The 72,089-nt window shown below is 34.6% G+C and overlaps 1 protein-coding gene, 1 long non-coding RNA gene and 1 pseudogene across 2 annotated transcripts; 1 reads left to right on the top strand and 2 right to left on the bottom strand.

The window, feature by feature from the left end:
* Nucleotides 1-48,461: 48,461 nt before the first annotated feature.
* LOC107893690 (uncharacterized) lies at nucleotides 48,462-51,391 on the bottom strand. The gene is made up of 2 exons (XR_001682927.2): nucleotides 50,814-51,391; nucleotides 48,462-48,835 (listed from the first exon to the last, which is right to left on the bottom strand). It is a non-coding gene; the product is annotated as an uncharacterized lncRNA (long non-coding RNA).
* Nucleotides 51,392-51,465: 74 nt separating this feature from the next.
* On the top strand, nucleotides 51,466-53,362 carry LOC121212293 (equilibrative nucleotide transporter 1-like; annotated as a pseudogene).
* A 2,165-nt stretch (nucleotides 53,363-55,527) lies between these two features.
* On the bottom strand, nucleotides 55,528-56,533 carry LOC107940478 (40S ribosomal protein S5; the record flags this gene model as incomplete). Its single annotated transcript, XM_016873907.2, has 3 exons — nucleotides 55,528-55,737; nucleotides 55,859-56,062; nucleotides 56,226-56,533. Coding segments are annotated over 3 exons (567 nt in total), but the record flags the coding sequence as incomplete, so codon positions are not given.
* Nucleotides 56,534-72,089: the final 15,556 nt, after the last annotated feature.

The raw sequence follows: 72,089 nt of genomic DNA, 5'->3' as shown, positions 1-72,089 counted from the left end.
ATTAAATTATATTATTTGGATTCTTTAAACTAATTTTTCATTATTTGAGATTATAATTGAATTATAATTTTTTTGTTGGTTAAAATATAAATTAACTTTTTATTAACTTACAATTTATAATTTTGGAGGAACTAAAGTAGTATTTCACTGTTTTAAGATGAGAGTTCAAACTGATTGATATAATTTCTCTCTTTTAATTTGTAACTTAATTTTTGTACTTGAAAAATTTAAAAATTTACAATTTTTTAAAGAATTACACTAATATTTCACTATTTTAGGTCCGCGATCTTCCCCTATTCATATTATTATTTCCTCATACCCAGCATTCACATCCAAATAAAATATATTTAAAAAAAAAGAAAGTAAGAAAGAAAGAGATTCCTTAGAAGTGGGTATAATTTGCATTGGCCAATATTTGCTACTAATTTGGAACCATACTATAAGCAGCTCATCATTACTTTATTTGTTTTTTGTTTGGTATAAAAGCCTACTTTACAGTACGAACTTTTTTCAAATGATTGAAGAATAAGAACTGAAAGCTCCCTTAACAGTTGAGAAAGGGCATACTTTCATATTCATTAAAGAAAAGAATATAAATCTTTCAAGAGGGGGAGGGAGGGATGATATTATTGATATGCTTCTAAAAAGCTCTCTACCTTTTATTTTTTATTTTTTTAATTTTGGGGGTTATTCCTCTTTGTAAAAGAGATGCAATTGGGATTTGGATTGGATATCCAAATTAACTAATAATTTTCTACATATTGCCAAACAAGTAGCTTTTTTTTTCCTAGTGGTAAAAAATAAAAAAAACCTCATAAAAACAGTTAAACTTTTATATTTTTTTTCCAATTGAACCCTTATCATTGATAAATTAATCAATTAAATATCTTTATTGACCCATACATTTATTAGCATGATAAACAAAAACATATTATGATGACCCATAACATGTCACATGTAATAGATGTTAGCATGACATATTGTCAAGTTATTAAATTTTATATTTTTATGATTTTTTATAAGTTTTTAATATTGTAAATACTTTTTATAATTTTTTCTATATTTTTAACATTTTTCAATTTTTAATGCTTTTATGTTTTTCTACAAATTTTAGTATTTTTTATATTTTAAATCATTTATATATTTTTTTATAAATTTTTTATAGATTTTCAATAATTTTTTTATAAAGTTTTAGAATTTACTGAGGTGACAATATGCTACATGGTGCTATTACTCATGGTAAGCCATATGTTATTTCATATTTTGTCCTTTATTACATCAACAAAAAGGAGAGGTTTAGTTGATTAGTTTTTTTGTCCATGGGTGAATATTTTTTTTTCGGAAAGCTAAATTGATTTTTTTAATTTTTTAATGAGAATATTTTTTATTTTTTTCCTTTTTATTAATCCACGATGTCCAATAACTACATTAGGTCTCGATTAAATTTAAACTCTAGTCAGGTTAGATCTTTAAATAGAGACAAAGCTCTCCTAATATTATTTTCTCTATCTATAAAATTTGAGGTTATGACTTTACTTAAAAAAATATCAAACTCTCAAACTCTTTATTACTTAACCCAATCATAGTTGGCAAGATGTTTTCCTTTTATTATAATTGATAGATTCTCTCATCATCCTCATCCTCATCTCTATAAAAATATTCCCATGGCCAAACGTTCCTCTCCAATATTCACCATTCTCTTGATTTCCAACTTGCTTTACAAATGATTACTATACTAATGATTAGAGCAACATATATGACATATGATTAACTATGTAATTAGAAAAGTGATGCATGATCTGATGATATGAACAACTGCAGCTTCAGTTAATTACCATAATCATCAAACCCTCAGTTAACTTTAAATATATATACTTTGGAGTTCGTACAATATATATATATGTTTGTCCTAGGGAACCATATCCTTTTGTTTCAAAAGTGGATCCAATTTATCTTTATGCCGAAAGTTTCATTCAGCCTTATGCCACTGCTACATCATTTCAGGGTTCTCTTTCTAAGCCATGCCAGAAAAAGAATGGGCTGGAATATATGTATATAACCACTAGCTAGCATGATTAAAATATAAGTAGTATTCGGCTGGTACATATATGTGTGTGTGTGCAGCTCTGCATGCATGCTAGGGATCATTTGGAAACTTTAACAACCTAAGCTTAGGGCAAATCAGTGTATAATATATATATATGAAATGTGGTTGATTCCAAAATATAGGTAGAGAGAATGTTGGGATTTCTTTTGAGTGGCATCCCTAATAAATGATGTTTAACACATTGGTTGATGAGGAAGATGATGAACAAAAAGTAGGTAAAGTAATGAAAAAGGGGAAATAAATAAATTAAAATTTCTTTTAATAGCTTTGTAGAAATGATGGAATATTGGTTCATGTAAGAATTTTTTTTTTTTTGAAATTGACTTATATTTTGAAAACGAAAATGGGAGCCGCAACCAATCCTTTTTATAAGGTGTGATCGGATCACCTCGTAATTCGATCGTTTTAATAAAAGGTTTGATTTACTAAAACAACAATTTTTGGTCTACAAAAATTCAAAAAATGGGTTCAGGACTCAATTACGCATGAGGAAGGATTAGCACTGTCGTAAAGTCTAAAATTGGTACTTAGTTGATTACTTGATGTCTTAATGTCGAGAATTAAAAATTTGAAGAGAATTTAGAACACGATCCCTTTTTGTCTTAAGGCATCAACTAATTAAAGTAATTTTCGCAAAAAAGGGTTTATTTCAAGTTAATCGAGAAGAAAAGATCATGTCCCGTAAGTTAGGACAGAATGCCTTAAATCCTCGAAAACGAGAACAAATGTCAAGACCTTTATTTATTTTAAAGTGGGTATTTGACTATCTCTGTAACGCCCTGATTAGCTTATCCCTGTCTCTGTAAAAATCTAATACAAGTGTGTATCTGCTTCAGTGGTTAAATGTTCTACGTGTGTTTGGGGAGTCTTGGGTTCAAGTCTCATTTTTGCCAAATTTTGTTATTTTTCTAGTTTTAACACTATCCTTGTTGAGTGGGCTTTTATAAAATTGTCTGTTAAATCATATCAAAATGAGCCTACTAGTTTGAGTGGTAAGGGGGTTTGTGTGTTGGAGGTTTTGTGTTTGAATCCTTGTGTCTGAGTAATGGATGGTTAGGATTGTGTGGTTAGTGGGATAAAATTTCTAATAATCTTTATTTTTATTTTTTTCCCTAAAAATTCCTCATTCCAAATTCTAATGTTTTTCTTTGGATTTTCCTCCCTTAAAAATTTTTTTTTCTTACCTTCTCTGTGTTCGTCTCAAATTACAGCATTTTATTTTCTAAGTTCTTCATTTGTTTGGTAAGTGAAGGTTGTGGACTCTTTCGAATTAGAGCTAAGTATCTTAATTGTTATTACCAAATTTGATCTTTCTGTTAATATGATTCTGGGCTTTTTGGCAGCGAATCGTGAAGAACGAGACTTTCCTCTCGTAGAATAATAGTTGGAGTCGTTTAAGGAATCGGGTGAGTGTTGAATACCCGAATTTTTCCATTATCTATTTCGAGGGAATTCAATTTAATATCAATTTAAGCGATTAATTTGGGTTCTTTTTTGTCAGTTTTAGGTGCTGGTGTTTTCTGGAGTGTTTTTGGCATCAAATCATACTAGGTGTGAACCCGAAATGCAAAAAATTGAGTTTCGAAAAAAGCCAAAAAATGGCAACTGTAGACGTTACACGAGCGTGTGGCCTGCCGTGTAGGTGACCGTGTGCCAGACACGGCAGTGTGGTGGCTCGAGTGTGGCTGTGTGGGCAATACGGGATAAGCCAAGTTGGGCATGTGAGCTACACGGGAGTGTGGGCCTACACGAGCATGTCACATGGGCCTGTGGATCTTGGGCCAGGCCATGTGGGTCACACAGGCAAGGCTAATCTGGGCGTGTAGGCCACATGGCATATGGGCCCATAATTCTAAAATTTTCCTTAGAGTAGCACGGGTTGTTCCGATCGACTGTGGGCCAGCCGTAGGGTTGGTAAGGGCTAGCCAAACCCTAGTTTTATGTGATTTGATATTCTGTTAGTATGCTCTGAGTAGGATACTATTATGCATGACTGCCTATTATGTTATATGTATATTTGGCATCTGTATATAAGCATGTTGAGCATGTTTAATCTGTTAATTCTGTAACTATTTTCTGTATTTGTTTTGGGGGGTTTGTATGAGGAGGAAGTGTTTTGCACAGCAATCATCGTCTATATTCTGGTAGCTTGGTTACACATTATCTGACAAGTGTCGTAATGACACGATATGGTGCGTAGGGATGGGTGGATGCTTTTAACACCACATGGTGTGCTAGGATGGTCAGAGTTGATGTGTAAAGGATGGGGGTAGGATTTTGTATATTCTAGCTTATATATTTGATTCTGATGACTGTATCTGAAATGGGCATGAGCCCGAATCTGTATCTGATTGCATATAGGATTTCTGTATGTTTGCATGCTTAATTCTGTTGGGTTACACACTGAGTTTACGAAAACTCATATATGTTAGTCTGTTCTGTTTAGGTAATCCACAGACTTAGGTGGATCAGTGCGGTGGAAACTCAGTGGTGACCACTTGTCTACGAACTGAATTTAATTAAAGGTTTTATTTACTTAAAGGATATTTCTGGGAGTTTTTGTATTAATTGGACTCTTCGGACTATTGATTAAATTTTTGGGATTTGGATTTTTGTTTACTATTTTGTTTGGACAACTCGCTAAAAACACAATTTTTACTAAAACAAAAGTTTTCTAAAAATACGAACTGCCTTATTGAAATACAACGGTTTTCGTAAGCTTCCACTAATAAAAATGATTTAAGGAAAATTAGTTAACTGAATAAACTTTTTTTTACAATGGATAAAAGCAAATAAGAGTTGAAAAACTGAAATGGTTTTATCAAAGAAACTTTGTTTTCAAAACTCATTCTCTATGGCACCTCCAAATTCGGCCATAATGTCTAGTCTGGGTTTGGGGTGTTACATTTAGTGATATTAGAGCCCAGTTGCAAAACTCAGCTGTGAATTTTGGGTTCCGAAATTGTGTTTAAAAAAGAATTGTGTTTTTTTAAATAATTGGAATAATTTGATAAAATATGCGGTACACCGAGTTTCCAGAGCCGATCCTGTAAGTATTTCTAAAACTTATATAGAACTATTCTGAAACACTGTAGATAGTACATTCTGAAACTGTACTGTGATAGCTAGAGACTGAAACTTCTGATAATAATTGCATAAAATATTTACTAATAAATATTGGAGCTGATACATAAAATTTTATAATGTAGATAAAATTTGAAATTTACGATGAACACTAGTGGAACTCGCGGACATGATACTCATGGTCGTGGTAAAGACCGTATCAGGCTCGAGATGAGTCTTCCTTTCTGGGCAGTATGCCAAATTTGGATGCAAGTGAGACGCTGGTTTTGCCTGCTACTGAGACTGGGTCTCAAAGTCATTCGATTGGGGACAACACTCTGTCTCAAGCCATATTGAGGATTTTGGAGAGGGTTGCTGGACCCCATTCTGGATCTGGAGGCCGTGGGTCGGTAACTGAACAACTTTAGTCTAATGGAGTTGAGCTGTTTAGGGGTGTCATTGGAGTCGCCCCTACAGTGGTCGAGTATTGGTTGGAGGCCACTGAGAGAATTATGAATCATATAGACTGTACACCCGAGCAAAAATTTAAGGGTGTAGTCTCTTTGTTTCACGATGAGGCATATCAGTGGTGGTTATCGGTTAAGGAGGGTAGTCAGCCTGATCATCTAAATTGAGACTTCTTTAAGATTGCTTTCCAAGGGAAGTATGTAGGGGCAAGCTATGTAGATGCTCGTAGACGTGAGTTCATGAATCTCATGCAATGGGATAAATCAGTGGCCGAGTTTGAGGTCGAGTTTCTAAGGTTGAGCCGTTACGCTTAGAGTATGGTGACATTTGAGTATGAGAAGTGTGTCTATTTTGAGGACGGGTTGAGAGACAATTTGAGGGTACTGATTGCTCCATAGAGGGAGTGGGAGTTCGCAATTCTATTCGAGAAGGCAAAGATCGCTGAGGATGTTAAGTGTATGGAGTGCCAGAATAGGGACCGAGAGAGAGGTAAGAGTAAGAGGGATTTGGAGCCCTCAGTTCTGTTCAGAGGGCTAAGAAAAAGGACAGACCTGATGGGCTAGTTAGAGTAGGGGCTTCTGTTGCTCCTATTAGGATTTAGCCATGTAGAGATTATGGTAGGTGTCATTTGAGTGAGTGTTGGAGGCAAATAAGGGCTTGTCTAAGGTGTGGGTCTCTAGAGCACCGTATTAGAAACTGTCTATAGTGGACAAATCAGATGCAAGCTTCGGGATCAAGTTCTGTACAGCCTTAAAGGGCAGTTCAGTAGCCACCTAGAGGCCGTGGACCGGCTAGGGGTGGAAGTGGTATGGATCAATGACAGAGAGCACCGAGCAGAGGTGCTGGTCAGACTGAGGCGAGGCAGCCTGCGTTGGTTTATATGACTCAATGCCGAGAAGACAGAGATGCCCATGATGTTATCACCGGTACATTCTTTATTTTTGATGTACCTTATACTGCTCTGATAGACATAGGTTCTACACGCTCCTATGTAGCTAAGACTATATCTGAAAACCTGAGGATTTTCGTTGAGAGTACTTCTAGTGAGGTTATTATATTGAGTTTATTAGGGCAGTCTATTAGGGTTAATAAGCTTTATAGGAAAGTTCCATTAGTGGTGCAAGGGGCAGTTTTTCTGACAAATCTAGTAGAGCTTCCATTTAGGGAGTTCGACTTAATTATGGGTATGGACTGGTTGGTTAAGCACCGTGTTAGCTTGGATTGTGTATCTAAAAGGGTTGTTCTGAGGACTAAGGATGATAAAGAACTAGTTGTGATAGAGGAGCGCCAAGATTATCTGTCTAATGTGATCTTCGTACTTGTGGCTGAAAAACTAGTTCGGAAAAGGTGTGAAGCATATTTGGCTTACGTCAGTGTTTCCTTTTTTAAGGACACTTTTATCGGGGATATCAAAACAGTGAGAAATTTTTTGGATGTCTTTCCTGAGGAGTTATCGGGTTTACCTCTGAATCGAGAAGTTGAGTTTGGAATTAAGCTTCTACCGGGTACAGCTCCGGTGTTTATTGCTCCCTATCGAATGGCACTGAAGGAGCTTACAGAGCTTAAGGCTCAACTTCAAGAGCTTCTGGATCGTGGTTTCATCCGTCCTAATGTGTGAACGTAGATAATTGTAACCATATACATATAAAATAACAGCAATGGAATGCCAATCCTCAGGCCGTGGGGGGCACCAATTTTGTTTGTTAAGAAAAAGGATGGGACCATTAGGATGTATATTGATTCTCGGCAACTAAATAAACTGATGGTGAAGAATAAGTATCCACTTCTAAGGATCGATGATCTTTTTGATCAGTTTCGAGTATCATTAGTTAAGGGTTAAGGAGGTGGATGTTTATAAGACTTCATTTAGGACTCGTTATGGACATTACAAGTTCCTATTTATGCCTTTTGGTTTGACGAATGCTCTGGCTACATTCATGGATCTGATAAACCAAGTGTTTCAACCATATTTGGATCAGTTCGTCATGGTCTTCATCGATGATATTTTGGTTTACTCTAAGACTAAGGATGAGAATGATGAGCATCTTAGAGTAGTGCTTCAAATACTCTGTGAGAAATGGCTCTACACTAAGTTGAGCAAGTGTGAGTTCTGGCACGTGGTTTCTGTTGAGGGGATCCAAGTTAATCCAAGAAAGATTGAGGCTGTGTGGGATTGGAAACAACCCAAGAATATATCAGAGATTCACAATTTTGTAGGCCTTGCAAAGTATTATCGGTGGTTTGTTAAGGGTTCTCTCTGATTGCAGCTCTTTGACTAAGCTTTTGCGTAAGGGTGTTCATTTTATTTGGATTGATGTACAGCAATCGAGCTTCGAGAAGCTTAAGTCTGTTCTAACTCAAGCTCCTGTTCTATTAAATCTTGAATCTGGTAAGGAATTTCTGGTCTACAGTGATACGTCACACGTCAGTTTGGGATATGAACTGATGCAAGATGGTAAGGTTGTGGCTTATGCATCCCGTCAGCTTAAAACGCACGAAGGGAACTATCCGACGCATGATCTTGAGTTGGCTGCAGTTGTTTTTGCATTAAAGATCTGGAGGCATTATCTATATGGTGAAAGGTGTATTAGTTACACCGATCACAAGAGCCTCAAGTATCTCCTTACTCGGAATGAGTTGAATCTTAAGCAGCGTCGATGGATTGAGCTGCTCAAAAATTATAACTGCATGATAGAGTATCATCCTAGTAAGGCCAATGTGGTGGCCGATGCTCTAAGTCATAAAGCGATGTCTGATTTGAGGGCGATGTTTGCTAGTCTTAGTTTGTTTGATGATGGGAGTCTGTTAGTCGAGTTGCAAGTTAAGCCAACTTGGATTGATCAGAAGCAGTTAGGGGATGAGTCTCTGGGTTTGCGGTGTAACAACCTAGTTTTAGCTAAATCGAAACAGTAGTTTCAGAACTACAAATTTAAAGTTGTAAAATTATTTTAATATTATTTTTGGTGTTTACAGTATGTTAATTGATATGTGTGAAAGTTTCGTGTGAAAATTTTATCGTTTGTGTGTTCGATTTGATAAAAGGACTTAATCGCGTAAAATGAAAAAGTACTTGCTATTTGTTAGAGTGCTATATTGCTATGGTTCTTATAATGTGGGGTCTTTATGTTGATATTATACCATTGAAATTATGAGTGGACTTTTATGGACATGGTTAGTTAATTATTAAAGTTATTTCATTAAGGGTAAAATAGTTATTTGGTTATTAAGGTTAATTTAATTAAAACAAAAGCCAAAATTTAGCTCATTTTAATTCTTCTTAGCCGAATATTAAAACAAAAGAGAACTTTGGAGAGCAATTAGGGTTCGGCAAGTACTTGGCTTAATTGAGGTATGTTTTGAGCTCGATTTTTGATAATTTTTATGTTTTTGTGATTATTGCTTCGAATACTAGCTAGCCCATTCTTGAATTTTTGAATTGGTTGTGAATTTTATGATTTTCCATTGTTGATAGCTTGATATTTTGTGGTTAGATGATGAAAAATAAATCTTTGTTGATGGATTATTATGTTTAATTAAGTGATTTTTGACAAAAATGTAAATTAGGGATTAATTTGTGAAAATGTGAAAATGTGTGGTTAAATGTTTGAATAAATGATAAATATGGGCTGTTAGAGGTACTTCGGTAATTTAGGTAAGCATGGATTAAATTAAATTGTGTGAATTTGATGTATTTGTGAAAATGGACTAAACTGAATAAATGTGGAACTTTAGGGGCTAAAATATAGAAATGCCCAAATTGTGTGTTTTGATAAAATTGTTTGATTTGGTGATTAAATAGATAAATTTTGAATACATATAGATTCTGAAAGAAAGAAAACAGATTTAGATCGGGGGAAATTGAAAGTTGACGAATAGTCGATCCAGTTCCTCTATTTCGATTACGAGGTAAGTACATATGAAAATAAATGTATTTGAATTGATTTATTCATGCTTATATGATACTGAAATGTAATGAATGACCATGAAATATGAATATGTGAAATTGAGAAGGCATCAAAAGTGTTACGACGTCTGAAAGTCCTGTACGAACCATATGAATAGAATAGGATACATATGTCATGACATAGTATTCCGAGATGTGATATCTGTAAGACCATGTCTAGGGCATCAGTATCAATTTGATATTTACATTAAGACCATGTCTGGGACATTGGCATCATATATAATTTTGTATAAGACCCTTTCTAGGACAGTGGCATCGATATTTGATAACATGTAAGTCCATATCTGGGATATGGCAATGTACCAGTTTTACGAGTTATTCGAGTATCCTTATCGATTCCAAACGGTTCAATGGGCATTATCGAGAAAGGAACTAATATGTGAATAAGTATCTAATTCAGGTACGTATGAAATGTACATGTTATTCAAGAATGAAAGGTGAGTATGTTATAAATGATGACATGTGAATTATAAGAGAATGAAATGTGATTATATGCAAGTGAAATATGAATAAGTGAACTAGATGTGATTTATGAAATGAAATTGTGATTTGTATGATCTTTCTATGGATGAATTGGTTTAAGTTTATCTCATGTGTTATAATTATTTGTATATGGCTTTCTAAGCTTTTAAAGCTTGCTTTGTGTGTTCTTTCCATGTTTTTATAGATCATCAAAGCTAGTTCAGACTCTGGGATCGTCAGGAAAACTCATCGCACTATCGATCAACTCGTTGGTATTTTTGGAAGCTTTGTATATATGGTATATGGTATGTATAGGCTAAAGACATCTTGATATGTTTTTAGTTGTGATTTTAGCCATGTGATCTGACTTGTAAATGTTGGTGTGAATTTGGCCATTTAAGTTGGCTTCAGTTATGTGTTTGATAAGTTAATTATATATTGTATATAATACCTTATATGTTGGCTTATTTGGTGTGATTATGTGTTGGTTATTTTGATTAGATGCTAATTGATGTGCTTATGCTTGGAAGCTAGCATATTGTGGTTTGATTTGAGATGACTATATGATATTTGTTGAAGTATAGAATAGGTAATAAGTTGATGGATAAATGCATTTAGTAGTTATGTATGTCTGATGTTTTTGGTATAGTGAAATGGTATGTTTTGGTTTTAGAATTGAGTAACGGAAATGGTTGTGAATAGATAGTATGATATGTGTTTAAATTGGTAGGTTTTTGGTCACTTAAAGATGTATTGAAATGGTGTTGTTTTGTTGCTATGTATGATTGTGGTTAGGGTGGCAAATTGGCTTTGCAAATATCCTATTTTTGTCTGCACGGGCATGTGTCTCCACCGTGTACGACACATGGTCATGTTGCACAGCCGTGTGCCCCTTAGGGTACCTTTTTATTTAAAGTCAGTATACCCTACAGTTTTGACATGGTCTAAACACGCGGGGCGTGTCTATTGGCCGTGTATGGCACACGGGCTGGCACATAGGCGTGTGGTCGGCCGTGTAACCCAAGTCAGTAACCTCCCTAATTTTCCTACGGCTTGACACATGAGCGTGTCCTCGACCGTGTGGTGCAAGTCAGTATGTATGACTTGTTTTCACACGATTTTTTACACGGGCTTGTCTGGTAGCTGTGTGAGGCACACGGCTTATTCACACGGGAGTGTGACCCTTATATCTTTGAAAATTTTTTGTTTTTCCCAAAGGTTGTGAATGTTATCGATTTAGTCCCGAACCACTTCTAAGCATGTTTTAAGGTCTCGTAGGACCTTACAAGGGACAATATGATTGATATGAATAGATTTTAATTATGAATATGAATTGTGTGTGATTTTTGGTAATGCCTCATAATCCTATTCTGGCGACGGATGCGGGTTAGGGGTGTTACATGCGGTTTCGTCAGATTGAGAGTGGTAGTACTTCAGACTTTGGGTTGAATAGCAATGGGGATCTATGTTTTCAAGGTTGAATCTGTGTACCGATTGATTCTGACTTGAGGCAGTCGATTTTGAGCGAGGCACATGTAGCCCTTATGTTATGCATCCCGGTGGTAATAAGATGTATCGCGATCTTCGTGAGTTATACTAGTGGCTGAGTTTGAAGCGTGAGGTTACGGATTTCATTGTTCATTGTCTGACGTGTTAGCAAGTTAAGGCTGAACATTAGTTGCCTTCAGGTTTGCTCCAACCCGTTAAGATTCCCTTATGGAAATGGAACGAGTGACGATGGATTTCATTAGTGGGCTGCCCTTGACGCTTACTAAGAAGGATTGTAACATCATGAATGAGAGCCTACTTGGGATAGTGGTTTTGAGACCATAAATCCGGTGTTAAAATATTTATTTTATGATTTTATGATTGTTATGAGGATTAGAATATGAAATTATGCATGTGTTAAAGTTTTGAGAAGAAATCCTAAGTATAAGGCGTCCAATTGAAAATTAGGGACTAAATAGAATAAGATGTAAAGTTTGTGTTCTAGAAGCAATTTGTATGAAATTACTTTAGATTATTAAATAGAAGGTCTCAAGAAGTAATTTGCCCAATTTCTTAGTTTTTGGACAAAAATGGGCATGCATGAAAATTTTTGAAGGTTTAGTATTAAGGGGCATTTTGGTCATTTGGTATATTAATAAAATAAAATGGGAAAATAAGCCAAAAATCAGCTCATCTTCTCCATCTTGCTGTTGAAAATGGAGAGACACCATAGCTAGGGTTTGTTTATCCTTTCCAAGCTCATAGTAAGTACTCCCAAGCCCCATTTTTAATATTCTTCGTATTTTTGAAATCCTAGTAACTTGCTCTCTCTATCTCTACCCATATTCCATGCTAGGGTTCATGTTTAGAAATTTACCCATGCATGAAAAGCTTATGTTTTGATGATTTAAGGAGGGATATGAGAGTTTAAAAGATGGTAAACAACTTTTACTAAGTAGTTTTTCATGGAAAGGACTTTAAGAACCATTTTGTAAAAGTTGTAAAAATGGGTAGAAAATGTGAAATGAAGGAAAATGTGGGCTGTTATGAGCATGAAAAAAATTCCGCTAGGCTTGGGTAACCAAGAAATCCCATGCATTGCATTATCCGAGCCTAGGGACTAAATTGTAAATATATGAAAGTTTAGAGGTAAAATAGTAATTTTACCCAAGTATGAATTTTGGGTCGTTTTGAGTAATGTATGTATTAAACAAGCTAAATTTGGTATTATAGATCAAGGGAATCGAGATACGGGTCTTGATCGAAGGAAAAACAAGGTTTACGAGGTTTAGGCTCGTTCTTTAATATTTTGTACCGAGGTAAGTACATATGCAAACAAATATATTAATTATCGCTAATAAATGTTTGATTGATATTTGTATGCTTAACATGCTTAAATTGGCTATTTTGATAGTATATCATGTTTTGATGTTTTGCTATTATGATGAGAATTTTGCTATGTTATATGACTATGAGATAATTGCTATGTGAATGAAGCAACAATTCGAATACGTCCGGTAAAGGTTTGGAAGTCAGAAATCCCGTTTGAACCTTAGGAATAGTTGAGGATACAAGTGACATGTCAGTAGGATAGCTATGTGTTTTATAAGCTCATTTAATATGTGATACATGCTAGGGTCCGGGTGCTGGGTATCTTGAGTTGTATTCGGATACTCTTTAGCTCTTTGAGTAGTCCGCGTTGAGAGCGGCATGTGATTTTGTAATATGAGGCACTTCAATGCATATTCTGTCAGGTAGCCAAGGCTACATTCAGGCACATCGGTGCATTTCTTCCGTGTATTTGAATCATATTCCATGTGTTCAACGGGTAACGTATCGTGAATTTCGAAAGTAATTTAAGTAAACCATGTGTTTGCAAGAGGGCACAGATATGTGCTAAAACCCTATGAGTACTTGGTATATGATGATATTATAAGAAGGTATGTATTCGGGTGAGCATGTGTATATGAATGTGAAAGCTAAGTTATATATATGATATGATGAAAAGTATGATGATGTTATAAGTATTTATGCTTAGATTATCAATTAATGAAAAATGTAGTTTATTGGTTTATGTACTTACTAAGCTTTATAGCTTACCCTTCTCTCTTTTCCTACCTCTTTAGATACGTCAAGCTAGCTCAAAGGATCGGGGGACGTCGGAGCTTAGATCACACTATATTCAAGAAATTTGGGTATAATGGTTTAATTATTTTGGTCATGGCATGTATAGGAAATTTGTCTATTTTGTGTATATGTGTCATGTTGAAGTAGCCAATGTAATGGCTCATTTGAGTATTAATCATTTTGTATATGGCCATCTGATTTGGTCCATGTTAATGATTGGGATGTATCCTTAAATCTACCTTTGCACGCATGCTAAATTGTGTATGTGTTAATGATGTGTTTTGTTTGATGGATGTCTATTTAATTGCTTGTATGTGGTTGCATGATTGGATACCCAAAATAGATTAATAGTAAGGAATATGGTAAACCATGAAATTGGTGTGGTATAACTAAAAGATAAGGGTGTATGATTGACTAAAGGTGACCAATAGCTTGGAAAATAGCTGTCAAGTGGTCCACACGGGTAGAAACACGGGCGTGTGTCTAGGCCGTGTGTGACATACGGTCAACCCCGAGGGCATGTCGCCCGGTCGTATGTCCCCTGCACCTTGAAAATTTAAGGCAGTTTGCATGGCAGTAAAAACATGAGCAGAGACACGGCCGTGTGTCTCAACCATGTTGAGGACACGGCCTCTGGCCACCGGTGTGTGCTTGGTCGTGTGCATCGAATTACATGATGACGTCATAAATAGAATGCTCACTAAAATCACACGGACTACCACACGGGCGTGTGCCAGGCCGTGTGAGGGACACGGGCTAAGGGCAAGGTCGTGTGCTCGGCCGTATGAAAACCCCTGTAGGTTCGAAATGAAAAATAAATTCCAAAAATTCCACACGAGTAAGGGACATGGGCGTGTCCCAAAGCACACGGGCATGTGCATTACCTCCACAATGGGGTGTTAGGCTTAACCTAAAAATTTTTCTTAGAATTTTCTTAAGTTCTCGGTTTAGCCTCGGACTGTTTCCAATGCATGTTTTGGGTCCTGTAGGACCGTAATAGTGACAAAATGATTATATACGATTTGTTTGAAAGCAAAAAGAAATTTTATGATCTGTTTTTTTTTTCAGAATGTCTACGTATGCGTCCGGTAATGCCTCATACCTTGTCCTGATCTCGAGTACGGGTAAGAGGTGTTATAAGGATTTTGTTTGGGTCATCGTGGATCGATTGACCAAGTCCGCTCATTTTATTCCAGTTCAGACAAACTACTCTCTGCAGAAGTTAGCGAAGCTCTATATCTCCAAAATTGTAAGACTGCATGGGGTTCCTGTATCGATTATTTCTGATAGGGATCCTTGCTTCACATCTCTGTTTTGGAAGAAATTGCACTAGGCTCTGGGTTTGAAGTTGGACTTCAGTACTGTGTTTCAGCCTCAGACCGATGATCAATCCGAAAGGGTGATTCAGATGTTGGAGGATATGTTTCAGAGTTCTGTGATTGATTTCCAAGGTAGTTGGAAGGATTATCTACCGCTAACTGAGTTTGCCTACAATAACAGTTTCCAGGCTAGCATCCAGATGACACCTTACGAGGCTTTATATGGTCGTAAGTGTCGTACTCTGCTATGTTGGACTGAGTTGGGTAAACGTCGAGTTTTGGGTTCTGAGCTAGTTCTTGAGACCGTGACATTGAGTACTATGTGGGGGATTTCATCTTTTTCAAGGTTTCTCCGTGAAAGAAGGTTATGAGATTTGGTCATAAGGGCAAGTTGAGCCCGTATCGAATTTTGAAGCATGTGGGATCGGTTACTTGTCAGTTAGAGCTACCTCCAGAGTTGGACCACATCCACGATGTATTTCATGTTTCGATGTTAAGGCAGTATCGGTCTGATCCATCTCACGTAGTATCTATTGAGGAGATCGAGATTAGACCAGACTTGACTTTTGAGGAGGAGTCGATTCAGATTCTATATCAAGATGTTAAGGTTCTGAGGAGGAAGTCCATACCGTTAGTGAAGGTTCTGTGGCGGAATCATGGCACTGAGGAAGCCACGTGGGAACCTGAGGACTTAATATATTAGCAATATCCTCAACTATTCTGATCAGGTAAAATTCGAGGTCGAATTTTCTTTTAGAGGGTTAGAGTTGTAACGCCCTGATTAACTTATCCCTGTTTCTGTAAAAATCTGACATAAGTGTATATTTGCTTCAGTGGTTAAGTATTCTGGGTATGTTTGAGAGGTCTTGGGTTCAAGTCTCATTTTTGCCAAATTTTATTATTTTTCTAATTCTAACCCTATCCTTGCTGAGTGGGCTTTTATAAAATTGTCTGTTAAATTATATCAGAATGAGCCTGCTGGTTTGAGTGGTATGGGGGCCTGTGTGTTGGAGGTCCTGTGTTCGAATCCCTGCATTAGGAAGAGTGTATTAATTTTTGCTCGGTTTTGTGACAGAGTTTTGGTGGAATTAGAATTCTGAGTAGTGGGTGGTTAGAATTGTGCGGTTAGTGGGATAAAATTTCTAATAATCTTTATTTTTTTTCCCTAAAAATTCCTCCTTCCAAGTTCTAATGTTTTTCTTTGGATTTTCTTTCCTTCAAAAAAATTTATTATCTTCTTTGTGTTCGTCTCAAATCTTAGCATTTTATTTTCTTAGTTCTTCGTATGTTTGGCAAGTGAGGGTTATGGATTTGTTCGAATTGGGGGTAAGTATCTTATTTGTTATTACCAAATTTTATCCTTCCGTTAATATGATTCTAGGCTTTTTGGCAGCAAATCGTGAAGAGCAGGACTTTCCTCTCATAGAATTGTAGTTGGAGTCGTTCGGGGAATCGGGTAAGCATTGAATACCCAAAATTTTCCATTATCTATTTCGAGGGAATTCAGTTTAATATCAATTTAAGCAATTAATTCAAATTCTGTTTGGTCAATTTTAGGTGACGGTGTTCTTAGAAGTGTTTATAGCATCAAATCATACAGGTGTGAACCCGAAACACGAAAATCTAAGTTTCAAAAAAAAATTGAAAATGGCCATGCCGACTCTAAACGGGCATGTGGCAGGCCATGTGGGTGGCTGTGTGTGAGACACGACCGTGTGGTCGACGAAGGCATGACCGCGCGCGAGACACATCCGTGTAGTGGCTCGAGTGTGGCCGTGTTGAGCATACGTGCTAGGCTAGGTTGGACGTATGGGCCACACGGGTGTGTGGGCCCATACGGGAATGTCGCACAGGCGTGTTGATCTTGGGCCAGCTCGTGTGACAAGGCCAATCTGGGCTTGTGGGCCCACAAGGGTATGTGGGCCCATAATTCTGAAATATTTTCTAGGGTCACACGGGTCATTTCGATAAACTGTGGGCCTGCCATAGGGTTAGTAAATGCTAACCAAACCCTAGTTTTATGTGATTTTATATTCTACTAGTGTGCTTTGAGTAGGACACTACTATGCATGACTGCTTATTCTGTTATTCGTATATCTGAAATATGTATGTAAGCATGTTGAGCATGTTTAATCTGTTAATTCTGTAACTGTTTTCTATATCTGTTTTGGGGCGAGTTTGTATATGAGGAGGAAGTGTTCTGCTTGGCGATCATCGCCTATATTCTGGCAATTTGGCTGCACATTATCTGATTGGTGTCGTAATGACACGATATGATGTGTATGGATGGGTAGGTGTTTTTAACCCTACATGGTGTGTTAGGATGGTCGGAGTTGGTATGCAGTGGATGAAGGTAGGATTCTGTATATCTGATTCTGATGATTGTATCTGAAATGGGCAAGAGCCTGAATCTGTATCTGATTGCATATAAGATTTCTGTATGTTTGCATGATTAATTTTGTTGGGTTACACACTGAGTTTACGAAAGCTCATATCTATTTGTCTGTTTTGTTCAGGTAATCCACAGACTTAGGCAGATCGGTACGGTGGAGACTCAGCGATGACCACTAGTCTACGAACTGAATTTAATTAAAGGTTTTATTTACTTAAAGGATATTTCTGGGAGTTTGTATTAATTGGACACTCCAGACTGTTGATTAAATTTTTGGGATTTGGTTTTTTGTTTAATATTTTGTTTGGATAACTTGCAAAAAACACGGTTTTTACAAAAATAAAGGTTTTCTAAAACTACGAACTGCCCTATTGAAATACAACGGTTTTCGTAAGCTTCCGCTAATAAAAATGATTTAAGGCAAATTACTTAACTGAATAAACATTTTTGACAATGGATAAAAGCAAATAAGAGTTGAAAAACTGAAATGGTTTTATCGAATAAACTTCATTATCAAAACCTATTCTCTGTGGCACCTCCGGATTCGGCCATAACGTCTAGGCCGAGTTTAGGGTGTTACAATCTCAGTTTTAGAAATAAGCCATATTCCGTAAGTTAAGGACACAACTTTTCTAATTCCAAAATAATGAACAATACATTTGTTTTGTACATTTTATACGTTATATAAAACGAAGATAACCCTTTTTTTTTAAAAAATTATATATATTTTTTTACAAAAATGAATGAATATGTTGTGATATAATATATGAAATGATGACTGTAATGCAACTACAAAAATAATAAGAATACCAATTTTATAATAATATCAATTTTATAATAATGGTACTAATCACAGCGTAGTTATTATTATATTAATAATATAAGTAAGTAAAATGATAATCGTAAGGATAAAATAGAATAACATGTATAAATAAATAATATAGTAGTTTGGTAAAATAAAATAAAATGGCTACATGGGTAGGATATTAGAATGATAAAATATAAATGTATTAAGGAATATTATAATAATATTGTAATCATAATAATAAAATAGATAAGATTATTTAAAATAAAAATAAATGGAAGATGCATGATTAAAAAGACAAATATGAAAGTACTAAAAATAAAAGAAATAATAAAACAAAAATAAAAATAATGAAGTAATAATGACAATATGAAAAATATGTACAAAAATGAACAACGCAAATTTTAAAATAAAAGAGCAAGGCAATAATAAATAAATAAATAAGCAAATAAAAAAATCATGAAAGGCTGAAATTATCATAATAAATACATAAATAAATAATAAAAATTTAATGAAAGTTGAAATTAAATAAGTAAATAAGTTATAAATGAATAAAAGAATAAAAATGATTTAATTGTAACTTAAATGAAATTAAAAGGGTAAATCGAGATAAATTAAATAGTAAGGGGGCTAAACTATAAATAAATAAATGAATAAATAAATAGAGGGCTAAATCAAAATTTAAATGAAATTTAAGGGTACAAATTGTAAAAAAACTAATAAAAAAATAAGGATAAAAATAAAATGCGCAAAAAAAACCAAGGACAAAACAGGAATTATCCCAAACCCTGGGACACATGTCATCCCCAAAGCGGGTCCACATTGATCCAGCGACTAAATTATGAACAATTTAAATTACAAGGAAGAAATAAAAAGAAAGTAAAAGGACTAAATTGAAACAAGCTGCAAAAGCATAAGGGTCAAAGGCACAAATAGACCCCCTTAAAAAAACACGCGGATCCTAGGTTGGGTGGTTCAGGTCGGATTGGGTTGGCCAAAACGATGCCATTTTATGTACCCATCCCTAAAAATGGTCCAAGGACCAAAATGAAAATAAAATAAAATTAAGAGGAAAAATCATAAATAAAAAAATAAAATAGGACTAGATTGAAGCAAGCCGCAAAAGCGAAAGGACCAAAAGTGCATATAGACCATTTTATTTAAAAAAAGCGGATCTTGAGGTGGGTGGGTCGGTTTGGTGGGTCAGCCTCAAAACGACGTCATTTTGGGGCATTTCATACCCCTTGAAACGGCGTTGTTTTAGCACCCTATTTAAGTAAAAAAAAACCCAAAAAATATTCATTTGAAATAGTTTTAAAAAAAACATTATTTTCCTCTTTTGTTTCTCTAAAAAGGGGCTGGGTCTAGCCATTGGAGCCATCGTGGCTCCGTCGTGGTTATCGATCGTCAGCGATTGCGACTGCCTTCTCTGGTCACCAGAAAACCTCAAAAAATCCTTTTTTTTTCTTTTGTGGCCCCGATCTCGAAGGAAAAGCCTTCTATTCGTAAAAAAATAAAAAATAAAAACCAAAAAAAAAAATTTGATTTTTAATCGTTCTTGACAAGGATTCAGGCATACCCTGAGGGTTTGGTAACCCTCTAGGCCAGAAAAGGCATCTGCGAAAAAAGGTAGGGACTTTCGTATTTATATATATATAATACTAAAAAAATAAATAAATATATATGCAAAAATAATAATACCTTCAAAAAACTATTGTAATTTTTTTGATTTTGTATTCTCTCCTCTCTTTTATTGGTATATGTTTTTTTGTGGCTTTTATAGCCAAATGTTAAATATTATTTTTAATTTTTTTACTGTTTTGTACTACTTCTTACTATCTTTTCTTCCTTTTTCTTGCAGGTGGTGGTTGAAGATGACGGTGGCAGAATAGTTGGTGGTGACAAGCACTAAGGTGCAGAGGCAGCTCTAGGTTAGGGTTTCTGTTATTTTTTAATTTCCTGAAAATTGTTTGGTTATGGCCATTTGGGCCATTAGGGTTTTTCCTTTGTTTGAGCTTGTAATTTGGGCTGTTGGACCATTGTAATGGAGTTGGACTATTTTTATTATTTTTATTTTTATTTTGGTTTGGTTTCGTTTGGTTGGGCCCAGGGGAAAATTGGGCTTTTACAGCTGCCCCTCTTTGCTCGTTGTCATGTAACGAGAACGAAGCAAAGACTTTAAGAAAGACCAATTTTGTCTGGTTTTGCCGAATCTCGACTTTTTTGGTGCTCCTCTTTTTCAAGTAGCTTCATTCTAACCCACTGCAACTTTAGACGTATAGGATTTGTAATTTCAATCTACTCCGTTGCAACCTCAGGGAGATGAGATTTGTAGCTTTAATATGTTCCACTGCAACTTCAGGGAGATAAGATTTGCTATCTTCAATCTGCTCCATTGCAACTTCAGAGAAATAATATTTTTAGCTTCAATCTGCTCTACTGCAACTTCAAAGAGATAAGATTTACCATCTTCAATCTGCTCCATTGCAACTTCAGGGAAATAAGATTTGTAGTTTTAATATGCTCCACTGCAACTTCATGGAGATAAGACTTATGGTTTTAATCTGCTCCACTACAACTATGGGGAGATAATAAATCTTATCTCCCTTATTATCTCCCTAAAGTTGTATTGGAGTATATTGAAGATAATAAATCTTATAAGATTGGTGACTTGCAGCTTTAATCTGTTCCACTGCAACTTTAGGGAAATAAGATTCGCTATCTTCAATCTGCTCCACTACAACTTCAAAGAAATAAGATTTGTAGTATTAATCTACTCCATTGCAACTTCAAGGGCCTATATTTATGCCAAACGATTAGGATGTTATGATTAGAATGAATCAGGTCCTTCTAACTAGATGTGTACGAATGATATTTACATGAATGCAGAATGTCATTTTTCGAGAATAATCCCCTTTTAATGCTTAGATTGACATTGTTAGTTGTTATTCAAGACTCCATCACTGATGTGTTACCATGCCTTCTTGTTCAGATCTCATATCTTTGACAAAAAACTCGAAGAAGTAATCACAATTTAAACTATTCGTTCCCAAATATTTCCAACTCTTAGATTTGGTCAGTTCTGACTAGTGGTCCTGTTTCAGGTCCTTGTACTATTTAGAAAACCTTTCAGAGCAATATAAAAAAATCCTTTTACTTGAATATTATTAGTCCACTAATCATTATTTCAATGAAAAGTGCTTGAAAAAGATTGTAACAATGAACAAGGTTGAAATTTATTGGAAGCAAAGCTCGAAATGAATAGATTAATCAAAATAGAAAATGTTGGTATAATACAAAATGAATAAGATGAAACTAGGTGCCCCAGATATCGTAGCATGAGCTTCTCCGCGCTAACTTCTTGAGAACCCTTTTAAGCTTGATACGTGTTTAGGAGATCTAGAGTACTTCGTTGATGGCCCAAGATGTAACGTTCTTCCTTCTGAGAAAACCCGACCATCACATGTTCAATCTTCAATCCAAATTTGAGTTGCCCTTTTTCGGGTTTTCAACTTAAAACCCCTTTGGTCTTAAGGCACCCTTCGTAAGTTTTTTCCTTGGCCTCTTCCTTTTTTTAGGTGAAGTATTTCTTGACTGAATCTAAATTCACAGGATTAGGCAGGTTTTTGCCATCCATCTCGGTCAAAATCAATGCTCCTCTAGAAAATACCTTATTTACCACATAAGGTCCTTCCCAATTTGGCATTCGCTTTCCTCTGAAGTCCTTTTGTATGGGAAGAATCTTTTTCAATACTAGGTCCCCCTCATGGAATTCTCTAGGTCAAACCTTTTTTCATAAGCTCGCATCATTCGTTTTTGGTACATCTAACCATGACGGATAGCTTTCAACCTCTTCTTTTCAATCAAGTTCAGCTGATCATATCAAGATTGGATACATTCAGCTTCATCTAACAAAACTCAGAAAGAAAGGATCTCGATTTCAACGGGCAAAACCGCCTCCATTCCATAAACCAATGAGAAAGGCGTTGCCCCAGTGGAGGCCCTAATAGACATTCGATAAGAATAGAGGGCAAATGGTAACTTCTTATGCCAATCTTTATAAGTCTCAGTCATTTTCACCACTATTTTTTTAATGTTCTTATTGGCTACCTCCACCGCACCATTTATGTTTAGGCGATATGGTGACGAGTTGTGCTATTTGACCTTGAATTGAATACAGACCTCTGCTATCTTGTTGTTGTTCAAGTTCAATGCATTGTCAAATATCATCCTCTAGCATCCTATACTGACATATGATCTGTTTTTTCAAGAATTTTTTTTACTCTCAACTTCGTGACATTAGCGTAAGAAGTGGCCTCTACCCACTTCGTGAAGTAATCAATGATTACGAAGATGAATTGATGCCCATTAAAAGTTTTTGGCGAGATCGGCCCAGTGACATCCTTGTCCCACATAGAAAAAGGCCATGGAGTAGTCATAACATAAAGAGGTGAAGGAGGTATATGAATTTTGTCTCCATAAATTTGGCACTTATGACATTTCTTGGCATTACTAATACAATCTCCTTTTATGGGGGACCAATAATACCCGAATCTCATGATTTGGCTGGCCATTGTAAAACCATTAGCATGTGTTTTGAAAATGCCCTCGTAGACTTCATCCAAAATCTTCTTGGCCTCAACAACATCCACACATCTTAGTAACACATGATCCTTTCATAATTTATACAGGATCTCCACATCTAAGACATTGTCATTGGCCAGTCTCCTCAGTGTCTTTTTATCATTCTTGGTCGTTTGATCAGGGTATTCACGATTCTTTACATATCGCATTATATCATAGTACCAAGGGTGATCATCCTTTTCTTCTTCCTCGATGTTGTAACAATGAGCCAGAGCCTCATAAATACTCATCTGGATGGGTTTTATATCCTCTTGTTTGTTCATTTTGACCATGGAAGCTAAGGTAATTAGGGCATTAGCCATCTGATTTTCAGCTAGTGGAAGGTAGTAGAAGGTGATGTCATTAAAATTTTTAATAACTTCAGGACCAGCCTTCTATACTCGATCAACTTAGGATCTCTTGTCTCACATTCACCTTTGAGTTGATAATTACTAGTGCGGAATCCCCATATACCTCTAGTACTTTGATCTTGCATTCTATGGCTGCATGGATACCCATGATACATGCTTCGTATTCTGCCATATTGTCTGTGTAATCAAAATCCAATTTACTAGTAAAGGATAATGATCTCGATTTGGGGATACTGGGACTGCCCCGATTCTGTTACCCATAGCGTTTGAAGCCTCATCAAAAATTAGTTTCCAAGGATGTTCTTCTTGAGCACCTTCTTCAGTAGTCGCAACATACATTAAATCTTTTATTTTGGAAAAACAAAGTTTAGAGGCTCTTAATATGCTATTGCACTCGCTTTTACTGCCTTCTAGTTCACATAAACTATATTAAATTCAGAAAGTAGAATTTTCCATTGGGTCATCCTTCCATTCAAAGCTATCGACTCCATTATGTACTTTAGAAGGTCCATTTTTTAGATGAGCCAAGTCGTATGGTACAACATATACTGTTTCAGTCGTCAGGTTGTCCAGATTAAAGCACAACATGACTTCTCAGTTGGTGAGTAACTTATCTTGGTAAACTTCTTACTGAGGTAGTATATTGCTCTTACTTTTCTCCCAACTCATCATGTTGGCCAAACACACATCCTATGGAATTCCCAAATACTATCAAGTACAATATCAACGACTTATCTGGGCTAGGTGGCATCAGTATTGGTGCATTGGACAAGTAATGTTTGACTTTGTCGAAAGTCTTCTGGCATTCTTCATCCCATACACCTGGATTGTGTTTCTTAAGAAGACAGAATATGGGGTGGCATTTCTCGGTCAATTGTGAAATGAACCGGGCAATATAATTTAATCTCCCTAAGAAACCCCAGACCTCTTTTTGAGCGTTCGACAAAGGAAAATCTTGTATAGCCTTGACTTTATTTAGGTCAATCTTGATCCCCTTTTCACTGACTACAAATCCTAACAATTTTCCTGACCTAGCCCCAAAGGTACATTTTGCTGGGTTGGGCTTTAGCTGAAATTTTCTCAACCTCAAGAATAGTTTCCATAAGACTTGTATATGCTCATCTTCTGTTTGAGATTTTGCAATCATATCATCAAAATAAACTTCGATTTTCTTGTGCATCATATCATGAAATAGGGTTACCATGGCTCTTTGATACGTTGCTCCCGCATTTTTCAATTTGAATGGCATCATTTTACAGCAAAATATTCCCCATACGGTTATGAATGTGGTCTTTTCCATATCTTCAGGATGCATCTTAATCTGGTTGTATCCAAAGAAACCATCATGAAGGAGAATAGTGAATAACTTGTCATGTTGTCCACTAAGGTGTCGATATGAGGCAATAGGAAATTATTTTTCGGGCTAGTCTACACACATTCGTACTTTTCTATCTTTCTTAGGGATAGGGACTATATTAGCTACCCACTCCATGTATTTAACCACTTGCAAGAAACCAGCGTTAAATTGCTTCTTGACCTCTTCTTTTATTTTTAGCAGGACGTCGAGCCTCATTCTTTGGAGTTTTTATTGAACCAACTTGCATTCTTCCCTTATTTGAAGTTGGTGTACCACAATATCAGTACTTAGACCAAACATGTCTTGATATGACCATGCGAAGAAATCTTTGAATTCTTTGAGTAACTCAGTGAGGTCTTGCTTTGTCTCTGTGGTGATGCAAGCTTCGATTTTCACCTATTTCTTCTCTTATTCATCTCCTAGGCTCACAATTTCTACTGACGCATTGTGCTGTGGAATCTGTTTCTCCTATTATGCTACCATCCTTAACAAAATAGAAGATAGGTTACAATCTCGATCACCTTCAAAATCCTGAGGTTCCTCTAAACACATATCTTGCTTGAAAAGAGATTCTGAGTCGGTAGTAACGTATGTAATATTATTGATATCTGGAGACCTATTATAGGAATGAAGGAAGACCCAAATAACAAATGAATCTTAGAATAATTATCTGTGTGGTATAAGTATGAATGAATAGAAAGAATAAAAGAATATTTTCTAAAATGAGACACAAAGATGCATTTTATTGAAATAAAAATAATAGACATATGCCTTTTGTAACACCCCAAACCCGACATGGATGTTATGGTCGAATCTGGCGATGTCACATTGAAGTGTCTTTCGAAAAGCATGATATTGTTTGCAAAGCCCAATCTTTATTAAGCCTCTTTGTGTGATCTAAAAGATGATTTTAAAAGTTGCATCGCTATTAACAATATTTACTTTAAAACATTATTAATTTCAAAATCTCATTTGTAGCAGAAACTTTTTAAAACAGTTGCGTACTAGCGTTTACTTGTAAAACGTTGTTTTCTTGCAGTAGCTCTTAAATCTGTTTACGAATTTGTGGTATTTTGAAAACATTTATCTTTCGAAAACCCCCGTGCTTTCCTTACTGCTAGCAGTATTAAAGCAAAACAAATATAAATCCCTAAATTAAAAATATAATCCAGAGTGACCTTATTACATAAAAATACCCAAATTAAACTCCTTATAATTTAAAAGATAGATACGGAAGAGTAAGCTGTTGTGTGGCTACCTTCGAGTCCCTCGCAGCACTGATCCGCCTAAGGATTACCTACACAGATAAACAGAAGGGTGAGCTTATGAAAACTTAGTGTGTAATCCCATATAAGTAAACAACTAGAGTAAACAAAATTTGGGCCTAAGCCCTCTTAGTTTCAGTTAGGGCCTTAGCCTATTTTAGAAACAGAAATGGTGTGGGCCTGACCCATTCCAGTAACAATATCAGTGGGGCTTAAGCCTATTAAAGAATCAATATAGTATGCAATCAGAAAATCCTACCGAATCTAGCATCTCCACATTATCTCCGTACCAACCCTACATACCACGTGGGGATAAAATCGACCTACTCATCCCTACACACCAAGTAGCACTGCTTGCGACACTAAAATAGTATTTGTAGCAGAACTGCCAGTAATAGGCTTATAGCCTTTCAGTACACTTCCTCCAATATCATATATCTTACCCCATGCATGCTCAAACAGTCACACATCACATAGGGGTATATCAGTCATTTACAAAAATAAAGGTTCGGGTACACTTACCGGCCCAACGGTAGGTCTACAGTCGTCTTGGACGACCCGTGCAATCTTAACAGTCAATCAATGATAATGGGCTCACAACCCATATTACAGCCCCATGTGGGCCCACACGCTCATATGGCCCGCATAGCCCAGAAACAGTCTTAACCGTGTGAATTACACAGCCTGGCCCAATAATCTCCACATGTCCGTGTGGTTTACTCGTGTGGAGCCCACGAGCCCGTGGGGCCCAAACCACCCATTTTGGCCAAACGTGGCCTAAAACGGTCTAAGCTCATGAAATCGTTCATGGTGGCCTTTACGATCGAACGCCCACGTTTTACGCGTTTGAATTACCACACAAGCAGGCGTACGCTCGTGTAGCATCAATAATCATACTTTTCCGACTTTTGTCGATCTACGCTTATAGCAGTGTGATTACACACATGTTAGGATTCTTGATACGCAACCCCTCTTGAGATGAATTGCACCTACAACAATTGAAAAATTCATAACCAGCGTTAGTCATGCTTAATACCACAACAGTTACCAAATGAACTCATTACAGACACTTACTTCCACTGCCTCAACCAATGAAGTCTTATAACTCCGCAGGTAAACCGAGTCCAACACGATTTGGCACTGCCACAATAACATTTGACATACAAATGATTAGCACCTTAACAGATTAAAAACAACATACTTACAACGCTTGAGATAAATTTCTACCCTCACCGAAAATACTTACCAACCGACAGCAACTTGTGCTAGACAGAACCCACTGCTTAGGAGAAGGAAAATCGACGAGAGAGAGAGAGAGAGAGAGAGAGAGAGAGAATAGGAGCTCCAAATATTCAGCCAATGAAACAGAAGAACACCAAAGCCAATTCCCCTCCCCTTTTAAGAGAAACCGAAAGTAGAAGAGGGAAAGAGAAGAAAATATTAGGGAAAACTCAATAAAAGTCGAAGGAATCGAGAGAAAAGGGAAAGGGATATTCGACTAGGAAAAGAAATAATAAGGCAATTGTAACACACACTTACCAATAAATCAAATGAATTTCGGCAACAATAAAACAAAGAGGTTCAGTCAAAGCAAGAAGAATGACAGGATTTTAAAAGAGGGAGAGAGTATGGGTATTCAGCCAACACAGGATTCAGCCTAAGAGAGAAGAAACCGAGAAGAGCCGAAAAAAAAGAAAAGAGGTTGGCCACTTGATCAAGGCGTTCGACTTAATGGAGAAAAGAGAAGAAGAACTAATGAGAAGTGAAAAGAAGTATTTGGCTAAAGAAAACAAAAGAAAAGAAAAGAAGCTGCCAATCGGAGGTACTGAGAACAAAGTCGACACTCAGTTAGCTAATCCACAAAACGTCACCCAAAGCAGAACCATTTTCTGCACCAATTACCCTAGCCAATTTTTTGACCAAATGAACTCATCCGATTCGGTCGGCCTTCTACACACTAAACACCTCCCCAACATTCCTACACAACCAAAACACTTAGTTCCAGAGTTCAAACCCGGCACAACTCTCCTTCAAATTTGAACTTTCTCGATTTTCTCCTTAATTCCCTCCTGTCCACCAATTCAAACAATTGAAATCCCCTATAATTCTCTCTTCGGATTCGACTAACAGAAATCTCTTCACACATTTGGTGTTTTGGTCAAACACAACCTCCTCTCATGGCCACCATAAAAAATAATCTCTATTTGCACAAGTCGGGATTCGAACCACAGATCCCTTGCACATTCCACACGCCACTTACCACTAGATTAGCAGGCTTTTTATGATAAGAAATAACCATATTTTTTTAAGAAGCCTACTGACTAGAGACAGGGTTTTTTCCATTTCAAACAAAATTTTGTTAAAGCCAAGGCTTTAACCCAAGACTTCTCAGACATTTTCCAGAACACTTAAACATTGAAGCAGACACACAATTATGTCACTTTCTTGCATAACTAAATATCTATGTACAGTCTCCTAGCTGCACCCACTCAAGACCTAAAACTTCTATGCCCAAAATTCGGGGTGTTACAACTCACCCTTCCTTAAAAAAATTTCGTCTCGAAAATTTCCAACTACCAGATTAGTCGCATATACAGACCACACCACTACGCTCCTGCTGCACATTTTAATTCCAAACACTACCACATTTAACCTGAGTGTTAGCACAATCCAAATTCACTTGTGTTTAACCAACCAGTCCATGCCCAGTATTAGGTCAAATTCTCCAAAAGGGAGTTCCATCAAATCTATTAAGAAGATAACTCATTGGTCCTCCAAAGATAAATCTGCCTTTAGTGGACTCAGTAACCTCGCTCGCGGTGCTTTCAATCATTAAACCCAAGGTCTCAGGTACGGTCATGCTATATACAAGAATACATATATCCAATATTAGTTAGTGCAGCATAATGTACATTATGGTTAAAAAATGTACCCGCATCCACATTTGGGGCGTCTTCGTCTTCTAGACGATGTGCAGCATAATCTAGTGTTGGTTGCCTTGCCTTAGTATAACCAGCACCTCTACCCTCTACTCCCCGACCACGGCCCATACCATTTCCACCTCTGGCCTGACCACGACCTCTCGGTAGCTGTTGAACACCTCTCGGCGACTGAACAGTATCCATACCAGTAGCTTGCATCTGATCGGTCCTCCATGGACAATCTCTGATACGGTGCTCCAAAGATCCGCACCTAAAACATGCCCCAATCCTTCTTCAGCATTCGCCTTGATGACGCCTCCCACAATCAGCATAGCACGGCGGTCTAGTAACAGCAACAAGGGTCTCAACTTTGGCCGGCCCATCAACTCTAGGCTTTTTCTTAGGCCTCAAAAATAGGCTTGAGGGCTCCGAATCCCTCTTGTTCCTACCATTTTCCTTTTTATGGTTCTGGCGCTCAGTGCGCTTCACATCCTCGGCGATCTTCGCCTTGTCCACTAAAGCAAAAAAATCTCACTCCCTCTATGGAGCTATCAAAACCCGTAGACTATCTTTGAGACCGTCTTCAAAACGAACATAGCGCTTATATTCAGTTACCACCATCCCACACGCATAATGGCTAAGTCGCAAAAATTTAGCTTCGTATTCAGCCACAGATTTATCCTATTGAATCAAATTTAGAAACTCTCTCCTCTGGGCATCCACATAACTAGCACCCACATATTTTGCTTGGAATGCAGTCTTGAAAAATTTCCAGGTTAACCAGTCGGGTTAGGTACCCTTTTTAACTGTAAGCCACCACTGATAGGCTTCATCTCATAACAATGACACTGCACCTTTTAGTTTCTGCTCGAGGGTGCAGTCGAGGTCATCCATTATCCTTTCTGTGGCCTCAATCCAATATTCAACCACATTAGGGGCAACTCCAGCGATACCCCTAAAAATCTCAACCCCATTGGATCGGAGTCATTCTGTAACCGACCTACGGCCCACAGTACCAGTATTGGGTCCAGTGACCCTCTCTAGAATTTGTAACTTTGCTTGGGATAATGCTTTATACTCAGCCGCATGATCGTGAGACCCAGTCTCAATTATGGGTTAAGCCGGTGCCTCTCTAACTTTCATGTTCGACATGTGGCCCGATGATGAAGACCCGGCTCGAGTACCTCCACGGCCTCCGCCACAACCTCTTGTACCCTTTCCACGAGTACCTCTGGTGCTTATTATCGAATCACGCTTTATCTATTTTAACAGTTTTATGCATCAGCTTATAGTTCCAGTGTTTATTAACAGATATTTTATGAAAAACAGTATTAGTTGTTCAGATTTTTGTTTTCATAGATTGTAGTTTCACTATAGTTTCAGTTTACCCTAAATAAAATATTTCACTAAGTCTACTACCTACAGTAGTCTCAGTGTTTCAATTTAAATAGACAAAAGTTTCAGAGAACTTACAGAATCGGCACCAGAGACTCGGTGTACCACACATTCTGTAAAACATTTCTAAGTTTTTTAAATCATTTAAAATAGTCCTTTTTCAAAATCTCGATTTAAAAGGAAACCAAATCCACAGCCGAGTTTTGCAACTTGACTCTGATACCACTAAATGTCACACCCCAAACCCAGCTTGGACGTTATGGCCGAATTTAGCGATGTCACATTGAAGTGTCTGTTGAAAAACATGATATTGTTTGCAAAGCCCAATCTTTATTAAGCTTCTTTGTGTGATCTAAAAGATGATTTTAAAACTTGTGTCACTATTAACCGTATTTACTTTAAAACGTTATTAATTTCAAAATCTTGTTTGTAGCAGAAGCTTTTTAAAACAGTTGCGTACTAGCGTTTACTTGTAAAATGTTGTTTTCTTGCGATAGCTCTTAAAACTGTTTATGTATTCGTGGTATTTTTGGAAACATTTATCTTTTGAAAACCCGTGTGCTTTCCCTACTGCTAGTAGTATTAAAGAAAAAATATAAATCCCCAAATTAAAAATATAATCCAGAGAGGCCTTATTACATAAAAATACAGAAATTAAACTCCTTATAATTTAAAAGATAGATACGGAAGCGTAAGCTATTGTGTGGCCACTTCGAGTCCCTCACAGCACCGATCCACCTAAGGATTACCTGCATAGGTAAATAGAAGGGTGAGTTTATGAAAACTCAGTGTGTAATCCCATATAAACAAACAATCAAAGTAAACACAATTTGGGCCTAAGGCCTCTCAGTTTCAGTTAGAGCCTTAGACCATTTCAGAGTCAGAAATAGTGTGGGCCTGAGCCTGTTCCAGTAACAGTACCAGTGGGGCCTAAGCCCATTAAAGAATCAGTATAGTATGCAATCAGAAAATCCTACCCAATCCAGCCTTTACACACCATCTTCGTAACAACCCTACACACCATGTAAGGATAAAATCGACCCGCCCCATCCCTACACACCAAGTAGCACCAGTTGCGGCACTAAAACAGTATTTGTAGCAGAGCTTCCAGTAATAGGCTTATATCCTTTTAGTACACTTCCTCCAATATCATAAATCTCACCCTATGCAATGCAACATAATATCAATGTATAGACAGTAAAAATGGCATGCTCAAACAATCATACATCATATAGGGGTATATCAATTATTTATAAAAATAAGGGTTCGGGTATACTTATTTCCCCAACGGTAGGTCCAAAGTCTTCTTGGGCGACCCGTGCAACCCTAACAGTCAATCGGTGATAATGAACCCACATCCCATATTACAGGCCCATATAGGCCCACACGCTCTTATGGCCCACATAGCCCAAAAACAGCCTTAGCCGTGTGAATTGCATAGCCTGGCCCAATAATCTCTACACATTCGTGTGGTTTACCCGTGTGAGGCCCACGAGCCCGTGTGGCCCACACGGCCCATTTCGGCCCAACGTTGCCCAAAACAGCCTAAGTCCATAAAATCGCTCATAGTGGCCTCTACGATCGAATGCCCACATTTTACGCATTCAGATTACCACACGAGTGGGTGTACTCGTGTAGCATCAACAATCATACTTTTCTAGCTTTTGCCGATCTACGCTTATAGTAGTGTGATTACACACCTGTTAGGATTCTAGGTACGCAACCCCTCTTGAGATGAATTGCACTTACAACAATTGACAAATTCATGACCAATGTTAGTCATGCTTAATACCATAACAGTCACCAAACGAACTCGTTACAGACACTTACTTCCACTACCTCAACCAATGAAGTCTTATAACTCCACAGGTAAACCAAGTCCAACACGATTTGGCACTACCACAATAACATTTGACATACAAAGGATTAGCACCTTAACAAATTAAAAACAACATACTTACAGCACTTGAGACAAATTTTTGCCTTTATCCAAAATACTTACCAATCGAAAACAACTTGCGCTAGATAGAACCCACTGTTTAGGAGAAAGAAAACCGACGAGAAAGAGAGAAAGAATAGGAACTCAAATATTCGGCCAATGAAACAGAAGAACACCAAAGCTGATTCCCCTCCCCTTTTAACAGAAACCAAAAGCAGAAAAGGAAAAGAGAAGAAAATATTCTCCTTTAATTAATGTAAAGGAAAACTCGATAAAAGCCGAAGGAATCGAGAGAAAAGGAAAATGGATATACGGTTAGGAAAAGAAATAATAAGGTGATTGTAACACACACTTACCAATAAATCAAATGAATTTTGGCAACAATCAAACAAGGAGGTTCGGCCAAAGTAAGAAGAACAACAGGATTTTGAGAGAGGGAGAGTTTGGGTATTCGGCCAATACAGGACTCAACCTAAGAGAGAAGAAACTAAAAAGAGCCGAAAGAAAAAAAAAAAAAGGGGAGTCAGCCACTTGATCAAGGTGTTTGGCTTAATGGAGAAAAGAGAAGAAGAAGGATGGAGAAGTGAAAAGCAGTATTCGACTAAAGTAAACAAAACAAAAGAAAGGAAGCTGCCAACTAGAGTTATTGAGAACAAAGTCGACACTCAGTTAGCTAATCCACAAAACAGCACCCAATGCAGAACCATTTTCGTCACCAATTACCATAGCCGAATTTTTGACCAAATGAACTCATCCAATTTGGTCGGCCTTCTACACACTAAACACCTCCCCAACATTCCTACACAACCGAAACACTAAGTGCCAGAGTTCAAACTCGGTACAACTCTCCTTCAAATTTGAACTTGCTTGATTTTCTCCTTAATTCCCCCCTGTCTACCAATTCAGACAATCAAAATCCCCCATAATTCTCTCCTCAGATTCGGCTAACAGAAATCTGTTCAAACTTTTGGTGTTTTGGTCAAACACAACCTCCTCCCATGGCCACCAATAAAAATAATCTCCATTTACACAAGCAGGGATTCGAACTTACCACTAGACTAACAAGCTTTTTATGACAAGAAATAACTACATTTTTTTGATAAGCCTACTAATTAGAGACAGGGTTTTTTCCATTTAAAACAAAATTTTGTTAAAGCCAAAGCTTGAACCCAAGACTTCTCAGACACTTCCCAGAACACTTAACCACTGAAGCAGAGACAGTTGTGTCACTTTCTTGCAAAAATAAATATCTTTGTGTAGTCTCCTAGCTGCACCCACTCAAGACCTAAAACTTCTAGGCCCAAAATTCGGGGCGTTACACCTTTTTCACAAAAGGATTCTTATTACTCCTAGGCTTAGTGCAACAAGTGTGTTTTGAACATTACTCTAAATTAGTTCTAAGAATTACAAAGATTTCTTTTGTGGTCCAGTTGTTCAGAAAACTTCTGGGAATGTAAGGACAATAGCTGATAGGTTTTCCCTAATTTCTTCTTCGAATATGGCATTAATGCTCAAGTTTCCCAACATTTCTTCAGCAGCTTCTTTTCTTGACGTATTTCGTTCAAGATAAATGGTTTCTCCTGACACGAATGTTTTGGATATATGGGGAAAGGTCATTAGTTCCCAGTTGACCTCTTTTCCACTCAGTCGTACTCTTCTCCTTTCTTACTTCTTTTTCAACTCCCTTTTCTTTTGTCTCCTGTCTGGCTTGTATCCTAAGCCAATGCAATCTCGTTTTTCCATCAGCATGGGTGCCTCAACCCTTCCTTGTAGGCGTTTTTTGAGTCCCTTCCCAAGTAGGGTTCCTTCCCCAACCTTCAATTGCAGGCCCATCCTCGTAGTTTTGGATATTTTGGGCACTGCTTCCTTCAACAATGAAAGTTGCATTAACAAATTCTAGTTGTAACATCCCGAATTAGGGCCTAGTCAAAATATTAGTTTTTGGACCACAAATCTGATGTTAAAATAATTATTTTATGATCATTGTGAGGTCTAGGATATGGAAATAAGCATGTGTTAAAGTTTCATGAAGAAATTCTATGTGTAAGGTGTCCAATTGGAAATTAGGGACCAATTTGAATAAATAGCAAAACTTGGGTTCTAGAAGAAATTTGTATGAAATTGATTTGGAATATTAATTAGAGGTCCTTAAATAGTAATTTTCCCAATTTCCAAGTTTTTGGACAAAAATGGGCATGCATGGAAAATTTTGGAAGTTTAGTAAGAAAGGGCATTTTGGTCATTTGGTAATAAACTAAATAAAAAGGGGAAATATCAAGCTAAAATCAGCTCATTTTCTTCTTCGTGCTGCCAAAATTCCAGAGATCTCCATAGCTGGGGTTTTCCAACATTTCAAGCTTGATAGTAAGTCAATCCTAGCCTCGTTTTTAATGTTCTTCGTATTTTTGAGATCCTCGTTACATGCTCTTTCTATTTCTACCCATATCTCATGTTAGGGTTCATGTTTAGAAAATTACCCATGTATGAGATGCTTGTGTTTTTATGATTTATGAAGGAATATAAGAGTTTAAAAGATGGTAAACAACTTTTACTAAGTGATTTTTCATGGAAATGGCTTAAAGGACTAAATTGTAAAAGTTATGAAAGTGGGTAGAAAAATATTGAATGAAGGAAAAACATGGGCTGCTATAAGTGTGAATAATGTTCGGCTAGGCTTGGGTAGTCAAGGAATTACATGTATTTCATTATACGAGCTTTAGGACTAAATTATAAATATTGTGAAAGGTTAGGGGCAAAATGGTCATTTTTCCTGGAGGTGAGTTTTAGGCCTAAAACAAATATTGTGATGTATTACTAATCTAATTTTATTGATATAGACCCCGAGGAACCAATTCCGCAAGGTCGACCATGGAAAACGAAAGGTTTCAGAATAACTGAGACACGAATTCGAAAAGAATACCAGGTAAGTTCGTATAACCCGAAGTAAACTCTTAATATACTTATAATACATGTTCTTGCATGTATGAAAATTTAGATATTCATTGCATGATAATCCATGATATGTGCTAGTGAAAATGAAAAGATGATAAATGTAACACCCTTCGCCCGTATCCCTCGCCGGAACAGGGTTCAAGGTGTTACCCGACTTAAACTCAATCAATCACACAAAAACCGTGCCGTAAAATTTCAACCAATTTAAAACTTTTCTTTTCACATGCAATCTATCCCATATATGGGCTTACGAGGCCCAAAACATACATCTGGGGTGGTTCGGGACCCAACCGAAACTCATGAAAAACTCAGAAAATCTCTTGCATCAAAGCTTCACACGCCAGTGTGGGTATAGAGCACACGCCCGTGTGCTACTATCATGCATACAAACTTGAAAAACTTAGGTGTAGGGGACACACGGTTGGACAACACGCCCATGGGGGGCAGACCGTATGCCACACATGGTCTAGACACACGCCCATGTGTCTACCTGTGTGGACAATTACAAGGCTATTTTCCAAGCCATTTGTCACCCTCGTAACATGTGCACATATACATATCCAATAACATACAACATGGCATAAATGAGCTCTTAAACATCTACAAATGTATGCTCAAGTCATTTTATTATGTAATAAATACCATAGAATTTGCTCACATCACAAGAGATAGTATCATACATATATATGAATAAACATTTAGGTCCACAACATCATTAGCCAACATAGGCCAATTCACATGGCCAAAACACTTTATCAATACAAGCCAACACCTTTGGCTAGATTAGAATATCACATACTCAACATTAAAACCCTATACATGCCATAGACTCGAAACACTAGGATTTACTTACACCAATAGCGTGAACTCGACAGTGTGATAATATCTCTAATGGCCTCCAACCTGAGCAAACCTGGCAACCCTAGAGAACATGGGAAAGAAGGGGGGTAAGCTTTACGCTTAGTAAGTTCTTAAGAAAACAATTAACAGCTCATTTATATGTTTTATCAATGTTTACAACAAATACTCAAGTTCACAACAAGCTGTCTTTCTGAACAATAGTCACTAAATTATTTATAACTGGAGCTACGAAACTCCAAATCAATTGACGTTAATTTTCCCTAAAAATATACTCATATATCCTATATCAATAAAATTTTTAGAATTTTTCGTCTTGCCAATCAATACCAGATTTTTCTTAAAGTTTCCCCTGTTTCACTATTTGACTAATCTGACCACTCTTCACTACGAGTCCAATTTCTCATTGTACAGAATTCAAAATATGTTCTCGTTGATTTCATTTGAAACTAGACTCATTAAGGAGTCTAATAATATAATCTTTATCTTATAACCATTTTTTTAAAAATTATAATGATTTTCTAAAAACAGAATAGGGGACCCTGAAGTCATTTGATTCTGTCCCACACCACTTCAAATATCTCATTATTAGCAATTTTTTTGCTTACACGGTTTCTTTTTTAAGAAACTAGACTCATTAAGATTTAATTACATAATTTATTCAGCTCCTAAATCAACTCCCACAATTTATGGTGATTTTCCAAAATCACGTTACTGCTGCTGTCCCAAGCAGATTTATTACAAATTTACTCTTTCACACATTCTTTGCATTCATATTATTTAAACATGTATATCACCAATCAATTTCATCACATATCTATACTTTTACTTAAGCATAATCTCAATACAATACATCATGCTCAATGATTCACACACAACCATACAAATTAGCAATTATAAGGTGGTTCCGCACATAGCCCACCCTTATCGATAATTTATGATGGTTTTACCCTTACTCACATATATGACATAGGCATTTTCACCTATGCTTCTCAATTCACATTCGTGATTCAATTCCAATCGATCTAACATGCATAAGTACATATCGCATACCTGGCCAACTAAATGTATTGAACGAATTCAATTGTCGATTTAACACAAGGTCTCATAATTGAACATAAACATGAAATCATTTCTCATATGTTCGATTCACATCAATCATCAAATTCATTTAATTCACATGTACAAAATTAGATTGTTCGTACCTAAATAATTTACTTTACGGAATGAATCCACATATCGTATTAGCCCATAGTCTTATAGCACCACACTTTTAATAGTTCACTGGCAATTTGCCTGTTAGGTAATAACCTGATTTCATCACCGGCCATAAGCCTGCTAGACCTTTAAGTCTGAATTCATTCACCGGCATTTCGCCTGTTAGGCTTGAAGCCCGATATCATTTCACCGGCATTATAGCCTGCTAGGCCCGAGGCCTGATATTATCTCACCGGCATTATAGCCTGCTAGGCCCGAAGCCCGATATCATTTCACCGGCATTATAGCCAGCTAGGCCCGAAGCCCGTATATCACATTTCGATAAACAATTCACCTATTCTTTCACACTTTCATAACTTGTACTTCAATTACGTATAACTGAAACACATATCTATGAACAAAGATTTTCATCCTTTCAACCACATAGGGTTTAATTTCCACATTGGAACACATATCTTAGTACATCATTTAATAGTATCAAAGTCGACTAGATATGCTAGTCACATACGGCTCATAACTTTAATTTAATATTCATTCAACACAAAGAACATATGTATATATATATACATATATACAATCAAACATTTCTTAATTATAATTATTCAACTCTTAAGCATATAACATGATCAAACACAAACACTTAAGAACTTACCTTGGATTTTATCGAATAACTACGGATTGACTAATCGACTAGTTTCGCTTTCCCTTTATCCAAAATTGGCTCCTTATGCTCTTGAGCTTGAATTAAACAAATTTAACTTATTGTTAATCAACTAATCAAGCATTGTATCATGAGTATATTCGGCTTTCACACATTTTAAACATAGTAATAATCATGCACATTAAAATCAAAGTGCAATTAATCCCATACACAAAAATATACGACACTTCATTTCCATCTACTTATATACACGTATCACATAAGACCATTTCATATTTTCTATCACCTAAATAAACAACAAATTTTCCAATTAATTTCTTAAGTCCACATTCGGCATCTATGTCCACAAAAACACATTAGCTGATTACTATAAATCATCTAAACATTTTTCACTTAAATCACACATACATATCATGCTAGCACATAACACCATGATTTTGTCCTAATTTAGACAGCCAATAATTTACAGTATTACAACAGCATATTAATCAGCTAAGCACCATAAACTTGTCCTAATTTGGACAACCAATAATTACAGCATTACAGCAGCAAATTAATTAGTAATAAACTATCTTAAGTTCAATTTTAACTCCCTCATGCAATAACCGAACAACATGCAAGTTAACTTCCAACATTCAGTCAAAGCATTTAAATAAAAGAATATGCATGCTAAATTTCCAGCATTTGGACAACATTTCAACTTGAAATTTTCCAGCTTTTCACCTTCAATATTTCGAATATTCAAAAGCAAAAAGAAGAGTACAACTAATCAATTAAAATTTTTGAACATAATTCAAGGTATATGTTCAACTGAACATTCATGTTAACTCATAATCAATAAGGTATTAAGTAGAAAATAAAAATATTATTAGCATGCATGCTATCTACATATAACAACCATTCAACTTCCATCTATTATCAACCCTCAATACACAAAACATCAAAAACAACATCAAAGAAATATAAACATCCATGACCGAATGTCATCTTCATCAATTTACAAAAATTTTGCCATGAGCTAACTTCTATACTTGATGACCACTCCAAATATACAAAGATTTTCAATGAAGGAGCATTAAACATACCTTAATTTATACATTCCCCATAGCCGAATGCCTTAGCTTCATTTTCTCTTCTTTTCTTTATGGTTTTCGGCAATAATTGGGAGAAAGGATGGGTGTAACTTTGTTTTTATCACCATTTTCTATTATAAAAATTCATATTTCATCCTATTAATCTATTAAACATTTAATTCTTTAATATAAAAGACATGAAATGCCCATCATCCACTAACTATTATAATGCTAAAATAAAATGCATATATTATTTGCACCATACTTAAGTTATAATATAAAATGCACATATTGCTTATCATTCCCATCATGGCCGGCCACTACAACTAAAGTGGGAAGCTTGACATGCAAATCCTCCTATTTTGCACTACAATTTATTTGGCCACTACAAATTAACCTATCACATTTTCAAGAATTTTCTCATAAGTCCTATTTCATAATTTCACTCACAAATGACAAAATCAAAGAATGAAATTTTCACACATGCACTTTCACATATAATAAGCATGGAATATAACATTTAATTATTTTAGTAACTCAGTTTTGTGGTCCCGAAACCACTTTCCGACTAGGGCCAAATTAGGGCTGTCACAATAAATGTCCAGGTTGAAATAAAAGGGGAGATTCGATGGATAAATTATGACTTACATGACATGAGATCCTGCATATGTTGCAGAAAAGGATTTAGCCCGGACGAGTAATCTGATGATCTTAAAATAGAAAGGATCTAGCTCGAACAGGTGTTCCTTGAATGATCGAGTCTCTCGAAGAATATGGGTGCATTAAGGATTTAGCCCGGACGGGTAATCCAATTGAGGACTGAATTTAGCCTGGACTAGCAATTCAGATCCGAGCTTATGAAAGCAATTGTCGTTAAAAGGGATTCAGCCTGGACTGGTAATCCTGTCGTAAGGTGTAAGGTTCGCAAAAGTGCGTACTTGAGATGATCACTTGTATGACTTGACAGTAATTGGGCTATCCATCGAGATTTCTGAGAAATTCAACGGGATTGACATGATAAATAGAGATGGAAATATTGAATTGATGAGCTCATCTAAGACTAATGATATGATGCATTGTTAGGACACTAACATGATGATTGGGTGCATGTGATAGGGAAACTATTTCATGCTTGTTGGAATCATTGCCTAATATGGTTGTATGCTAATTAACCGATAAGTTTACTTTCCAGTTACCCGGACTTACGAAGAATATAAATGCTTACATCCTTCTCCTTTCCCTGTCTTATAGAGCTCGTGGACTTATGAAGATTGGGAGACGGTTGGAGAATTAACACACTATCGACTTGTTCTGCTTTGGTATATAGATGCTTCTATTTTTTTTAATGGCATGTATAGGATTCTTAGTTATTTTGTTATATGTGTCATTTGGCTAGCCAATGTAAGGGCTTGAATGATATACTTATTCATTTTGTATATGGCCATAGGATATGACTCATTTTTATGAAGGTTGTAAACCTACTAATTATGCATGTCATGCTTGAATATTTCATTAGATAGTTAATGCGATATACCATGGATGGATATGTGTAATGTGGTCGAATCATTAAGAGATGGTTAGGTCATAATTGGTAATGAGTTATAAAACAAGTTAAGTATAAAATATGATTACTGGAGTGGTAATCCATAATGCTTAAAGGATAACCTAGCATGTGCTAAACCAATGAGATGAGGTTAACATGCCAAAGACTATGCCAAGGTTGTTTAAGAGTATAATTAGGCCATGTTAAATACCATTGAAATCTATAAGTGTGTTTGGTTATTTGAGGGTGACTAAAGGCTTGGAAAATAGCCTTGAAAAGGTCCACACGGGTAGACACATGGGCATGTGTCTAGGCCGTGTGTGACACACGGTCAGCCCCCATGGGCTTGTTCCCTAGTCGTGTGTCCCCTGCACCTAAAATTTTAGGTCAGTTTGTATGGTAGTAAACACACGGGGAAAGACACTGCTGTGTGTCTAAATCGTGTGGAGGACACGTCCTAGCACACGGGCGTGTGTCTTGGCCGTGTGCCTCAAAATGAATGATGACATCATAAACAAAATATCTGAGTTTTTTAACACGGGCGTGTCTAGGCCGTGTGAGGGACACATGCCAGGGACATGGGCATGTGCTTGGCTGTGTGAAAACCCCTATAAGATCGAAATGGAAAATAAATCCAATAATTCAACACGGGTGAGGGGCACAGGCATGTCCCCAAGCACACGGGCGTGTACTTTGCCTTCACATAGGCGTGTGAGGCATAACCTTAGGAATTTTATTAAAATTTTCTATAGTCTCTAGTTTAGTCCCGGACCGCTAATAATGTATAATTTGGACCCCGTAGCTCCATAATAGGTATAATATGATTTTGTTTAATTGGTTTTAATTTGAAAATGAAATTTTATAATCCGTTTTTCCGGAATGATTTTGTTTGCGAGTAGTAACGCCTCGTCCTAATCCCGGTCTCGGGCACGGGTAAGGGGTGTTACACTAGTGGTCGAAAAGAACATTCTATTGTTTCATCATCCGCTTCTATGTATGGTGCGTCATTAGTTACGGATGCAATGATATCCTCTTTAGTGTTTATTGTCACCAGTCGACCCTCCGTTACCAACTTCAATTTTTAGTGTAGTGACGACGACACTGCCCCAGCCGAGTGAATCCAAGGTCTAGCCAACAAACAATTATAAGAGGGCTTGATATCTATCACTAGAAAAATCTACCTCATAGGTGTTTGGACTAATTAAGAGAGGTATTTCAATCCTTTCCATCACCTTCCTTTCTGTACCATCGAATATTCTCACTATATTTTGACACGTCTTCATGTGAGAGCTATCCACAAGTAATTTGTTCAGTGTGGATAGAGGCAAGATGTTCAGCGCAGATCCATTGTTGATTAACACCCCTGACAATGTATATCATTTGCAGCAGGTAGTGATATATCGGGCTTTCGTGGATCCCATGCTCCTTTGAGGTATTTCATCATCATTGAAAAAGATGAAATTGTCAGCACTTATATTGTTAATCAGGTGATCTAGCTTATTCAGAGAGATATCATTAGCGACATAAGTCTCTTTCAGCATCTTCATCAATGCGCTACGATGTGTCTCTGAGCTCAAGAGCAAGGCTAGTACTAATATGCGGATTGGTCGTTTATGTAGCTATTTCACAACACTATACTCACTATAATTTAAGAATTTCAATAATTCCTTAGCCTTGTTCTGAGTTACCGGCTCATTAACTAGTGATTCCAGTCTAGCTATCTTTTCTTTCTTATGTTCAACTGCAGGGCTTTTCCTTTAATGGGCTCGCTTTTTATATTTTCAAGGTCATAACGCCTCTCACTACGCGTGTAGAAACCAATATCCTGGCTCTTTTCTGAAGTGCTAACCGAGTTCTCCTCTCCTGGGATCATCACGTTGCAGTCATAAATCCATAGAACCCTTCTGATATCTTTATAAGGAAAAGCCACGGGTTTCTAAATTATGACTCTCAATGCAGCTTGTGTTCTTGCTTCATTATTTCTCGACCGTGAAATAATCATCACTGGGTGATTAACCTTGGAGACCTTCTCTATTGATCCTTCATCTAAGGCGTAGATGTCGCCTCTTTCTGAGCCTTCGACATCTTCAAAGAATTCCAACTCCTTATTATCCATCAGACTTTGCACTAAAGCTCTGAATTTAGTGTATTCCTGAATCTCATGACCTTCTTCAGCATGAAACTCACAATAGCTCTTCATCCTTTTATGTACCTCCTCTGAATCTTGAACAGTTAATCCTACGTCACTACAAGAAAATAGACTTTTAGCGGCGCTTTTTTAGCCTCGCTAAAACTATTTGTGGCGTTTTCACAAGCGCCGCAAAAAACGCCGCTATAGGAAACGTCGCTAAAAGTCAGAGTTTTTAACGGCGTTTTTGTGAATAGCGCCGCTAAAAGTCATGGTTTTTAACGACGTTTTTGTGAAAAATGCCACTAATTTTGACAGATTTAATATGCACATTTTTTATCAATATCCAACCCTTCTTGCATTGAATCCAATCAAAATCAACAAATATAGCATGAAATGCAACCAAAATTAGCAAATTTAGTATAAAAATACAGCCAAAAACATTAATTCTAAATGATACTTCAAATTTAATGAAAGATATATGATGTAATTTAAGCATCATACGTCCTTGACCTCTGCGCGTCGCACCACTTTCAGCTGAGAAACAATATACTATTATTATATTAAAATTGAGAAATAAATCAATAATAAAAGTCAACACATGTAAAATGAACTTAACATTACTTTGAAATTCTCCAAGCTCGTCAAGTGTCTCCGGTACATTCGAAGATCCAACAACTGTCTGCTGTTCACTATTTGCTTCTTCTTAATTTTGAGTATTCTGGACAATACTTAAATCTCGTAATTTTCTTCTACGCATTTTTCCTGCAATACACATAAAATAGTTGAAGTTTTAGTAACAAATTACAACAATAATAGTACATATAAAATAGTTAAATTGTATAACATGACCAAGATTAAAATTATAATATTACATATAATTAAAAAAACGTAAAATCTTACTACATCATTATTTGTAAATATCTTCATCCACATCATGTCGAGCCCATTGATGTTGTGTACTAGTACTAGGGATATTTTCATCTAATTTTTGTTCTGGAAAAGGTAGTGTTTCTGATCTTTCGACGATGTCATCTCTACTTCCATTACCCATGTCAAACAAGTCTCTAGGGGTGTTCCGGAGTACAACATACCAACCCTCATCAGTTGGATCTTTCGAATAAAAAATTTGTTTCACTTGAGAGGAAAATACATATGACTCGTCCATCAATTGTTGTCCAGTGTGAATAAAGCGAGAGAAATTAACCATTGTAAAACCAATTTGATCTTTTTTAATTCCGCGAGCAGTATTAACATCAACCCAATCACACCGAAATAAGACAACTTTCCATCTGCCATAGTAATCCAACTCAATAATGTCGGTAAGAAGTCCGTAATACTCCACATTACCCTCAACCGAATTATTGTCCCTAGCACTAGCATAACTTGTAATTGAAGAATTAACAAAAATCCCACAATTTTGAGTTCTCCTTATTCTCTCGCGATATTTTGTATGAAATTTGTATCCATTGATGAGGAATGCACTATATCTTTTTATTACTCTGTTCGGACCTTGGGAAAGCCATTTAACTTCGTTATTGACATCATTCCCACTCCAAACCTATTGAATTGAAAGTAAATTGAGTAACTATAAATGTATTATGTAAAAACATTCTTATTTAATTAACTAAATTTCGCGATTAGATGTAACTTATTAATTTCAGTTACATACCGTTTGGCTTAACCATTCATGAAAAGATTTTGTGAATAACTTATTAATCTCTCGATGTTGTAATCTTCGAGAGCGTGCACGAGATCTCAAAATTTGTTTGTACTCACTATGTTAAAAAAAAGTTCAATTGGTTAGAAGATAAACAAATCAAAACGACGGATATATGAGGAAATTTTAGAACTTACTTGCGAATGGTTCGATTGAATCGTGGTGAAAAAGTACATATCGATGTGCTTGTATCCACGATATATCATCTAATTCTGCAATTTCAACTTTGACGATTGGTTCTCCATAACTTTGGAATAAATAAGTTTCAGCCAAGTTATGATCATTGAGCCCAGCATTTCTACTTAGTCTATTCAATCGTGTTTCAACATCTTTTAAATATCTAGAACAGAAGGTCATGCACTCCTCTGCCAAGTAGCCTTCAGCAATTGATCCTTCTGGATAACGTTTATTGCGATAATACGACTTCAATTTGCTTAGGAACCTAAACACGATATACAATATTTATCAAAAGCTATAACTAAATGTATAGAGGTGAATGAATGAATACTTGAGAAATAAATTAACACCTTTCTATAGGATACATCCATCGATAAAAAATCGGTACACCAAGTATTGCTTCGTGAGGGAGATGGATTACTAAGTGCACCATAATAGTGAAGAAGGAAGGTGGAAAGATCTTCTCCAAATTGCATAAAGTCAAAGCCGCTCGATCCTATACTTTCTCAGGTTCTTCAACATCCAAATTTTTGCCACAAATAGCTTTCATTATATTGGATAGTTCAATTATACAGGATGTTACGTTTTTTGACATACAGCAACGTAAAGCAACTGGGAGTAAATCTTGCATCAAGATGTGATAATCATGTGATTTTAATGAATATAATCTTCGATCTTTAAGACTCACACATCGAGATATATTTGACGCATACGCATTTGGGACCTTTATATCCTTCAACACCATGCAAAACACTTCTTTCTCTTCCTTTGACATTGAAAAAATAGAAGGCGGCAACCGATATTTCCCATTCGAAAGTACTTGAGGATGAAGATCACACCGAATTCTCATGTCAACTAAATCAAGTCGACTCTGAAGATTGTCTTTTGATTTTCCATCGACATTCAAAATTGTCTCAATCATGTTCTCGCAGACATTCTTCTCAATATGGATGACATCAAGATTGTGGCGCAAAATGTTGTGCTCCCAATAAGGCAACTCAAAAAAAAATACTCCTTTTTTTCCACAAGTCCGCCTCATTAGGATCATCCTCTTCGTCAGATTCATCATCAGATTCATACCTCGATCTTCTCTTTATTTGTGTGTTAGGTGGTTGATTCATCTTCCCATAACATAAACAAGATTTCAGATCCAACGGTCTGCTCAGGAGCTCCTCTGTACTCTTCAGTACCGTCAAATAGAGTCCTCTAAAATCTAAATTTATGATTTCCATCTAACCACTGACGATGGCCCATGTAAGAGAACTTCTTCCCATTGTACAACCACTTCGAACAAGTTTGCACAGCACAACAAGGACAAGCATAACGTCCTTTAGTACTCCAACCCGATAAATTAGCATAAGCCGAGAAATCATTAATTGTCCACAACAAAGCTGTACGTAAATTAAAGTTCTCCTTTCTCAGTACATCATATGTCTCAACACCCGACCATAACTATTTTAACTCTTCAATAAGTGGCTGCAAATAGATGCCAATATCATTTCCGGGACCTTTCTCTCCAGGAATAATCATTGATAAAATAAATGAAGATTGCTTCATGCAAATCCGAGGAAAATTGTAAGTAACAAGCACTACAGGCCAAGTACTGTACGAAGTACTCATGATTTTAAATGGATTAAAGCTGTTAGCTGCTAGCCCAAGCCTCACATTCCGAGGACCGCTTGCAAAGCTTGGAAATTTACTGTCAAATGATTTTTAAGCTAAAGAATCCGCACCATGTCTTAATAATCCATCAGCGGCCCGTTGATCATTATGCCACCTTATAGATTCGACTGTCTTTGACGACATGAAAAGCCTTTGAAGTATTGGTATTAGGGGAAAATATCGCAAAACCTTGACTGGCTTCTTTCTTAACTGTGCCCCACCTTCATCCGTATTCACATCTTCTGCATTCCTATCCATCCAACGAGACTTACCGTAAACATGAAAAGACTGTTGGTTTTTCTGATCACCCCAGTACAACATGCAGTCATTTGGGCAAATATGAATTTTATCATACCCAAGGCCCAAATCTTTTATGAGTCTTTTCATATCTTGACAAGATTAGGGTATTTTTGCAAATGGAAACATCTCTCTCAGAAACTCTAGCAGCATTGTAAAAGAGTTTCCGGTCCACCCTCCCAAATATTTTAAGTGAAATAGACGAATACAGAAGGACAATTTTGAATATTTTGATCCCTCGTAAAGTTCTTCGCTCATTTCATTAAGTAAATTGTAGAACTTCGCCGCTTTTTCATTTGGCTCCTCATCAGGTGCACTTGTTTCCGTTTCGCAAAAAAACATTTCCATCAATATTACAATCATCGGATGTAATAAAGTCAGGTGGAAACGATTGCTCACCATGACTGTGCATATTAAATGCATCCTGCAACATACCTTCCATGTCATCTTGTCTAACACACTGGTGGAAAGTAGTATCAAGATAAGTCAGATTAATCATTGAAGAAGTTCCACTAGACGTACACTCACCATGGAAAATCCATTTTTTATACCCCCGAATAAAGCCATCAACAATTAGATATTCATAGACAACTTCACGAAAATGCCAATTGATGTTGCCACACTTCTTACACGGGCAAAGAATCATATTCTCTTGGCTTGCATTTTAAAATGCAAAATTTAGAAAAGTTTGTACTCCATTTCGATAGGCATTGCTTACCCTTGACAAATTCATCCAACTCCTATCCATTTCGTAGTTCTTGAAATCTAAAGTTTACAATAAATTACACGCGTAAGTTGTTTATTTATAAGTATAATAAAGTTATGTAAGTCATGTATTATGTAAGATATTTATTATGTAAGTTATGTAAATTATGTAAGTTATGAAATTTGATCTTTAAATTATATAAGTTATGTATTATCTAAGTTATGAAATTTGATCTTTAAATTATGTAAGTTATGTATTATGTAAGTTTTGAAATTTGATATTTAAATTATGTAACTCATTTATTATGTAAGTTATAAAATTATGTAAGTTATAAAATTTGATCTTTAAATTATGTAAGTTATGTATTATGTAAGTTATGTAAATTATGCAAGTTATGTATTAAATAATATTTAAAAACTTATCTTGAGATGGGATTTGGATAATATTGCAACTAAAGTATAAACTATTCAATCAGTAATGACGAACCTAAATTGAAACTTTGTTTAACTAATTACATTGAACTTGCAAATGAGGAAATGGATGAAACCCAACTCTTATTACAAGTTTTTATTTTTTTTGGAAAAAAAGAACAGTAATTTGATTTCTATATTAAAATAAATTTAAATAATGGTTAATATTATTATATTGATAAAAAAATATTTATAAGTCTTAAAAACATTTAAAAATATTAAATATCAAAATCAAACATTATTAATATAAAAAATCAATCAATATGATGTATTACTTTGACAGTTCTGCTTATTATTAGAAATATATACAAGGCGTGGGATATAATTTGATGAGTAACAAAAAGTAACTTTTCATTTTAAAAAGCTTTTAAATCATTTTTTTTGGAAAAAAAAGAATAGTAATTTGATTTTTATATTAAAATAAAATTAAATAATGATCAATATTATTATATTGATAAAAATATATTTATACGTTTTAAAAATATTTAAAAATATTAAATATTAAAATCAAACATTATTAATACCAAAAATTAATTAGTATTAAATATATATTTTTAGTCAAGAACACAGTATTTAATCATATAATAAATTAATATTTTTTAGTCAATATATTGAAAAATCTTGTTAATATTTAAATAGCAAAATTACATTGAAATTGTGCAACTAATTAATTGCAAAAAAAAAAATTGCACAAGTTCAAATGTACAGTAATAAACTTGAAAATTTATAAACTAAGATGAACATTTATTAAGAGTTATATAAATAATTATAAAAAATTGTATATAATTTTTCAACTAATAAAGTATAATATAATTATAACATAAAAATTTGATACAACCATAATGGTTAACCAATCAATCACCATTTTGTAAAAAATAGAAGAAACATGTGCTTGATAAGATAAAGTATAATTTTTTTAACAAATTATACTATATAAACAACTTCAGAAGTCTCACATTTATAATTTTAATTGCATTTTTGTATGGCGTTCAAGTATTGAAACATGCATTGCTAGAAAAGGCAAGCATTGGAGGCAGAGCAGGTATGCTGCTGCACTATCTAAAAAGAAATGAGAAAGTCATGGTCATCGCAATTACCACAATGGAGGACCCAAAGCCTTACCTAAGTCAATGTGGATTGAAGCTAAGCAAATTGGATGGCAGAAAACTAGAGAAGTAGCAGAGGGATGCCGACGGAGATGTAGCAGAGGGATGCCAACGGAGATGTAGCATAGGGCTGCCAACGACGATGCGGAGGACTACCGAAGGCGATGCAGCAGACGTAAACCCAGAACTCTTGACCAACTGTCAACATTAACAAATATATATGAGTTCCAGATCAAATAAGGTCCCAAAAATGACAATAAAACATCAAAAAATGTTGAACCTAAAGTAGTGTTTTTAATGTAGAACAAACATATAAGTGTCTACATATCAACCATTTAATATAACTGGTCTCGCATTATAAATTCTGTAAACTCTTTGCTTTACATTTAAAGGAATAATCACTGCAACATCTAGTCTCCAACAATATATTCAATCTCCATACAACCCATCCAAGCCTCTAAAAAGCCAAATTACATGCATATACAATCTCATAGTGCATTGCATATAATTTGATATCAACAACAGATTCGGACAGCTGAACTTAATGAAGAAAATCAGCACAAATGACAGTGCATTGGATAGTAAACTTGACACTTTACTCTCAATTAATTTAGTAGCATAACATATGTTACAATTACAATATGACTTATTCAACTTTAAAACAGCAGCCAAGTTTAACATTTAACCACTAATATTTTATTTTCCTTTAACACCAAAGCAGCAGACCGGTTATACAAGTCGCATGCTAAAACAAAATACATTCAGCAGTCAACCTGTGCATATACTTCTCACATTTACATCTCTTCTAACAGCAACATTTCGGTAAAATAAAAATAAAAATCAGCATGTATTTTTAACTCCTAAATTCATAATTTTAATAGTCCATTTGTCGAACCACCCTGCATGAAATATTTATATTTCAAACATAATAATTTTACACGTTACCATGTGCTTTAAGTACACCACCATGTGCTAATCCATAAAGAAGACCATGTTCTTCATTTAAACTCAAACATGACACAGCATCTGAATGCTTGATCCATAAAGATCTTTGGCGTTTCACTTCAATGTAATTACTTGGTTTAATTGAACTTTTGAGGATTTCTTTCAAAGATAGTAATGTACCAGCTCGTTTATGAACACCAGGGTTCTTAACAGATACTTTCCATACACGAATTTTACCATCTTGATGACCAGTAAAAATCTTTGCACCTACTATAACAATGGTTTTAACCAATCCACTATTTGATTTGAAACCATTAAATTCTTTAAGATTTTTCCATACACGTATGTTCTTTCTATCAGAACCCTAAATCAAATTTCAAAATTTCAAAATTTTAATTACATAGTTCAGAAACTTCCTACATCTATGTGGCTTTACCTAGAATTCTGTAACAGAATATAAAACCAAACCAGCTGCATCAATTGCTAATGCTGTAACAGCACATTCATTTAAACTCAAACATGACACAGCATCTGAATGACACATCATCAACTGCTAATACTTCAATGTAATCAATTGCTAATACTTTTCTACTGCTACTAAGCTTCTAAAGGAAGTACAATTAAAAGATGTGTTATTATCTAATTCATTGACAATTTATAGATTCATTGAATTTGCCTTCCAAGTTTTCATTCAGATGCAACTAGATAAACTTACTACTAGTTATAAAACTGAGATGAACACTAAAATTTTAGTTACATAGTTCAGAAACTTCCTACATTTATGTGGCTTTACCTAGAATTCTGTAACAGAATATAAAACCGAACCAGCTGCATCAATTCCTAATGCTGTAACAGCACATTCATTTAAACTCAAACATGACACAGCATCTGAATGACACAGCGTCAATTGCTAATACTTCAATGTAATCAATTGCTAATACTTTTCTACTGCTACTAAGAGTCTAAAGGAAGTACAAAGATTAAAAATAGACTAAAGTTGAAGACAATCTTTGAAATATACTTGATCAGTAAAAATCTTTAAATTCTTTAAGATTTTTCCATACACGTATGTTCTTTCTATTAGAACCCTAAATCAAATTTCAAAATTTCAAAATTTCAAAAACCCAAACATCTCCAAAACCCCGAAAAGAGAGAGAAGCACAACAATCTAACATTACCAATGTCAGCATGCTAAAGTCTAGGGTTCAAAAGAACAACTAAATGAGAGTACATTGATTTGTTGGACTCGCAAAAGCTAGCCTTCAGTCGGGTTTGATTTCGAAATGAAATCCCTTAATCTTTCCGCAAAAAAAAACCAGAAGTGAAATCAAAATCGAAATGAAATCGAAAATAAACTGCTTGCTTGCTGCAATGAAATCGAAATGAAACAAGGAGCTTCGGGATTAGAAATCGAAATGAAAGAGAAAATTTGGGTTGGAACAAAAACCATATTTAACCCAGTGACAATAGATTGAAACAAAAACGAAATAATAATAACCTGTCAAACCAAAAGAGAAAGAGAGACGGCAAATGGGTTTGATTTGGGGAAAATTTACACTGTGTTTGGTTCAATGTATTAGCTAATCCATTACTGACCGATTACGCGCCTATTACATTACGCCCCTAATCCGGTGTTTGGTTCGCTGTAATAGGTATTACGCGCGTAATACAATCCCGACCTAATCCCCAAATTCCCTACTTTTCTAATCCCTTCCCAAATCGAGTAATAGGTATTACGTCTGGCTTCCCTCCCCAACTCTCTATTTTACCCTCCCTCCCTACCCGACCCTCTCCTCTTCTATCCTCATAATTTCTCCTCCCAGTTGCATTTTGGTGGAAAAAAACAAAACAAAACCAAACAAAAACAGAAATGGGTTTCCCCGATGCATCCGCAATCGGCGGAGGCCCGAAACCCGACTCTGAATCTGCCCTCCTCCTCCGCACATTCCTATAACCAGAAGATAAATTCAATTTGGGCTACATCATCTACTTCACTTTGGGCGTTGGCTTTCTCCTCTCATGGAATAGCTTCATCACTGCCGTCGATTACTTTTCATCACTGCCGGCGGTTCTGGTAATTTAACGACCAACTTTTTGACTAACTATAGATATGGATGTTAATTTAATTTTGTTGATCCATGAATTCTTGAAAGTTGGTGAAGTTTATTAGATTGGTACTTAAAGGAGTCATTGGTCTATTTCTAAGGAACTTGTTCTTCATTATTTGAAGGCTCAGAAATTTAGCTGTTTAGTATTGTTCTGGTCTGTGACCTCCGGTTTTCGGTACCAACAAGGGCCTCGGCTAACTCCAGAGTTGACCCAGGTCTAACTCCATTTTTGGGAGGAAGCTCCCTCTATGTGGTTTTCTCCATCCATAAGATTCAAATTCAAGACTTTGCTTAAGGGCATCGAGCTGTTCAGTAATTACTAATTATTATAGCTGAAGTAGCCCAACCAGTGGTTTGACTCAAGGATAGCTTAATTATATGTTAGTTGTTTTCAAGGTATGTTTTGCTTTAACAGCTTGAAAGTTGCCTTGATTCGCCAGGTATGTAATAAAGCTCTTGATGACACTATGAACTCTGAATCTTGAACCACTTGTAACATTTTTCCTCTACCACACATGGTCTATGGCTATGCTTTTTATATGGTGTAATAGAAATTAAACCATAGTTACTATTAGTACCCATGTGGTCAGTAGTTTCACTTGAATATTCCTGGATACAAAATTCATTTCTTTCATTTTTTATCTTTTGTATTGAATCCTATTATATGAAGAACTGTGCTGCTTCCTCGTCTAATGAAATTTTAATTTGTCAAATTGTTGGGCGCAGGGGTCCTTGTTTCAATGCTAAGGATCCTAACCAAAGCTGTATTTCCACAAGATGCTGATGGCCTGAGAAAGAGTGCCTACCTTTACTTTTTTTACTAGCATTGTGTTTATGGTCATATGCATAGTCTTGTACAATGTGGCACACAAACTTCTGATTATGCAGTACTATGAAGAGTTAAAGGCTGAGGCTGTTAAGGAGGAAAAAGCAGAGAAAGGTCCCATGACCGGGCCTGTTTGGAGAGCAACCTTGTGGAATATAGTAGGAACAGTCAAGTGGTATGGATTTGGGATCGTCCTCATATATGTTGTGACTTTATCAATATTTCCAGGATACATCACGGAGGATGTGCACTCATTGGTTCTCAAGGACTGGTATCCGGTCCTCCTTATAACAGGCTACAATGTGTTTGACCTGGTTGGCAAACCGTTGACTGCAGTCTATCTCCTTGAAAATGCAAAGGTTGCTATTTCCGCTTGTGTTGTGAGGTTACTGTTCTTTCCTCTCTTCATAGGTTGCTTGCACGGCCCTCAGCTCTTCCGAACAGAGTTTCCAGTCTCGTTACTGACTTGCCTTCTAGGTCTAACTAATGGCTACTTGACAAGTGTGTTAATGATCATGGCTCCCAAATCTGTCCAGATACAACACGCAGAGACTTCTGGCATCGTTATGGTGTTATTTCTAGTAGTTGGTCTGGCATCAGGATCAGTCATAGCTTGGTTCTGGGTCATCTGATCATCAGCCAAGATCTCTCCAACAGGTGGCCGCTATGAATTTGTGCTAATGATGTTTTTACCTTTGTAAAGTTTATCTAAAAGCCGTTGTTTGTAGCAGTGTTTTTCTTCAAATTGTATGATGAATACTGTGCCTGAAGTGTGCATATCTGCTTTCAATGTATGCCTGCATCTTAAAAACATGAAAAAGAAAAAATGGAAACATTTGGCTATTATCTGCTTTTAGTCTAGTTTGCTTCCATTGAATTTCTATGATGTTGCAGCAAATATAGTTATAGAGTTTAAATAGGAAAATTGGAGTGATTTACGGTATTGAATTTCTATGATGTTGCAGCAAATATAGTTATAATATATTTAATAATAATTATGTTAATTTATATTTTACAGTATCATATATTATGATTTGAGTAAATTCATATAAGAATATTAATTATTAAGAATTTTATTAAATTATATATTTTAATTAAAATATATTTAATAATAATTATGTTTTAATATGATTAAATTATTTATTATTGATATTAATAATCTTATTAAAATTTAAATAACAATAACAATAATAATTTACCAAAACAAATTTCTGCTAATTATTAAGAATTTTATTAAATTATATATTTTAATTAAAATATATTTAATAATAATTATGTTTAAATATGATTAAATTATTTATTATTGATAATAATAATCTTATTAAAATTTAAATAACAATAACAATAATCATTTACCAAAACAAATTTATGCTAAGGGTATTCTAGTCATTTTAGTTTTTTCCATTATGTTATTACACCTCTATTCCATTCAACCAAACACAAGATTACTATTACGCCTCTATTCCATTACATTCAACCAAACAGTTGATTTGCTATTACACCTCTATTCCATTACACCTCTAATCCAATACAGTGAACCAAACGTGCCCTTAAGGTTTAAGGGAAATTTTAATTTAGGGGAAAATAAGGGTGCGTTTGGTTCGCTGTATTGGATTAGAGGTGTATTGGATTAGAGGTGTATTGGGATTAGAGGTGTATTGGATTAGAGGTGTAATAGTTAATCCACTGTTTGGTTGAATGTAATGGAATAGAGGCGTAATAGTAATCTTGTGTTTGGTTGAATGGAATAGAGGTGTAATAGCATAATGGAAAAAACTAAAATGACTAGAATACCCTTAGCATAAAATTGTTTTGGTAAATGATTATTGTTATTGTTATTTAAATTTTAATAAGATTATTATTATCAGTAATAAATATTTTAATCATATTTAAACATAATTATTATTAAATATATTTTAATTAATAATATATAATTTAATAAAATTCTTATAATTAGCAGAAATTTGTTTTGGTAAATTATTATTGTTATTGTTATTTAAATTTTAATAAGATTATTAATATCAATAATAAATAATTTAATCATATTTAAACATAATTATTATTAAATATATTATAATTAAAATATATAATTTAATAAAATTCTTAATAATTAATATTCTTATATGAATTTACTCAAATCATAATATATGATACTGTAAAATATAAAGTAACATAATTATTATTAAATATATTATAATTAAAATATATAATTTAATAAAATTCTTAATAATTAATATTCTTATATGAATTTACTCAAATCATAATATATGATACTGTAAAATATAAAGTAACATAATTATTATTAAATATATTATAATTAAAATATATAATTTAATAAAATTCTTAATAATTAATATTCTTATATGAATTTACTCAAATCATAATATATGATACTATAAAAGAAAATTTGAAATAATTAATATTAAATATATTTTAATTAAAATATATGATTTAATAAAATTTAAAATAATTATAACTAATAAATTATATTTCCAACTGAAACAAGCCAAACAACATAAGCAGTATTAGAACGGGGATTATTAAATCGACTTTTGTAGTATAAAGTTCCAAAAAAAAATTTCTTTATCTGTAGATAGAGAGAATCATGTTCATAAAACATATAAAATTTGACGTTGATGAACTGCAGTCTCTTCCATTGTTAATGCAGGTTGAAAGGCTTGATTTCAATAGTGTTACGGCCTTTGTATTTAACTTCAAATAGAAGTTTGTACAATTGCTCCAATTAATATTTTTTTCTTTGCTTCTATTGGCTGGGTTAGAAATTCAAAACAATATTTTTGAAAGACTTGTATAATTTCATCTGCTCAATAATTGGAAAAACTCAATTTGATTTCTTCCTTTAATTGTCTCTTTTTTAAGTACTAATTATCAGCAACAGGCAGGGCGATTTAATGTGGTCAAAACAACCACATCAAGCACTCTCATCTCTTTGTTTGCAGCAAAGATGAACTCAACAGCTTCAAACCATGGCAAAATAAGTACAACATATATAACCAAAACAGGATATGCTTTCTTCAATAACATCTCAACTTAAATAACGGAACATTCATATTATGTTCGGAACACAAAATAGGTAACTTATAAAGTACTGAATAAAAAACAGAAGTGTCCACTGCCATGGTTTATGCAAAGTCCTACCAATTCCTCAACGATTGGCCTTGGCAACTCTCTCGATTTCGTCCTTCTTCTTGATGGCATAGCTGCACAAACAACACGAGAATGATGAAGCAAGCTGTGGTAAATAAATGGGATTGCAAGGACAGTTCCTAGTTTCAAAGCAAAATAAGGTTCAAACACGGGAGTTCAAAGGCTGTTATTTACCTGTTAGATGATCCCTTTGCTGCGTTAATAAGCTCATCAGCTAAACATTCAGCGATAGTTTTAATGTTTCTGAATGCAGACTCATGATTACCAGTGGTGAGGAGATAGATGGCTTGATTCACTCGACGAAGAGGAGAAATATCAACAGCCTGACGCCTCACAACACCAGCAGAACCAATACGAGTAGCATCTTCACGAGGTCCACTGTTATATCAATCAAAAATCAACAAGGATTATCAAAGATTGATCCAACAAAGATAACCCAGAATTGGAAGATGTTTTAATTAACATCATCTGCTACTTTAAAGATTAAAGTCAGCTAGTGATACATTTGAAAAAGGAAATTCTTAAAGGTCATATAGGCCACCTGTTGATAATGGCATCAACAATGACTTGAATTGGGTTCTGATCAGTCAGGAGATAAATAATTTCCATAGCATGCTTCACAATCCTGACTGCCATAAGTTTCTTTCCATTGTTTCGGCCATACATCATCAATGAGTTTGTAAGCCTCTCAACAATGGGGCACTGAGCCTTTCTAAAACGCTTAACTAAGTACCTCCCAGCAGTGTGTAAAACATATGATAGATTATACACTACTCCACATGTAAAACATTCAACTAAAAGGTTACATGGTACTTTTGCCTCAACTAAACCTATATCCAAAACCACATATTAGAATTTCTCGACAAACAAGCCATAATAAGACCCAGAAATACTGAAAATCGAACATCTTGAAGATTATAGATGCTACTTTTTAAGTAACTTCAGATCAAAACTAAAATCCAAAAATCAAGTGACTTTAGCTCAAAATTAAAATCCAAGAAAAGAGAAACAGCATAAAACAAATATTCAAACAAAAGCAAGAAAAGTTGTATAAAATGAATTGATCTAATGAAACAGAAACTCCAAAAAATGAGAATGCAATAGATCAGAAGTTCTCCGCAGTTGTCAAGATTATTAATCAGCTGTTCATTTTTAATGCATGGACAGTATCCTCAGAGACCATTTCACAATTAAAACTCCTGCTTGGCCACGACAAAACAGAAAGTTCAGCCACAGAACTTCTTGCTTAGAAATTAAAATCCACCATGTAATTACGACATTATAAACTCAATCATACTTTATCATTATATAACGGCTTCACCACACATGAAGTTTGAATGGCGAAATAAAGGGAAAAAAAACAGAAGCCTAATCCACGCATTTTTAACTTTCTACTCCAAACTAGACTTATTTCAACAGACAACTGAAGGATACAAGATAGAATGATAATGCAGGAGAATTGATAATTTATCCCCAAAAAAACCCTAATTTCAACAGACAAAACCCACCATAGTTGAAGAACACAAATCTGTTTTTTGTCAACAAAACAATCATGAGGAAGAAAATTAAAAATCCAAATTAAGTAAAAAAAGAGAAGAAGCACTTGCCGCTTCTGTTGATGTTGGTGAAAGATGCCAAGATGAAAGTCGGTGAAAGATCTGAGCGGGTGGAGGTTTGGTTCGGTGGCAACTTCTGTTGATGTTGGGAGGGAGAGGGAGAGGGAGAGGGTGGGGTAGAGAACGATTTCTGCTGGGAAGGGTAAAACAGACACCGATTAGCTAATCCTTTCTTTTGGAAGGGATTGGAAATCAGCGTTGAAGCAGAGAAAATGAGGATTGCGTACGTAACGTAATAGGCCCGTATTAGGGCAATACACCCAACCAAACATGGGATTAAGTGGGCCCACCGATTAGGGGTGTATTGGCTATGCCAATACACCCAACCAAACATACTCTAAGGGTTTCGGGATTGTATTGGGGTGAAATGGATGAAACAAAAACGGCGCCGTTTTGCTAAACATAATAACGTCAGTAAATTGCAAAAGAAACGAAGTAGTTTTATTTAAACTTTTAGCGCCGTTTTTAAAAAAAGCGCCACTAAAATATAGAATTAGCGACGTTTTTGAAAAAGCGCCGCTAAAACTCGATCTTTAGCGGCGCTTTTTTTAAAAATGAGGCTAATTCTATATTTTTAGCGGCGCTTTTTTTAAAAACGCCGCTAATTCCCTTGGAGACATAGAATGACGTCGTTTATGCTAAAGTGAATTTTTTTGTGGCTTTTTTGTCAAAAACGCCACTAATGCATTAGATAGTAATAAATTTTAATAGTTAATTTGTTTTCTTTCAAACAATATATCTAATTTGAAAAAAAATTAATTATATTGAATATTATTATTTAAATATTTAATATTTAAATTTAAGGTAAAATCAATTTAAAATAATTTCTAATAATTATTTAAAACATGAAATGAATTGAGATAAAAAATATATTTTCAAAATCATTTTTGATAAAAATGAACAACATTGAAAAAAATGAAAATTTTTAAAATATTAGGTTTTTATTAAAAATACAAGAGTTGTCATTGATATTTTTAACTAGGTGTGAGCAATACTTATTAAAAATTTCTTTTAAGAGATCATTATTATCTGCATCTTAAAATTAAGTAAGACAAGTTTAATTTCAAGAGTCGATTACATGCAAAGAAAGTTATTAAACACATATTATTTTTTAGATTTTGAAATTATAATAAATTCAAATTCAATATTTAATCACGAGGCTATAAATTTGAGAATTTCATGTTAACATTTCGTATTCAATAATTTTAAGAACTACCTCATCAACTTTCATAAATACTAAATCTTGCGTAATTATCTGGGAATATAAACATATATATACATCATAAATATATGTATAAACATGAGATCAAGTATTTAATTAAACCACACTCCGAGCACTCCAAATTAAAACCTAGATTCAACCAGAACATCATTTAATCAACTAACCCTTAAACCCTAATACCCTAACCCTTAAAACCTTAAACACTAATACCCTAAACCCTAAACACTTTCAAACACCAAACCCCAAAAAACAAACTAATTTAAAACACTATACCCCAAACCCAAAATAACAAACCCCAAACTATAAACTTAACATACTACCATTGAACCCTAAACATAAACTTAAAATATATACTACCATTTCAACCTAACCATAGGCCTTACCCTTAAATATTAAACACTAAACCCAAAAAATAAATTTAACCAACTGCTTCCACAATTTATTAATATAAACATATATAAGCTTTTACATTATCTATGTATATACATACATAAACATCCATATGAAATTTTTTTAGGGGTTTAGGGTTTTAGAGTTTATGGATTACTATTTAGGGTTTATGTTTTTATAGTTTAGCTATCAATTTGTAACTTCTCATAATTAAGTAATTAAAATGAAACCTTCTCATAGCTAAGTGAATTAGTTTGTATTAAATCGAATTCAAAAAAAATAAGAAAATAATATGAGAATTAAATCAAATCAAATCGAAACGACTGTCGGTCTTTACTCAAAAATGGCAGCTCAATTTTTTGCGGCGTTTTTTGATAAAACGCTGCTGACGTCGCTATAGATAAAAATTTTTGCGGCGTTTGGGCCTAAAAACGCCACTATTGATCAGTTTTAGTGGTGTTTGGACAAAAACGCCGCTTTTTCTCCAGTTTTTAGTGGCGTTTTGGATAAAAATGTCGCTATTGATCAGTTTTTAGTGGCGTTTGGACAAAAACGCCGCTATTTCTCTAGTTTTTCATGGCATTTTAGATAAAAACGCCGCTATTGATTAGTTTTAGTGGCATTTGGGATAAAAACGCCGCTATTTCCCCAGTTTTTAGTGGCGTTTAGTTAAAAACACCGCTATTAATCTGTTTTTAGTGGCATTTTAGACAAAAACACCGCTATTTATCTATTTTTAGTGGCGTTTTAGATAAAAACACCGCTATTTCTCATTTTTTTGCGGCATTTTTAAGTAAACGCCGCTAATGTATAATATTTGCGGCGTTTTTGGTTCAAACGCCACTAAAAACGCCGCTAAAAGTCTGTTTTCTTGTAGTATGTATATCATCTTTTGCCAAACCCATTTTAGTAGGGTTTTTACTTCTACTACATTGGTTTTAGTCATTTTTCCTCCACTCTCAATTATCACGTTTACCCATTGATTTGAATGATTGGGTAACAGATTTCCTACCACATTAGGTCCTAATGGATCATCGAACCTTACAATCCCCATTTTGATAAACCTTTCAATTAGCTTTTTGAATACAGTGCAGTTCTTAATTGAGTGTCCCGTTATTCCTACGTGGTACTCGCATTGAGCATTCACATCATACCATTTTAAGAACAGAGGTTGCATGGGATTTAAGTAAAACGGGGATACCACATGCACATCAAACAAATTCTGATATAACTTTCTATATGTCATCGAGATGGGTGTGAACTGAATTTTTTCTGTGTTTGGTCTTAAGTTAGATTCTTGCCTTGAAGGGCCTTGATGGCTGGTTGTTACGGTCTTTGGTTGGCCTATAGTGACTGGTTTTGAATAACCTTTATACACACCCGCGGTGTTCACTTCATTTTTCTTCTTTCTCGGGGCTGACCTTTTAGTGTTTTCCCCTCGCATCTATTTTCCCACTCCTTACTACATTTTCAATCATCTCTCAGGATATTACTATATCTGAGAAACTCTTGGTAGCACTTCCCAACATATGATTAATGATGGAGATTATAGAGTGTTTATGAAAAGCATTATTGTCTCCTTCTCTAGAAGAGGTGGTTGGACTTGCGTTGCCACCTCTCTCCATGTCTAAGCGTACTGTCTAAATCTTTCACTTTGCTTCTTCTCCATATTTTGCAGTGTAATTCTATCGGGTGTCACATCAGTCACATGACTGTATTGTTTTATGAAATCCTGTTCTAGGTCTTTCTATGAGTTGATTTTGGCACGACTTAGCTGATTGTACCACTTCGCGGTCGACCTGGTCAAACTATCCTGAAAGTAGTGAATTAACAATTGGTCATTATTGATGTATCCCATCATTCTTCGGCAGAACATTGTGATATGGGCTTCAAGACAACCAGTCCCATTATATTTTTCGAATTCTGGAGTTTTGAATTTTGGTGGGAGCACTAGATCAGGGACTAAGCTAAACTCCTTAGCATCAACGCTGCAAAGGTAATTGACATTCTCCATAGCTCTGAATTTCTCTTTCAACCACTTGCACCAATCTTCTAGTTGTTTTGGCAGTTCTACTTTTGGTCTATCTATTTCGGCCATGTCATCTAAATCGGGAACAACTAGGTTGGTCAGATTATCCCCAAGATTGGAACCTGAACCTGTTAGGTAATTCATCGGTGCTGAAGTACCAACTTGATATTGTTGAGGTCTTATGGTAACAGGTACCTTTTGTGGATATGTATCTGGTTAGGCTTGGACATTTATTGGGCGTTGATTTTGATTCAATTCTATTAGAATAACTTTACTAGAAAACTAATCTCTTTACATAAAATGAATACATTTTACATGTACGATCTTACCCTAATACTCAAAGCCTTAACTTTTTTAAGAAGCCAAGCTAATTCTCAGCCCCGATCCAATTCTGATTCGTATTTTAAGCTCAGCATGTTGGCTTGAACTGCTAGGATTTGTAAATGGTCGACTATTTCTCGCATTTAAGTAACAGCTTTGCCCATACTATGATCTCTATCTCTAATCTGACCTTGAGAGCGTTGGAATTACTTTTTCTAGTGTTCATTGTTCGTTTCAAGAAGTTCAACTCGAAGTTCATAATTTTGCAGTGCGGTCTCGAGCTCTTCAATCTTATTTAGGCTTACTTTTAACTCAATTGCGGAGTTGCGACTATGATATTGATGCAGTGACCTTTCTAATTCTCCTACTCGGGCTTTTAATCTAACCTTTTCATTTCAGCTTTCTAACAAATCCCTTTCTAGAGCATCTTCTCGAATTCAAGTATCTTGGAATTTCTTTTCCCACTGATCAGCTCTAATATTTTCTTCTTTGATCTCTTACCGCCATTGCTCCGATGTTTTACCCTACCTGGCAGTCCTTATTGATAAGCACAACTTCTTATAATTTGTTTTCAGACTGTCTAAGTCTTCATCAGTCTTGTTCTTTCCTTTTTCTCATTTTCTCAGCTTCTAACTTCTGGACGTTGACGTTTAATCCTAGCTACATTTTTTCCTCTTCCAACTGTTCTATATTTTTTCCCAGCTCCGAACTCCTCTTCTCAAACTCTTACTTTATAATTTCCGACTCAAATGAAAGTGCTCTTCTATCGGCTGAGTATTTTCTTGATTTGACAAAGGGACATTGTCATTAACTCTTTTGCCCCACCACCAATCATACTCGGGGGTTGTCTTGGGATTTGTAGGAAATCTTTTCATTCTATGGGTCTGGTTCCAAGCGTTCGATATTTCAGGAACCTTCATATTGTAATTATCACCTTTGTATACAAACTCGCACTGAGCCAACCCTTGCGTTACCGGTATGAACTGCCTTGATCTATACTGCCTCAATACAAATAGAGAGGCATATCCCATAGCTCCCCATATCTCGAGTAGAGAGACCCAGTCGAAGTTTCCACATCGGTACAAAATCTCATCAGGGATCATCTAATGAGCCCTCCATTTAACGTCTTTATCTTGGAGACTCTAGATAATTGCCATCCATTTTTCCTCTGAAATGTCGTCTCGCTTTGGATTAGCCACGAATTCTTTCAATGGAGAGTTGTTCTCGAAGAATACTCGATAAAATACCTTTTTTACCTTTCAAAAGTGGCTATAAAACCAAGCTAGCAAGAGTTGTGCACATCCGATAAATCTTTCTTCACCTGCTCTCTAGCATGCACTCAAAGATCTGAATGTTTTAGCCAAAATCATCGAGACAAGCATGACCCTTTTGTCAAGCTGGTCAAATAGATATGAAATTGCCTCATCTATGTGCCCTAGTACTTTGAGGAAAATAACCAACCCGTAAATACTCAAAGAGAAGACATCGACCATTTTCTTCGGGTCTGGATGTGCCAAGATCAAATCCCACAAACTTTTCCAAGGGATACATTTATTACCTTCCTTTTATTTAATCCAGGCCACGACCCATTTCTCACTCATTCCAGTGATGCTCATTAGCTTTTTTAGGAAAGTCGAGATGTTGGCTGCTCTAGAATAAGCTTTGTCGACTTAGATTCTCAGGCAACGGAGTAGAGTTGTGTACTTTTCTATGGTGGGGGTACCAAGTCTACCTTTCCATAAGTAAAGCAGCTATAGGCGAGATTCCAATACTGGGCCAAAGCTCAGAATAAGTTCTTATCCATTTTGACATCGAGTAAGGCAAATCACTATAGTTACAGTAGAATAACTACTTGGTTTCGTCATCTCATTGGTCCCATACCTCTTTCAACTCTTAGAGGTTATTCTGAGTCACACTAATACAAGTGAAATCCCACAATTCTAACACATATCCCTCCGTCAAGCTATTATCCTTTTCTTGTTGTGTCTTTTCGGACCATATCTGGACAGCCGCATTATCTTCTACTTTATCAAGAAATCTCTTTTCCATGAAAAACTCTCTATTTAGTACTGAACATGAATCAACACCCTTTTATATGATGAAAATGCAATACAATCACAACCAAAACAAAATAAAATAAGTCAATACATTTCATACAAATCTAGAATTCCAAGCAAGAAATAATAAATAGAACACCTAATTGGTTGACCACTCGATATTCCGTATGGTTCTATCTAGGGTAGGCTCTTAGGGCTCATAATATGCGGTTTGGTTTTAAAGTAAAGGTACCTAGACCAACAGATTCCTTAATCCTCACCCGTTATAGGCTCATACGGACCGAGTTCGGTTCAGGAAATACATTTCCCTATGGCTATACGGAGATGAAAATCTCACGAAGACATAGGTATGGATGTATCTCGAAAGTGATCCACTACCTATATGGATGTGAAGACCTCACGAAGGAATAACTTCTCACTCCCACTTAAGAAGGGCAAAATCGAACGATTATGCAATGCAATATGCGGAAATATACCAAGAAACTCAAACCAATAAAGCAAACATATCATTCTGTAACAAAATGATGAAGATTACAAAAATGAAAGATGAAATGAAACAAATGGATTGTAAATTTAAACCAAATTATTAATTATCGATAAAAAGACTAAAAATAATCAACTTGCAGCTTGACTCGTTTATTTTGTCCTAGTGGAGTCACCAAGCTGTCGAAACTTTTTTTTTTGAAATTGACTTATATTTTGAAAACGACGCATGAGGAAGGATTAGCACCCTCTTGACTCCTAAAATTGGTACCTAGTTGATTGCTTGATGTCTTAGTGTCAAGAATTGAAAATTTGAAGAGAATTTAAAACACAATTCCTTTTTATATTAAGGCATTACCTAATTAAAGTAATTTTCGCAAAAAAAAAGAGCTTATCTCAAGTTAATCGAGAAGAAAGGATCATGTCCCATAAGTTAGGACACAATGCCTTAAATCCTCAAAAACGAGAACAAACGCCAAAACCTTGTTTTTTTTATTTTAAACTAGATATTCGACTATCTTGGTTTTGGAACGAAGCCATATTTCGTAAGTTAAGAACACGACTTTTCTAATTCCAAAATAATGAACATTACTTTGGTTTTGTACATTTTATACATTATATAAAACGGAGATAACTCCTTTTTAAAAAAATTTATATATATATTATAAAAATGAATGAATATGTTGTGATATAATATATGAAATGATGATAGTAATGCAACTACAATAATAATGAGAATACCACTTTTATAATAATATCGATTTTATAATAATGGTGCTAATCACAGCGTAGTAATTATTATATTAATAATATAAGTAAATAAAATGATAATAGCAAGGATAAAATAGAATAACATGTATAAATAAATAATATAGCAGTTTGGCGAAATAAAATAAAATGGCTACATGGGTAGAATATTAGAATGATAAAATATAAATATATTAAGAAATACTATAATAATAATGTAATCAGAATAATAAAATATATAAGATTATTTAAAATAAAAATAAACGGAAGATGCATGATTAAAAAGACAAGACATGAAAGTACTAAAAATAAAAGAAATAATAAAACAAAAATAAAAATAATGAAGTAATAATGACAATATGACAAATATGTACAAAAATGAACAATGCGAATTTTAAAATAAAAGAGAAAGGAAATAATAAATAAATAAATAAGCAAATAAAAAATCATGAAAGGCTGAAATTACCATAATAATAAATAAATAATAAAAATTTAATGAAAAGTTGAAATTAAATAAGTAAATAAGTTAATAAATGAAGAAAAGAATAAAAAGGATTTAATTGTAATTTAAATGAAATTAAAAGGGTAAATTGGGATAAAACAAATAGTAAGCGGGCTAACCTGTAAATAAATAAATGAATAAATAAATAGAGGACTAAATCAAAATTTAAATGAAATTTAGGTGGACAAATTGTAAATAAAAAACTAATAAAACAAAAATAAGGATCAAAATAAAATGCGCGAAAATAACCAGGTACCAAATGGGCAATTATTCCAAACCCTGGGACATGTCATCCCGTAAGCGGGTCCACATTGATCCAGGGACTAAATTATGAACAATTTAAAAGATAGGGAAGAAATAAAGTAATTAAGAAAGGAAAGGGACTAAATTGAAAGAAGCCGCAAAAGCGGAAGGGTCAAAGGCGCAAATAAACCCGTTAAAAAAAATGAGGATCCTAGGTTGGGTGGTTCGAGTCGGATCGGGTCAGCCAAAACGACGCCGTTTTAGGTACCCATCTCTAAAAATGGTCCAATGACCAAAATGAAAATAAAATAAAATTAAGTGGCAAAATCACAAATAAAACAAATAAAATAAGACTAGATTGAAACAAGCCACAAAAGCGAAAGGACCAAATGCGCAAATAGACCATTTTTAAAAAAAAGCGGATCTTGAGATGGGTGGGTCAGTTTGGCGGGTCGGCCCCAAAACGGCGTCTTTTTGGGGCATTTCAAAACCCCTTGAAGCTGCGTCATTTTTGCGCCCTATTTAAGTAAAAAAAAATTCATTTGAAACAGTTTAAAAAAAATTTGTTTTCCTTTTTTTTCTTCGAAAAGGGGCTGGGTCTAGCCATTGGAGCTGTCGTGGCTTCGTCGCAGTTCCCGACCATCGGTGACTGCGACTACCGTCTTCGATGACCAGAAAACATCAAAAAATCCTTTTTTTTCTTTTTTGGCCCTGATCTCGAAGGCAAAGCCTTCTATTCGCAAAAAAACAAAAGCAAAAAAACAAAAAAAAAAACAAAACTTTCAATTTTCAATCGTTCTCAACGAGGATTCAGGCATAGCCAGAGGGTTTGGCAGCCCTCTAGGCTAGAAGAGGCTCCGGCGAAAAAAGGTAGGGACTTTCGTATTTATATATATATAATACTCAAAAAATAAATAAATATATATATGCAAAAAAAAATAATACCTACAAAAAACTATTGTAATTTTTTTGATTCCGTGTTCTCTCCTCTTATTTTTTTATACATGTTTTTTTTGTGGCTTTTGTAGCCAAATGTTACATATTTTTTTTATTGTTTTGTACTACTTCTTGCTGTCTTTTCTTCCTTTCTCTTGCAGGCGGTGGTTGAAGATGACGGTGGCTGAGCAGTTGGTGGTGACAGGCACTAGGGTGTGATGGTGGGTTAGGGTTTTTGTTATTTTTTTTAAATTGTTTAGGTTACGAGCCATTTTGGCCATTAGAGTTTTTCCTTTGTTTAAGCTTGTAATTTGGGCTGTTGAACTATTGTAATGAACTTGGATTGTTATTATATTTTTTTTTTATTTTGATTTGGTTTCTGTTTGGTTGGGCCCAAGACAAAATTGAGCTTTTGCAGTATAATTGCTTGATATGATTGATTGAAAAAAAATGTTCTTTAATGGGAAAATTATTATTTTTAAAATAAAATTAATTAAAACAACATTTCACTTTAGCACTTAAAAAAGATATCAGCCCTATTTGGCAATTAGTATTTGGTAACTTATTTGACCAACTAATTCTATTAACTGTTTATTTAAAAGTATTTGGTAAAACTTAGCTGGTAGCTGAAAGCTGATATGTGTAAAATGACAAATAAGAGCAAATACATTTTATTGTTAAGTATTTATTTATTTATAATATTTTAGTCTTTATTGGGTGAAATTATTGAAATAAAACACTATTGCCAATGAATTAAAATATCTGAAAATTTTTTAAAATTTAAATAAACAAATTTCTTAAATTCCTTATTTGCAAATATTAACCTTGTGAAAATTGATAAATATTAATAGTGTATCAATATAATTGTACATAGTGGCAAATGGAGTAATTTTTTAGTAAGCATGATCAGATATGTCATTCCACATATCTCAATCTCAATCAGTTGTGAAAAAAGTTGTCAATCCCAGCATTTTTTGTTTTCGAGGTTTTAGTTCAACAAGCTCTTGCAAACCTCTATTCACTAAATACTACAATTAGAGGGTTTGACTATAAATCAACTAAAAAGGCTCAAAACTCTGTTTACCAAACACTCCAGCATGTGTTAAAAAATTATTTATTTTTAATGAAATTTGAAATTATTTATTGATTTACTAACTATATGTTTTAATTTGATTAATTAATTAATTATGTATAAATTTATACACTTAACACTACTTCAAATATAAATTCTGTGAATTTTTTTCAATGGTAAGAAAATGGGATAGGAGACTAAATGTATGTTTTAAATACTATAATTTCATTTTAGACCGGTTCAAATAATCTCACTGTATCAAAGGTTTTCTCTTATTTACAATATCACTATATCAGAGTTAATTGTATTGTTAAGATTGAAATATCATTAACTTTTAAATATCTTATAATTAATTATGTCTTCTTTCCTTTTATAATTATCATAATTTTAATTAACCTTTTTTCTCTTAAAATTTTAAATAATGATAAATTTAACTTTCAATATTTATATGTTTTGTCAATTTGATTTCTTTTTTTTTTAACTAAATTTAATTATTAACCTTCAAAAAAGAGTTAAATTATCGTTTTTTAACAAAAATATTAGCTAAAACGCTAAGTTTTTAAATATGATAGTTCACACGACAATCCACTTGTACTTCAAGATAATATTTTCAATTTTTATGAATTTTCTTCTTTTTAAAAAAAATTTGAACATTTTATAAATTTTAAATTATTTCTTGACATGATATATAAGACAAATAGTGTCATGTTAATATGAAGTACACATAGACTGTCAGGCAGGTTGCCACACCAACATCATTAAAGAAATAATGTTTTATTCTATATTTCCACTAAGAACAACTATTTGACTCTTTTTAAAATGTTAATAATCAAATTTAATTAATAAAAAAAGAACTAAATTGACAAAAAAAATGTAAAAGTTGAGAAGTAAATTTATTATTATACCTTCTAACTATTTCATGTAAATATTTTGTTTAGAGTTTTTACTGTTTTGAATTTTTATAAATCTTTATTATTTTTATTTTTTAAGTTGTTTATAATTTTTGGCTTAAATACTAAACAAATTATTGTAAAATAATTAAAAAGATTAATTAAGTCTCTAATCGAAGACTACACTCATTTTCCATGGCATTATATTTTATGTTAGCCACTACATCATCACTTAATAACTTGTCAAGTTTCGATGAAAAAATTAATTTTAGGACCTTATTTAATTGTTAGCTTTTGATTAAGGATCTAATCAAGTGCGATTTTAATTTCCATTATGAGCTTCATTGATATTTTATATTATTACAAAGTTTTTTTTTTTAGCATTTAAGCCTAAAAATTAAAATGCTTTCTGATTTTGTTTGTATTCTACTCCAAAAAGTTGGATGCTAATGAATCTAGTTAATCTATTTATAGAGTTAAATTCAGCTTTAATTGATATATAATTGTAATAGATAATTATTAATTTAAATTAATAAATGTTATTGTTTAATTGTTATCCTATTTATTGTCCATTCACTTGATTCTCTACAGATTTTTCTAATTATGATATAAGAGTTATTGTTTAATTATTATGATTTTATTTAAAATATTATTTTGCAGTTATTAAGAGATCAATATATTATTATAGTTTTATTTAAAATTCATCATTTAAATGTTAATTTAATAATAATTGTCCGTAAAATATGATTTTGCTAGATCAATTCATCCATACTCATGTTTTTATATATAAACTAGTTTTTAATGAAACCACCTCAAATCGGCCTAGACGGTAGACCCGAGTCGAAGAGATCACATTAATCATCAAAATTGATACAAAATGAGGGAAGGAAGAGAAAGAAGGATCGAATTTAAGTTGTTTGACTCAAAATGGAAAGATTTGGATCTGATTTGAAAAAAAAAAGAAATAAACAAATTTAGTAATAAAGAAGTCAAAAACAATAAAAGAAGAAATTTGAGAACAAATAACAAATAATAATATAAAAATAAATAAATAGACGAAATTTAATGTGGAAGATGGATTGAATAAACCGATGGTTATGATGAATAAAAAGATAAATGTTCAATTGAATCCTTTGAAATATAAATCCCACCAAACTCAATTAATGGCTCTAATCAACCCTCCAAAAAATAATCCTTGGCAAATTGAAGGGTGAAGAATGGAATCTCACGAATCCTTGAAGTAAATCGAGAAGAAAATTACTTCTAAAAATCACAAGAAAGAAATCTTGCACAAGAAACAAACTCCGAGAGTTGAAAACTTTATTAATGAAAACAATTGTCTGATTTGTATACAATGCAAAACCCTATATATAAGCTAGTTAAATAAATCTAAATAAAACTCTTAAGTATACTAGAACGCTAATTAATCTAAACAAGAAGTAGGTTTAAACTAAACTTTTTTGTTGATATAAAACTCCTAAATAAATTAAACTACTTAATAATTATTAAAAATTCGAAATAATAAAATAATAAAAGCTGATAAATACAATATTGGGCTCATATATAATAAAAATTAAGCCTAAAACCCAAACCCAATATGATTTAAACTCGAATTAAAAGTCCGAAACTCGTAATTCTCATCATAATACCAACCAAAAATTCTACTCGCACAGTCTTCACTAAAACATTCATAACTTGAGCTCCTGAACTCAAAATTGAGTGATTCAAAGTGAGTTTTGAGGCTAAGAGATAGAGCTTCAAACGCTATGAAGACATCTTAACCAAGAAATGTCTAGATCCCATCCAAATATATGTTGCAAGTCATATGATTTCCCAAACTTGAAAATTGACAGCTTCGGTGAATGAAATTTAATAAATTTCACCCCATCCGTGCATCTATCAGAAATGATCCTATCTTTTTTTCAAATCCATCCTCAATTCTAAACTTGGTTTCTAATAGTGAATATATCATATTAATCAATTAAACCAAAGATTTATTTAGCAGCGGAAAATAAATCAATAATCTTTGTATAATAAATCAACCTGGTTAAAACACTTAATAAATAAACAACATTCTAAAATCATTATCAATGTGGAATAATAAGTATAAACTTTTTTATCAATATAAATACCCATTAATAACATGCATCCTAACTGATGTGATTTAAAATAATTGTCTCATACCACAGTTTATGCAATTAATATGAGCTGCCATTCTTCCTCCTTTCATATCGTTACCTGCATGCATATGCAATGCAATAATTCTTTAATGCATTCATTCACTCAATCATTAATACTTTAAACATTCTATTTCATTGCATAATAATGACATTCACGATTATATTCAATAATCAATAGTTTAACCATTTAGGCATACGAGACGTTCATTCGACATTTATAACATTGATAAATATAAAATCATTCATGGATCAAGCACTCAATCAAAAGCAATTAAGATCATTCATTCATTCATTCACATATTCAATCATTCTACTCCTAGTTCAAGACCTAATGCATAATCTAGTTCACAAGATGCCATTAAAAACCTAATCATGGACTAAATTGCATAAAATAATGAAAGACAAGGCAAAACTATAATTTTTAAGTTTCAAGGGCCACATGGTCGTGTGACCAGCCCGTGTGTGATGCCCCAGGTCGTGTGAAATGCGATAGAGTGAAGGTGAAGGTGTAAGAGCCACACGGTTGTGTGTCCAGGCTGTGTGTGATACAAAGGGGTGGTGAGGTGCGAGGCTTCAAGCTTTGTGCAAAACACAGATGCAAGGGAATATAGGGGGACATGGCCGTGTGTGAGGCCGTGTGATCCACACGGGCATGCCACACGCTCGTGTGGTAGGCTGTGTATGATTGGGCATTTTCGAAATTTGACTCAATTTATTGTAAAAGAACACACACCTAACTTTTCCGAGGTCTCAAGTGACTACCTTACGTTCAAGCTCAATCAAATCACCTACAAGGGTTGATCTTGATAGAAACTCAACGATAATGACTTAGAATTAAATAATTTGGAGAACAATTGATGGGGGCTTGATTGCAAAGATTCAATAATTTGAAAGAAAGTTTCTAGTGGCGAGGGCTTGAGAATAAAATTGTAATAGAGAGGTTTCTTTCCTTTTTTGAGAGAAAGCTAGAATAAAAATAGAGAGAGTTAGGGTTTCAATTTGATAAAACAAAAAATAGTGAATTTTAGTAGAATTAGGAAAGGACTTAGAGAGTTTGAGGGCTGATAGGCAAATAGTCCGTTTGTATAAAAATCATCAAAAATAAGATAAGCTAACATGGATAGAACTTTGGAAATGAGGGAAAATTTAGAAAGGCCTTAACCATTGGGCTAGTGCCCACATTCGTGCTCAAGGCACATACAAATAAATACATAAACCATATTACCTGGGCTCTACATGTGCAGAAAAAATTAAAGAGATAAAATCAAATTTATAAGACTTAAACCTAAGTTCTCAAGACTTCCTACTAGGCTTCTAACCAATAATGCTACTTTTTAATTCTTAATAATTTTAAGAATTCTAACCCCTAATTTTTGAGATGTTACATTTAATGTTACAAGCATTGCATGTGATTTTACATGTTTAATTTTTAATTAGTTATTAAAGAATGCATTTTTAATTATTGTTACCTATCGTTGATAAAGATAATTTCTCCTTCTTTTTTAAATAATATAAAAATTTCAAAGAAAGTAAACTAAATGTAAATTTGAAAAAAAAAATTTAAAAAATTAAGTAAAACAACATACATCAATTATAATAGTCCATAATAAATAGGAAAGACATATATATTAAATTAAAAAAATACATTTAGTAATAGTTATTAAAAATAATGTGTAACGCCCCGCACCCGAGACCGTTGCTGGAGTCGAACACGAGG

Source organism: Gossypium hirsutum, chromosome A13 (assembly GCF_007990345.1).
Source record: "Gossypium hirsutum isolate 1008001.06 chromosome A13, Gossypium_hirsutum_v2.1, whole genome shotgun sequence".
Classification (NCBI taxonomy): Eukaryota; Viridiplantae; Streptophyta; class Magnoliopsida; order Malvales; family Malvaceae; genus Gossypium; species Gossypium hirsutum.
Note: the sequence above shows the minus strand (reverse complement) of the source record. Positions and strands in the feature narration are given on the sequence as shown.